The following is a 72,089-nucleotide window of genomic DNA, read 5'->3' on the forward strand; positions in this document are numbered from 1 at the left end:
GCACGGGTGCGATTGAGTGTCCGGTGCCGCTGGCCGCACCGATGTCGACGACACCTCCTGGCGCGCCCGGGGGTACACGGGCGCGGCGAGGCCCGCCGTGCGACCCTGCCGCAGCCTGAGGCGTGAGCGAGGAGCAGAAAGGCGGTGCTCCCCTGGCTGCAGCGTCCAACAACTTGGCGACGTGCTCCAGTAGCGCATCTCGGCCGCTCTCCATCAGTCGGCATCGCAGCAGCTCCCGCACCACCGTGAGCGCGACCCTCATGTTCGCTTGTTCCCGTCGGGTGTGCGGCGTCGTCGCCGCAGTGTAGCTTGAAGCCCTTGCAGCGGCCCGCGCGCGCCGCGGAGTAAGGGTGGACGGTGTCGGGCCGCGCCGCCCACGCCCCGCAGCGTTTGGCGGTGCGCGTGCCGCCTGGGGCTCGGGGTTGAGGTCTTCTTGGGCGGACGGCGCTGCCCGGGCCGGCCAAGCTGCCCGGTGGTCGGAGCCGACCCTCAGGTCGGCGGACATCGGCGCTGCAGAGTGCTGGCGGTTCTGCTGATGGGAGAGAGGCTTCAGCGCACCCCTACCTGGCACGCCAAATGTCAGATTTCGGGTTCCGACAAACCCTTGAGGTTCGAACACTGGGGTGCGCACAAAGATCTCTCCTTCCCTAGCTCGCTCTCGCAACGATCGCAAGGCCTAGATCAACGAACCCAAAGAACGAGAGACACAAGAGTTTATACTAGTTCGAGCCACCGATGTGGTGTAATACCCTACTCCAGTGCGGTGTGGTGGATTGCCTCTTGGGCTGAGGATGAACAGTTACAAGGGAAGAACAGCCTCCTGAGGAGAGGCGCTCTTATGCTCGGTGAGCTTGTGTGTGTGAGGGTGATCTGAATGATCCGTCCCTTGCTATGATGGTGGCTATGGATGGAATGGCTCCGATCCAAGATGATATGAGATGCCTCTGACGGTGGTAGCTAGTCCTATTTATAGTGGCCCTGGTCCTCTCCCCAAATATTGAGCGGGAAGGGATCCCACAACGGCCAAATTTGAAGGGAGACAACTAGTACAAGTTATCCTGACTAAAGGTGGTCTTCGCCTGCCAAACGCTCTGGTGGTGACGCCGTCTTGGGCTCCACGGTGACCTCCGTCCTGCCGTCCTGCTGGTCTTTGTCTCGTTGCACCGATATGGAAACCTTTGCCTGATGCCTCGGGACTCCTCGCCTGCACTTGCCTCTTTAACCGCAAAGAGGAAACGAGGACACTGCACGCTGGTGCCCGCCTGGCCACGGTCGTCATGGCTTGCGTCACAGGAACCTCGCGAGGTGTCCCTTGCCTTGATCTTTCCGCCCCTCGCGAGCCAGCCTGGTGAGGCCGCCCCCGAGGAGGTCTTCTGTCGTTTGCCTCGCGAGGGTCTTGGGTGTTTGCTGGTGAAGATGGGCCATACAGGGCCGCTTAGTGGAGCCACACCATGGGCCGCAGGCAGGCAAGTCTGGGGACCCCCGTCCCAGGACGCCGGTAGCCGCCACCGCTGGTGACATTCGTGTGGAGAGGCACGGCGGTCAGCTTCTCCCACGGTATGCGCATTCTAGACTAAGGCCCCATGCATGTCGGTGTAACGCTGAATGTTAGCTGATAGACGCTGTTAATCTCACTGTTTGCCGAAGTAGTTTACAGTCAATATGCTCTGCTTAAGAAGCTTCCTTGCCATGTTCTGCACTCAATCTACTTAGCTGAGATGGCATGCCAAACCTGATTAGTTGCTAAAATATCCTGCCATATATTTATTGTGACGTAGATTGCCATGGTCTAGTAGCCAATCTGTTAGGTGAAATAGTTCTACACCATTTTATACTCGATCTTTGTTGCTACGATGGCCTTCGATAGTTCGATGGTTGTGTGCTCGGCCTCATTGACTGCTGAAACAGCCTGCCATAATTTAGCACTCAAATCTATTTGCTGAATTAGCTTTAAATATATTTCATTACTTAGATCAGCTCGTCCAAATATCTTGCCAAAGCTTTAGACATCGACCTCGGTATTTTTTTCTGGACTTCATAAAAAGCATATATGTTTTTCCTATAATATCTAGTAGAAGAACTAATTTGTATGTCTAATAGATGGACAGGACTTGGATAACTTCTGCTCGAAGATTCTCCGATGCATATGTCGAGGGGGTTGAAAACTTCATGAACTTTATCAGAGCTGAGTACGGTGGTCCGAAATCGGATGTGCTATGCCCATGTAGCAGTTGTATGAATTCAGTTACAAGACCCCAGTCAACTGTGCAAAATCATCTAAACTTGTATGGGATGTCAGTCACATATACTAGGTGGGTTTATCATGGTGAAGCTGTGAACGTCAATGTTACTGACTACATGGAAGCAGCAGATCACCATCTTGATTTGCCTGATGCTCGGGTGGAAGAGGAGGAGGAGGTGGTGGTGGCAGAGCCAGTGAGTTTGACCAACATTGAAACAATGCTACGAAATGCTCGTGCATTTCGTGAACTTTCACCTGCAGAAGAAAAATGGTGGGCCCGCATGTTGGAACAATGCAACGTGGCTGTCACCCCAGGAAATAAGCTATTAGTATTCTCAGCTATGGTCACCTTTCTTCAGGTGAAGACATCTGAGCGGATGACCAACAAATCATTCGATACGATATTGGTTGCTTTCCGCAAAGCTTTCCCAGATGCGTTTGAGTTGCCACACACCTACAGTAAAATGAAGAATTTCCTTTGTGCAGTTGGAATTGGATATGATATGATCCATGTTTGTAAGAATAATTGTGTTCTGTTCCAGAAGGATTATGCCAACTTAAGTGAATGCCCGAAATGAAAATCATCAAGATGGAAAGATGGCGATGCTATGAAGAGGATTCCTCATAATGTTCTGAGACATTTTCCAATTACACCAAGATTGCAGAGGTTGTTTCATGATGCTGAAACAAGAGAGGATGTACTGTGGCATTCTAGGAACCAGGAGTACAGAGATCAGAATGTAATGAGCCATCCATCACATGTTAGTGAGTGGGAAAGCTTCAATCAGAAACACAAAAAGTGTGCTGCTAACCCGAGAAACACTAGACTTGGCTTAGCTTCAGATGGATTTAACCCATTTAGCCACCAGAGCGCCACATATAGCATGTGGCCAGTGCTTGTTATCCCTTACAACATGCCTCCAAATGTCTGCACCAAAGAATCAAACTACATGATGGCCTTGCTCATCCCAGGTCCAAAAAGCCCTAGAAAGGATTTTGATTTATTCATGGAGCCTCTTGTGGAGGAACTTCAACAGCTATGGAGGGGTGTTCTCACTCGAGACCTATATAGCAGGCCACCAGCTGATTTCTTTCTGCGTGATGTTATAACTGGGTGCATCCATGATTATCCAGCTTTGGGCACTAGGTCAGGGCGAACGACAGATGGTTACAATGCATGTGTTCGCTGTGACAGGAATCCGCTGTCATACGCAATACTTAGCAAGATCTGTTACATTGGACACCATCGTTTCCTTGCCAAGGACAAGCCGCGTCCTACAAAATACCGAAGACATGTGTTTAATGCAAAGCATGAAAACCGCGATGCGCCAAAGAAGCTCACCGCCGATGAGTTGCAAGTGGAATTAGAGAAGGTCAGGCATATTACACCAGGAAACCATCCTGGTAATGGTTGCGGGAAAAGGAAGTGTGGCAGGGCAGAAGAGAGATTATTGTTTACACGCAGGTCCACTTTGTGGGACTTGGAGTATTGGAAAGATTTGGATCTACGGCATAATCTTGATGTGATGCACATCGAGAAAAATATATGTGACAGCATTATCGGCACACTTCTTAATATTGAAGGCAAGACGAAAGATACCTTAAAATCTAGGATTGATTTGACACACCTGGGTATCAGAAAGGATTTGCAGGTGGAAGATGAAGGTAAACCACGGGATATGGCACCAGCTGTGTACGTCTTGGACAAGGTAAAAAGAAAAGAATTACGCGAGGTCCTGTCACGTGTGAGATTCCCACATGGATTTGCTTCCAACCCTGAAAGGAGAGTCAGTGTAGATGGAAACAAGGTACAAGGGTTGAAAACTCATGACTGCCACGTCCTACTTCAAAGGGTTCTACCTGTTATCCTTAGAGGATTGGGCCGCCCTGACTTATACAGAGCAGTTGCAGAGTTGGGACAATTCTTCAGGGAACTCTGCAGTAGAAATATCAGGGTAGATTCTTCGGAGCGTCTTAGAGACAAGATACCAACTATCCTATGCGACCTTGAAAAGATATATCCTCCAGCCTTCTTTGATGTGATGGTGCATTTGGCTGTTCATCTACCTGATGAGGCATTACTTAGAGGTCCAGTACAATATGGCTGGATTTACCCTATTGAAAGGCGGCTAGGCACTTTCAAGGGCTATGTTAGGAACAGAGCTAGACCCAAGGGTTCCATTGTAGAGGCCTACATTGCTACAGAAGCGTTGACATTCTGCTCAAAATACATTGAAACAGCTGATCATCTTAGCAAAGAGGTGGGTGAAGACGATCCCGGGCTCAATGTTTTCGATTATTCTGTTCGAGTTACAGGGAAGACTCGACAAGAGGACAAACCTAAAGATTTGGACAAAATGGTTTGGTATGTGTTGAATAACTGTCCTGAGATACTACCTTATATCAAGTAAGTGCTAAGTACCGCAGCTTATACATCGTAATCTCACATTCTTATATATTTAGATGTTTGACGCGATCACTATGTTGTGCAGCATCTACAAAAAAGAGTTACTGCCGCAAAATCCAAGAAACATTGACAAACTGGTTATGGCAGGCTTTGCGAAATGGTTCAAGAGCCATGTAAGCTTTTGAATTGCACTGTCAGTTTTTTTAATATATTGAGTACATAAGATGACCAGGTTGTCTATTTTCTAACCATAGGTTAAGAAGATGCGGGGGGATGGGCAGGCAGTTGATGATGCCCTTTACGCACTAGCAATGGGCCCGGATACTCGGGTAACACATTATGAATCTTGCGTTGTTGGAGATGTGCACTACAACACCCTTGCACAGGACGAAAGCAGGAAGACACAAAACAGTGCCATCATGAGCACGGAACGTACGACAGAGAAACAACTGAAATGTATGCTAACATAAGAGACATTGTTCAGTTGCAGTATATCTCTAGTTTCAAGGATCGTCGGTGTGTGGTTCTGTTGTGCTGTCGTTGGTATAACCTATTTTCCAGGATCGCAAAACCCAGAGCTGATGATTATTTCAAGTCCATCAATGTCAAGGCGGCGTACCAGACCGACGAGCCTTTTATTTTGGCAAATCAAGCAATATAGATATTTTTCTTGGAAGACACATTTGCACGTAGCAATGACTAGAGAGTATTGCAAAGGTTTGAGCAGAGGAATTCGTTTAATGAAGTAGCACAACAAGATGATGCTTACACTGCTCCTGATGTACAAGATTACACAGATGTTCCTAATATCTTTGAGAACCATCACGTCAATGACGCTGGCGAAAAGATTGCCTGTCGTGCTGTGGACATACAAGAGTTGATCAAGAAGAAGCCAACATTCGAGGACATTGAGGATGAAGAAGAAGATGACACTCTGAGGAATTACGATTCAGACTGATACACATGGCGAAGATGTTGACGCTGATGCTGCGGATGATGATTAGATTGCTTTTGTCGTATATGCCTGCCAGAAGACTTTTTTTATCTACTATGTGAAATTGTGTTTGCTATGACAACTGAAACCTGATGAACGTGTTGTTTAGTATTTTGTTGTGAGAACATCACTTGTTATGTATGTTCATTTATGTTTGGTGATTGCATGACGACTAAAACATGATGACATTGTTGTTTAGTTGTACTCATATTTGGCTGTGAAACTTGAATTTGATGACATAGTTTGCTGTTGGACTGCAATTTGCTCGACGTCTTCGAATGGGAACAAAGCTGACCCGACAGGGCCTCTGCTAATTTATTTATTTATTACCAAAAGGGCCTATGCTATTTATTTATTTATGAGCAAAAGGGGATACCCCCCGATTTCTGTTAATAGAAATCATTAGATGTTCACAACACTACGCCCAGCCTGCTACACAGGTTTCATTCATTACTAGTTTAAGCAAAGTGCTCATGTCATACCCACTGAATACATCACAAGTGCTACATACACTGCAAATAAAGAGACAATCATCCTACAGAGCACATCGATTTTGCCCATTATCTTCACAAGCTCTTTCATCTCCTCATTGCTGTTAAGGCTGTTCAGCAGCTGTTGCTTGGCCATGATTAGAGGAACTGCATCTTTAACCTTCTGCTCTGCATCTTCCTCTTCTGTCGTTCCTTCAGTTACTTGTCCAACACCCCAACCTGCTGGTATTGGGATTCCTCAGCTAACCAAATAATCAGCGTAGTTGCGTTCCCCCACATCAGCAACTTCCCTGAAATACAAATCACACGAACCTTCCCTTTTCTACACGAATCAAATTGGAAGATCATCAACCAAACTATTAAAAAATCAGCAACTGAAAGCAGCAGAACAACACTTAAACATATTATTACCCGGGCATTTGTAGAAGACTCGGCCAGGGTTGAGGATTTGTGTTGAGACGCGATGGATGACTCTGCGTTATTTGCAGCAGTGGCACCACACCAACGGCAGCGAGTTGCGATGAGCAACCGGCTGCGGTGCGTGTGCCAGCGGGGGTGTGATGAGACCCACAGGCGATGGTAGGGGTGGCGCCTTGGCGCATATCTGGTTGTTGCCTGTTGAAGAGCAGGTGGACGAGCAGCCAGCGGACATGGTTGCTGCGGCTAGAGCTTCTGATGCTAGGCAGAGTAAGTATAGAAGAGGAGAAGGGAATGTTGGATATGTCAGTTTCATTACTTGCAGAGTAGCATAGCCAATATATAGTCATAGTCTAGGTTTGGATTCGAACCAGCTACAGGAGCACGTCTCTCTTTTTTCTAAAACTCAGCAACGTCTCTTTACTGGTACACTAGCTTGTTCTGTACGCCTTCTCAAGTCTTTGATTTTCTTTCTTTTTTTGCAAGGAAGGAAGGAAGACAAAATTGAGAGTTCCTGGGACTCGAACCCAAGACCTCTCAGTTGAAAACTAAGGGTGCTAGTCACATATGTGGCGAACGTTCCCTGGGAGGAGAATGGCAGACGAACGCATTTTCCTCGCAGTTTTAGTTGCGACGCAAGATCGAACGGTCGCAGTTTCGGGAATGTTATCACGCGAACGAGCCCAGTTTTCTTTTCTTCATATATATAAAAAAGTATGCTGCCTGGTGTCAGCTTAGTCAACAAATGATTGTGCCAACCTTGACCGTTGGATTGACATTCAACGTCTGTCGTGTTTCTTCAGTCTCTTCTTCCTCCAGCCGCCAAAGCCAAACCAGCGCCGGCGGGACCGCCTGCTCCCGCCTCCCACGGCGGGTTGTGCTGCCGCGCACGCATCATGGCCACATCGCACCCTAAAACTCTGCGCATCTTCCCCGGCTCCTGTTCGTTCCTGTCCGAGGCCTAACCATCGTCCTCCGCCTTGGTTCGCTCTCCCCGGCGCCGCCCTCCGGTGTTGTCAACATGGTCAACAACCGAGAGGAATAAGGAGATGACTGTACATGGTGAGGATGACAGTAGGGACCCAGCAGCGCGCGCAGTAATTTTGTTTTTTTCGAGACGGAGAAGGGTATCAACTGGGTTGTTTGGGAGCTGTGGCCCGTATAGCACATGACCAGCCCAGTTTGTTTTTTTCCTTTCTGAAAATGGCTAGCCCAGCTATTTTTTTTTGCAGAATAACCAACGTAGGCCTACTTGTTTTTCTACGCCCTGCTAGGCTGGAAATCTTTCAAGACGAGGAGGGATGCATTTTGCCTAGAAAATGGGCTATAAGTAATAAGAAATGGGCTATAAGTAATATTAAATGGGCTGTAAAATAAAAAAATACATCAAACAGGCTATTAGTTCCAAAATACTTTTTTCTTTCGGATTTTGATATTTTAAATTTTATTGAATTTGTGCGGGTAAAATTTCATTGGATTTAAATTAAGGTATGATTAGTTTTTAAATTAATTTGAATCTGGCTAGAAATTTTGGGTTGTATGCTGTTTGGGATAGATTTGGAGGTTGACTTGTCGGTCTACTAGGTTGACGTGTACGAAAGGCTTTGTCAATTTAGTCCACAAACGATTCTAGCAGTAGTGACCGTTGGATGTTAATCCAATGGCCGTGCTGCTTCTTCAATATCTGATCTTCTTGCTCCAGCCGCCCAAACCAGCGCCGGTGGGACTGCCTGCTCCCACCTCCTGTGGACGGCTGTGCTGCCGCATAGGCCGCACCGCCCCACCCTACTCCATTGCTGGCCAGGCCATTCCTCTACTCACCCACACCTCCTGTTATTTTCCGGCGACGGCAGCCGGACCAGTAAACCCTCGTACTCCCCACCGCGTGGGCAACCACTGCGAGTCTTCCCCGGCTCCGTGTTGTTCCCTTCATAGGCCTCGCCGTCGTCCGCCGCCCTGGTGCTCTCGGCGCGCCATGGTCAACGAACGACATCCATCGGACGTGGACTGTACGTGGAGAGGCTGACAGCTGGGTCCACGGCCGCACACAAGGAAATGCTCCTTATTACATGCAAAATAATGATTCCTCCGCCTGACATCTGGGACCCACCGTAAGGGCCTCTGTATTTCACGGAAAAAACGTTCCCCCCGCTGACAGGTCGGACCCACTAGCTATATCTTCGCACGCAAGGAAGTGCCTCCTTATTACGCACAAAAAAAATGAATACTCCCCCTGCTAGCTGGGACCCAGCATAGTGGGAGGCTGACATGTGGGCCTACTAAGTTGACGGGGACGGAGGGCTTTGTCAACTTAGTCAATATGAACGATTCTAGCTCGAGTGACCGTACGATGTCCATCCAACGACCGTAGTGCTTCTTCAACCTCTGGTCTTCTTGCTCCAGCCGCCCAAAGCAGCGCCGGTCGTGCCGCCTGCTCCTGCCTCCCATGGCCAGCTGTGCTGCCACGGAGGCCTCACCGCCCCTACTACTCCCACCGCTGGCCAGGCCCTGCGGCGACGGCAGCCTCACACCGCAGCCTCGTACTCCTCTCCGTGTGGGCATCCACTGCCGCATCTTCCCCGGCTCCGCGTCGTCCCCTTCCTAGGCCTCGCCGTCATCCACCGTCTTGGTGCTCTCGGCACGGCGTGGTCAATGTGGTCAACAAACGACTTCCATCGAAAGAGTACTGTACGTGGAGAGGCTGACAGCTGGGTCCACGGCCGCAGCAAGGAAGTGCCTCCTTATTACGCGCAAAATAATGATTCCTCCACCTGACAGCAGGGACCACCGGATGGGCCACCGTATTTCGCGGAAAAAAACGTTCCCCCCTGACTGTTGGGACCCACCAACTACATCTTTGCACGCAAGGAAGTGCCTGACAGTCGGGGCCCACCTGGTCGAAGCGTACGTAGCATTGTCATTCTGGTCGCGAACGTGTACGTACATACTGGTCGATGTAGAGGCGTGCACGTGTCGTAGTAGAGGCGCGCACGTAGCATGTACACGTACATACAGCGGCCAGGGTGCAAGAAAGTAAATACGGCCACGTACGTACATACGGGCGGTGTCTCGAACGCCTACTCGCACATACGTACGGCAGGGCTCGTGTACATGGCTGGGTCGGAACGGAGAAACTGCATCGTTGTCGTGTTCATGGGGAGGCAACGGAATGCGTCGTGTTCATCGGGAGGCAACAGAATGCGTGTTGTTCATCGGGAGCCAACCGGCTTGGACAGAACATTCGATGGAAACGATGCCTGGCGTACCGCAGAACGGAGGAAACGGCCTTGTGTTCGACCGGCCACAGTCGAAACGGGCTCCTATTCATCGGGAGGGGTCTGGCACACCACAAAACGGTCAAAAGGGGTCCTGTTGATCGGGAGGGGTGTGGCCTACTGCAAAACGGAGGAAACGGACTTGTGTTGGAGCGCTACGGTCGAAACGGGGGTCTTGTTCATCGGGAGGGGTGTGGCGTACCGCAAAACGGGACTCCACGGGATACTGTTCATCTCCACCGTCGGCTGCCTCCATGGGCTACTATTCATCCACCGTCGACCTCCTCCAGCCTCCACCAGCGACAGTTCATCCACGGGCTCATGTTCATCCAGCCTCCACCGCGCGCTCCTCCACCGGCTACTGTTCAACTAGCCCTCTCCACGGGGTCCTGTTCAACCACCCCTCCACGGGCTACTGTTCATCCAGCCCTCCACCGGCTACTATTCAACCAACCCTCCACGGGGTCCTGTTCATCCAGCCCTCCACGGGGTCCTGTTCATCCACCCCAACCGGCTCGATCGATCGGGGTCCTGTTCATCCAGCGGCAACGGCCTCTACTACCACATGGTCCTGTTCATCCAACCCCCCACCGGGAACTGTTCATCCAACCCCCCCCCCCCCAACAACGATCACTGTTCATCCAGAGGTAGCATCGATCGGCTTCAGTTAGCAGCAGTAGCGAAGGAATCACTCGGATTCACTTAATAGCAAGGGATCGATCGATCGCTCGGGTTCAATAACGCGTAGCCTGCAGTGCAATCGCTCGGGTTCAGTTAGAGCCCAACGCCTCGCTCGGGTTCAGTTAGAGCGCAACGCCTCGCACACACGCGCGTACTTACGAGAGAAACGCGCATCGCTCGGCCCCCGACCACCCACCATAACTGGGAACTCCCCGATATTTTCCTCGCCCTCGCTTCTACCACTGTTTTTTCCGTCATGGATGGCCCAAAGAATGTCATGTAGCTGCGTCTCCGGCCCACCTAGGACGAAAAGCCCATTTTCTGTCATGATTTTTTTGTCATGGAAGTAGGAGCCCACCACATCTATGATGATATCGGTTTTGTCACAATTATCATCATAGAAGTGTCATAAGCATGACAGGAAAAAAATTCGTTCGGCCCAAAATGTCACGGATGTGTCTTTTTTTGTAGTGGTGTTTTAAGTTCTTCTTGTTTTTACATGAGTTTTATGTTCTTCATCATATGAAGGATATAAACATTGCTCAAACTTGAGCTTATGGTAGTTTTGACTCATCAAGTGGTCTGTTCCAAACTTTTTTATGACCATGAGTCATCGGGTTATTAACCCGTCTTCGTTTTTGACTAGAAGTCGCCAGTACATAAGTTGATGGATCTACAGATAATATGTAAAGACCTCAAGTAAATTCAGAGATATTGCAGGACAAGATATGCATTTATGACTAGATCAAGCATATAAAGAAATTCAGCTACTCGATGAAAGGTTGACATAACATGCATGAAGGCATGACAAGGCAGATAAAGGTTTCTCAAACTATACAATTACAGGGCTACAATTGAGCCCAAACGATTTTGCTGCTAAGTATTTCAGGAGTTAGTTCACTCCTTTAAACCGGCTTCTGGGCCGCGCAGGTTAGATCCCGCCGGGTTAACATCATCTTGGCACCTTGTGCTGGAGGTTCCAGGGTCATCCTGTGCGGCTCTTCGCTCAAAAAATTCTAAAGACTACCCGACGTCCAATCGATACAAGTTAAGGCTTCGAAGATGGCTTCATCATTCATGACAGAAGAGGGGTCAATATCGGGGGAAAAGTATGCTTACACCTTAGTGGATTCAGATCTATAATGGCATGGGAAGGCGCCTCAATGCGTGTATTCTTGCTATCATATGTCGGCTGGTACTTTGTCAAGTCCAGCTCCTATGCAAGTTGACACGCCAAGGGTCGCACCTCTTTGACACATCTGGTAAAATCAGCTTCTTCAAAGACAGACCCATCATCATTGAACTGTGGACACCCGCCAGCCATTTCTGTTGGGTCCAGCTCTGACTGGTACACCTTGGCCCGGCTTAATGCAGTGATGGCGCCCGAACGGGCGGCTGATACCTTCAGTTCCTCCACTTGTGCTGGCACTATGGACAAGTGTTCCAACAAAGTTTTTATGATTGTAGGCGACTTCTTTCCATTTGAAATGGCAATTAGTGTCTGAAGAGCGCTAGCATATAATTGCCCCGTCAAGGAGTAGACGGCTTTCAGTTTTGCTGCTATATTTTCTCCAAGGCTAGCACTCCTGGTATCTGTTATACATGAGTCGCCAGGGCGAATTAGCACTATATTTTTCCAGCTGCCAGGCGAGTTACTCCAATGGAAGAAAGAAATTACTTACCAAAGATGGCAGTAGTCATTTGAGAGACATGCTTTTTTAAGCCGGCCAATTCTGCGGCTACCGGCTTTAGCTGGATTTCAGCGTCTTCAACACGCTTCAATAGGGCAGCCTTCTCAGATTCAAAGGTGCTCCTTTCTGCTACAAAGCTGGCCTTGATTTTTCTAAGTCTTCCAAGGAAGACTTCAAGCTTGACTCCGCCTTGGCACATTTAGCTTGCTGCATCTCTGTAACAGCCTGGCTTTTAGCCCTTTCCTTTTTTTGTTGATTTATTTGGTTTTTGCTCTGTTGTTCTTTTTGGACTGGTTCTGTGGCCTTGTAACCTGGGAAATCATCTTCATTTCCTCTCCCAAGTGACTTATCGTTCTCAAAACTTTCCCAAGATCATTCCATTTCCATTCTAGCCCAAACCCAAAAATTCTTTTCTCAGGAATATTCCTTTTTCTATTAAAGGAATAACCCTGTCTGCGCTAGGTTGTGAAGCAACCTATATTTCTGTCACTCCCAAAAATTCCAATTAATTCTCATAATTTCTTTGGGTCATATGTTGCTCAAATATGCCCAAACTTTCCTGTCCTAGCCCAAGAATAATTCACAATAATTATTCTTCATTTCTGTCCAGTGTGGCTTTCTGTGAAGGAAGTGCCACCTATCTTTCCTTGTTGGCTCCCAAACTTTTTGGGCATGCTATTTCATCCAAATCATTGCCTCATGCCAAAATTCAACTTTATTTGCCTAGCTAATCTTCCTCGGAAATTTTCAAAGTTTCTGTCAAACAGAAGGCATTATGAAGGAAGTACTAGCTAGGGTTATCCAAATGAGTTGAAATATTGCACACTCCTTCATGTGCTCATATCTTTACACTCCTCCAAATTTCAGCCCCATCCAATCATCTATGTGAGCACAGGATAAAATATTTGTTTCTGTCAATATTTTCAGGTTGTGAAGCAAGTATATTTTATATTGCTTCATTTTGGCTGAAATTTTACAAGAGTATTCCCATGACCCTAAAACCTCTCTCCACCAATTTTGGTGTCAATTCTTCAAGCCATTATTTCTCTAGTATTCTTCCAATTTTCTGGACAAAGAGAATAGTTGTGAAGGAAGTACCATTTTGGTGAATCCATTTGGTACAAACTTTTTACATCATCTTCTTATGACCAAATCACCAAGCCTTGCCAAATTTGAGCTCAAGTGGGTACTCTATGTGAGTGCATCATCTTGATCTTGATTCTGGACCATTTTGGTCAGTTGCAAAGCAACTATATTAAGCCTTGGTCCATTTATCCTCAAAACCTCCAGGATCATAGTCCTTCCGTAGTTAATCATCCTAGACAACAACACTGGCTCCAATCCCTTCTCTATTGATCACCAGTGCATAGCCAAGTTTGCTACAACAAACTTCAGAGCTCAATTCCAACCAAACCACTGTGGCCCAGATCAATCCATAGCCTCATTTATAACTACGTTGGAAGGCCTATCAGCTAGACAGCATTTTGGGTGCCAGTGAGCATTGAATGACCCGGTTCATGTGGTGACTATGACGATGGCAAGCATGTGCACGCGCTCTATGCACTGTGGCGCGTCTAGGAAGTCGTTTGTGCTTCCGCCTCTCTTCCACTCGTCACCTTCACGCGCGTGAGCATGTCCAGCGTCTTCATCTCGTCGTCGTCGTTCCCCTGGACCCCTCTCCCCCTCTGGCAGCTTCCTCACCGACGCTCGCCGCCGCGTGCCCACGGGCCAATAGTGCCGACATCGAATTAATGGCGCTAGTATTCTTCCTCCCCATGCTCTCATGGCTCCCTCTACCTCTTGAGCGTTCCCTGTGCCCCCACCTGTCGTCTACCTCCGAGCTCGAGCGCGCGCACACGCGCTCGTGGCTTCGGCCACGCGTCCGCGGTGACGCCAACTCGACCCCCTCCTCCCCTGCCTATATAAGGTCGCCCCGGGCGCGTTTCTCGTTACCACTCGACCTCACGCACTCCCCTAGCCCTCCCTATCCACTCATTTGAGCTTGAGCACCTCCCTTTCCTCCCCCATGGCCGCCGTGCCCGCCTCGGCCTCGGCCTAAATTCGCTCAACGCCGAGCTCCTCCCTCCCTCTCTCCACCACCAGAGACCTCCTGCACTGCCCTTGAACCTTCCCAGTACCGCGTCGCCGTCTTTCCGTGGCCGGAGCGTCATGCCCCAACTCCGGCCGAAGCCACCTTCTGCCGCGACCATAGCCCTGCCCGTCTCGATGGTCCTCGGCGTCCGTGTCTAGCCGGGATGGAGGCGGCGCTCTCTCCTCATCTCGTCGGTGGCGCAACGTCCCGCACGGTGGCCGGAGCCGGCCAGGCGAGCAGCAGCACCGACGGTCCTCCTCGGCTCTGTGTGCGGTGTCAGGGGAGAAGAAGAAGGAGGCGGGAGGAGAGAGTTGACCGCGCATGGACCCCGCAGCCCCACCAGACAGCGAGGCAGGAGCCGGCCCTGCCTCTGCTGACTAGGATAAGTGGAAGCGTATTCAACTGGAATATGTCTTCCCTTTTCGAAAGCGTACTCGGGCTCTGTTGCGGCCCAGTTCACGTTTTCTCAGTTGGAAAGCGTATGCTGCCAAAAGGCGCGTTCTGTTTAGCCAAGGGCCTGCTTGTGATGATTTTATTACAGATAGGTCCCTGGCAGAAAAACCCTTATATCTTTTTGCTCAAAACTCCAAATGAGGTGATTCCAAAGCCCACTTCTTTGTCACGTGGAGCCCGTTCTGTTGGTATCATTTTCACCATGTGTTAACATTCAGAAAATGACCATTTTGCCCTTGCGCTTAATCAGCCCCACCGAGAGAGAACGTTTTCTGGCGATTCTTTCCGCAAGCTTCTCGCACTTCTTCCCGGTGATTTCATCTACCCCAGGCAAGCCACACCCTCCAATTGCATGATTGCAATGCAATATCATGGTTTTCTTTACTTGAACTTATTTAAAATATTGCTTTAGCTACATGACTTTGTGCATGGCATTTCTCGGAGTTGTTTTTGATCTTGCTATTGACATGCTGCTGTTTGGAGTTCTAGGACTTATATTTTGAAGATTATTTGGATGACATGTTGCCTTTGGATTATTAGTGGCTCATGTTATGATTATTTTCATGTTGGTATCCAATATTATATCTCGGCGTATCGCTTTGAATGTCATGTTGCCTTTGGATTATTAGTGGCTAGTATTATTTTCATCATGATGCTAGTTGATATTATGTTTTGGAGTATGATGTTGGTGATGATGCTTGCATGTGGATCATAGTTGGATAGCTGGTTCTTGATATTTGAGTAGTAGTATTATTTCTCTTGGATTCATCATGATAGAAGTGTTATGCTATCCTCGGAGTATTTTGATATGTCGATAGTATGCTTTGGATTATTTGTTGGATATTGCTATAATTTGGATTGCAGGTTGGTAGATGATAACGGAGTATTAGTTATCACTGTTATATGTTGGGGATAAATTCCGTCATTAAGTTGGTCAGGTGCCACCGAACCGGGCTTTTTCCAGTGCAACCACATTGGCCTTTTATGGGAAGGCCCTAATGCGGTCTATTGTCATGCCTCTCGCCGGTGCCTCCAACGAGGGAAGGTTATGGCGCGCACTACCCTAATCAGGTAGGCGGACATAAGCCTTGTGTGCCCATAGTTAGTATTGAGATCTCTTGTCCCCGTTTGGGACCATGTGTGTGTTTTGCCACGATGGTGGCCGTTGATGCCTTTGGTAGGCACGGGGCCACCCAGGACTGAACCCTAAAGGGGTGTTGGTCGGAGTGGCCGGGAGAGTGTCATGGCAGTAGGTCGGTTTTGTCGGAACACCGTTGGTCCACCCGAATGGGATTGCGAGGCCATGGGTTCTGTCGTGTGGGTAAAGTCCGCTACCTCTGCAGAGTGTGTGTGATTAATCTATCGATAGCCGCGTCCTCGGTCATGGGCACAAGTTCGTACTAGGTCACACTGTTCGATCAACATTCACATGATAGAATGACTTATACACTACTGCAGGATGCTGCTAACGCGACACTACGATCAGAGACCCTTCGACGAAACTATGTGCGATGCCATAATCACAAACGGTGGTGTAAAATAACCATCAAAAAAGGTGCAAAACGTTTGCGATGGAGGATGCATCAAACACGGTTCATATTTTAGTTGCGTGTGCGATGCAGGGCATACGGTTCAGCTCAATTAACTATTTGCGATGAGGAGGAACAAAAGAAATGGGCAGCCAGATGAAGGTGTGTGCGATGTACAGCATACGGTTCACTCGGATGAACTATTTGTGATTAGGCAACACAAAAGAAATGGTCAGCCCGATCAAGGTGTGTGCGATGTACAACATAGGGTTCACTCGGATGAACTATTTGTGATTAGGCAAGAGAACGGAAATGGTTCAATATAACAAGATGTGTGTGATACGCGGCAAACAGGTCTGTAATCAGAAATGTGTTCGAAGACCGATAATAACACAGACGATTGCTTCTAATAAGACGTATGTGATATGCTCTGTCTACACAACATCTATTGGCCATTATGGGATGGGCGGTCATCCGGATACGCCATAAGGATGCGAAGAGGCATTCCTATCAGCAAGGACTAGCTGTTCCACCAGTAGCTCATGTAAGAAAACTATCAAGTTAAGTCTGCTCAGGCTGGAGTAGCCATCAGATGGGTGACTGGATGGGAAGTTGTGTTGATGTTAAATTAACTGATAGGATGGGTCATTTCGGTAAAATGACCGAAATGACCCATTCCCTCAGCTAATTTAACATCGAGGTCCTTGTTTTTTATTTTTTTTATTTTTAACACATGTTAAAGAAGGTCTACCGCATTAATTTTTGACAATGTGCGATACGTGGCATACAGTTGATCCATCCGACCTGTTTGTGATGGAATAGGCCGTGCGTGTTGTGGGCAAACGCTTGCTAGTATTCAACCGTTTGGGATTGATGAATTAATCACCGACGGGTTCCCTAGTGTGGTCCGTGTTCATCTGATCATCATCTACTTCTTGTGCTAGCTCGATGTTCCTTCTATGCTAAGTTTCCATTAATTGATGGTGTTTTATGAACACGCCTCCGTTTCCCGCCATTTCCTCACCTGTTTCCCGCCACCCTGCTATATTGCGCATAGGAGGCGCACGACGGACGGAGGCGACAAGCGCGGCCTATAGCACATCCACCTTTTCCAAGCATGCCAACCCACCAAAGCGCCGCCTGTGCCATCAACCTCGTCGACGAGGAAAACGAGTAGGCGCCACGGCCCGTTGAGGCTGAGGCGCTCCCCGGCAACGCGATGGACGACGCCGTGATGTGCGTCATCGCCGGGGTTGAGCAGACCTTTGGTGCCGCGGATCAAGATAGGCATGTCAGTGCCGACAGGCTACAGCTCGCCGCACAACATGATCGATGGCGCGCCGCAGAGCAAGCTAGGCGCGTCTGTGCTGATAGGCTGCGGCTTGCCGCACGGCGAGCCCGTTGGAGCGCCGCAGAGCGAGAGGCGCGACGCGCCGCAATGCAAGAGCGGATCCATCGGCGCTTGCCTGCTGTCGACACGGTGTCACAGCTGGGTACACGTCACGTCAGTACCCCCATTCCTCGCCAGGAGTGGGCAGAGGCCCTCAGCGCCGCACTTGCACTAGAGGTCGGCCGCACCGGACGCCCGTCGCGCCGTTCGCATGGGTGTCGTCATTCACCTTGTCCGCGACCCGCTGGATGCCAACGCGCTGGTCCATAGGCTCGACCGCCTCCTTGGGCCAGGTGCCCACCTGGGCGCAGTAGAGGAACACGGCCGTCGCATCCTCGAGCTGGTGATCTCCGATGAAATAGCCAACTTGGAGCTCGAGATCGTGCTCCAGATGTACCGTGAGCGTGTCGACCGCTTGGACAAACGCCTGCACGAGTTCAGGCAGAGCGAAGAGCTACCCTAGGCAAGGGCTGCTGGTCATGGTCTCATGGACCCGTTTTATTTTGAAAAGTCGTTTCGATGTGGATAGCTATGTATTCACAGCAATCATAGTATTGCTCTGTTTATTACTCTATTTCAATGTGTATACTCTATTTTCCATTCTTATATGTTCTGTTTCAATGTGTGTATATACGCTTTCCATTCTGTATATGTGGATGATAACAACTAGATTCAAATTAGTATACAAAAACAGATAGAAAATGGAATTCATAATATATATATATATATTAATTGTTCATTAGTTCATCACAGAATATATATATATATATATAATATCATCACATATACGTGATGATACTTAACTACTAGGTACAATGCATAAAATTGAAAATGAACAATACTGAAACTAATAATCCCTCCTGGGGCCAGTATTCCGGCAGCCCCTCGCCAGCAGCTCCCTGGTGCGCGGCGTCTTCCCAGTGCGGAGGTAGTACTCCGACTCCTCCGCCTCGCAGTGCTTGACGTACCGATCTGCCTCTTGCTGGCAGACGCGCACGGTCGATCTTGCAATTTTGTTGGGCACCCACCGGAGCTCCTCGTCGGTGGCACGCTGGAGCTTATTGGCCCACCTCCATGCAGCGACGAGGCGCCCAGCGCCTATGACCTTACTCGCGAAGTACCCGTCTTCGTACACCTCCTCGGCACGACGACGCGCCCGCCCCCAAAGCTCCCCCGCCTCCTTTTTCCAGGCGGCATCACGGGCTTCACAGGACGCCTGGTACCTGGCTTCCTCTTCCGCCATCTCCTTCTTGAACGCCACTTGCCTGGCTTTCTCAGCCAGCGGTAGCGACTTCCACAGACAAAGATTGTACTGGCCCCAAAACCAATCCAAAGTTGGGGGGTCCAGCGCAACCTCGCAAGGCGGCGCGTAGAGGTCCTCGTCGCTGCTAATCGAGTGAGCGTCCTCGGGGCGCGGCGACTCCTCGTCGGCGCGTGGGCAGACCGGCCGCGCCATGGCAGAGATTTGAGAGAGAGAGGGCGAGCGAGGGGAGGATGTAGATGAGAATGCAGGCGGGACGACGTGAGCAAGGTAGTATTTATTGGCGACCGGAATCTAGATCGACGGGGACAGTACACACGCCGGTCGCCGGAATTTACGAGTACTGTAGTTTGAATTGCACACGATTCCCGCAGCAAAATCTGTGTGTGAACATAATAGCTGACCGTTTCCAATACAGAACCATGTCTGATTAATGATCCCCGCCAATCACCTACCAAACCTCGAGCCACGAGATAGAGTGCCAATCGTGTGGGGGCCGGTCGTCTTGCCAGATCTTTACATTTTCTTTTTGAACACCAGATATTTACATTGTCTGATGATTTTTTAACTCGCACACAAGTACACAAAATATGATTTTTCAAACCGTTATGGTTAGGCGTTGCACATAGATGTAGTTCAAATTTGAATTACAGCCGTTAAATGGTTAGAAAATCACTTAAATGTCTTTAAAAGGTCAAATGACCCCTGAAATTTTCCAAATTTTCACATGACAGTTGTATTAGTGCACGTAAAACATAGGAAAAAATTTGAAGGCCGTAAGAGGAAGCTATCTCCCATTCGTCATCAAACATTCATTGTTCCCTCTCGGAACCACGAACCTTCTAGCGAATTGCTCCGGTTTGTGAGGGGTGTGTGTCCAAACGTTCGTCAAACATGCCAATTTCTTTACCACATCATCGTGGTGGCATGACATTAAATCAAGCAAGGTTTCATGTTTTTCTGGTCATTTTTTAATTTTTTGGAATTAAAATGCCATGGCATGCACTCCATGCATGTGCCCATGCCTTGAGACCAATATGTTTGAAAATTCCTTCTAATTTACTGCACATGGAATTAACTCGCACACAAGTACACAAAAATATGATTTTTCAAACCGTTATGGTTAGGTGTTGCATGTAGATGTAGTTCAAATTTGAATTATGGTCATTAAATGGTTATAAAATCACTTAAATATCTTTAAAAGGTCAAATGACCCCTGAAATTTTCCAAATTTTCACATGATAATTGTATTAGTGCATCTTAAACGTAGGAAAAAATTGAAGGCCGTAAGAGGAAGCTATCTCCCGTTCGTCATCAAACATGCATTGTTCCCTCTCGGAACTCCGAACCTTCTAGCGAGTTGCTCCGGTATGTGAGGGGTGTGTGTCCAAACGTTCGTCAAACATGCCAATTTCTTTACCACATCATCTTGGTGGCATGACATTAAATCAAGCAAGGTTTCATGTTTTTCTGATTATTTTTAATTTTTTGGAATTAAAATGTGATGGCATGGACTCCATGCATGTGCCCATGCCTTGAGACCAATATATTTGAAAATTCCTTCTAATTTACTGCACATGGAATTAACTCGCACACAAGTACACAAAAATATGATTTCTCAAACCGTTATGGTTAGGCGTTGCATGTAGATGTAGTTCAAATTTGGATTACGGTCATTAAATGGTTAGAAAATCACTTAAATGTCTTTAAAAGGTCAAATGACCCCTGAAATTTTCCAAATTTTCACATGACCGTTGTATTAGTGCACGTTAAATATAGGAAAAAAAATTGAAGGCCGTAAGAGGAAGCTATCTCCCGTTCGTCATCAAACATGCATTGTTCCCACTCGGAACCACGAACCTTCTAGCGAGTTGCTCCGGTTTGTGAGGGGTGTGTGTCCAAACGTTCGTCAAACATACCAATTTGTTTACCACATCATCTTGGTGGCATGACATTACATCAAACAAGGTTTCATGTTTTTCTGATCATTTTTTTTTGGAATTAAAATGCCATGGCACTCCATGCATACGTATGCATGTGTCCATGTCGTGAGACCAATATGTTTGAAAATTCCTTCTAATTTACTGCACATGGAATTAACTCGCACACAAGTACACACATATGATATTTCAAACCGTTTTGGTTGGGCGTTGCATGTAGATGTAGTTGAAATTTGAATTATGGTCATTAAATTGTTAGAAAATCACTTAAATGTCTTAAAAGGCCAAATGACCCCTGAAATTTTCCAAAATTTGACATGACAGTTGTATGAGTACTACAAAATTTCTCGTTCATTTAAAACACCATCCATTGGCACTTTACTCCAAATTCGTCTTTCACAGCTAATAAAAAATATCTACAACATCACACACAGTTGTTTTCTAGGAACCGTTTGCGATGAAAATATCTGGGTCTATTTAAGTCTCCCTCCTTAAGCTTCACCGGCTCGTCTTCTCTAGTGCCGGTAGCCCCCGAATCCACGAATCCCGATCCCCATTCATGCACCACCTTCTTGCAAAGATGACGCCGTGGAAATGCTTCGTGAAGGCCCGTACGATGGCCGCGTCCCCCCGAGCGCCGCCGCCTGCGCTGAGAGCGTGGCCGCCTACGCCGAGAGTGCCGCCGCATCCGCATTGAGCGTGGCCGCTTCCGCCGAGAGGGCATCTGCGGCAGCCGACAGGGCAGCTGCAGCAGCCGAGACGGCTGCAGCTGCTGCTATGACGAAGGCTGCAAACGCCGAGAGTGCTCAAGCTGTCGTCCGTGCCGCTGATGTCGCCCTGGCCCAAGTCGAGGCCATCCACGCCAATATTGAGGATGCACACGCCAAGATATTCCAGGCCACCTCGGACTCCAGCATGCAACCCACGTCTGAAAAGGCAGCGGTGGCCATGGAGCGCCTGCTTCCTCATGAGGTCGCCAAGCGGGAGCTGGAGATGGAGGACACAGCAGAGATCGAGGAGTGCCGGCAGGAGGAGTTGTGCGTGGCCGAGGTCGAGGTAGAGAAGAGTCTATCCGTCGAGGAATAGGCGGTGGAGTACCAACACGAGCTCTGGCGCAGCCACTACTACGAGTACTACAACCTTGAGGGCGGCGCCAAGGACGAGGACGAGGACGCGGTCGACTTCAGCAGGGGGGACGCGGAGTCCACCAACGGCTGCATGTCGCCAGGACAAGTCATCGATGTCTCATCTCACACCGGCAATGCATAGGCCGGCGCGGCGGCGGATTTGTTAAAATTATGCGTACTTCGGCTTTGTTTTTAATGCTGGTCTTTTTTTAGAGCAATGTTTAGGTCAACTGGCTCTGTGTAATTACTAAAATTGCTCGATTCAGTAAGTGTGGTCTGTCTGTTGTACGCTCTTTTGTGTGCCCAAATTAGAAAGCGATGTTAAATTACGCAATGACGTACCCAGGGAAATTTCCACCAAAATTTGAATTATCAAACTCATCCCATGCAAAGCAGAAGAATCGTTTGCGATGCACACAATCATGCAAAGTGAATGGTCCGGCGACACCGCCCACAAAGTTTCCCTCCACATTTCCAAAAGTTTGGCCTACCGCCAAAATATCTACCCCCGCCTTCCTTCCCCCCTTCCCCACCCCCTTTTCTCCCCGACCACAAGTCACATTTCCCCTATTTCCTCCTTCCTTCCTTCCTTGCTAAGCTATAGCCGCTTCCTCGCTCTCGCCGTCTTGCATCCTACCGCCGGAGTCGCCATGGTCTTCTTCAAAGACCTCTCCAGCGGTTCCTCCTCCGGCGACTACTCCTTCACCACCCGGGTATGCCTCTCTTCTCTCTCTCGGGCTATGACTTGAAATGAAGGATTTTTACCCGACGGTCGATTTGAGACATTTCTTCCTCTTGTAGCTCCCTAGGACCATCAGTGGCAACGAATGGAGCGGGGTGGCTGAAGATCTATCTGCTCGTTGTCACCATCAATCTCCATGCGTGAAGCTAGTTGCGTTTGGTTATGTGGATAGTGGGAGGAAGTTTTTGGCATGTGCAGAGAAGGTTAGACCCTCTTTCGTTGTTACAAATCATTTGTTAGATGTGATTCAGACACTGTCACGGCACCAACCCATTCATACCACACCTTCAACCAAACGCATCCTAAGACAGTGTCACAGTTTGTACCTAGTATTTTAAATTGTTGCCATCTCATCAGCGGTGCCATTAGAAAATTATTTGGCACCACTTCAGCAGTTTTTGCAGCCAACTTTGGTCCACACATCCGAGCAGCCAAGCAGTAAAATACTAAATCTTTATGGCACGAAGGAACTGGGCATCGAAGCAACTACGTGCTCCAGAGTCCGGGTCCCTGATTTTTTTCCGCTGCATCGGCTCGCCAGTGCAGGGCACCGGTGCGAGATGTAGCAACAGTTGTCTATATCCCAGTTTTGGCATACATAGTGGACGGCCTTAGTGCTATTAGTTCTATGTTACTAAATTTGTGCATGTACACACCTGTTAGTATCAATTTGCTGTCATCCAAACAATGTCGCTATGCTGTTGCAGTTATATTTACCTTCCTCATAAAATATTCAATTTGTTATTTATTGTACATGAGTAAGAACTTGTAGCGTCATTGTAGTTAATTATAGCTTCTGATGTTCCAGAATTTGGTTGTTGTCTCAGTACCAATTATTTCATTTGCACATTGATCTTTTTGAGAAGATATGTCATAATTAACATGTTTCTTCAGTTTTTCAAAATAAGCATTGGTGATTTTCTATGTTGCTATAAACCCATTTCCCTTACAATTGTTACTGATCTAGTTTTAAATACTATAGGATGAACGGAAGTGTTCTTACTTGGAGTGGGTTGATCAAGAGTGGCCACAGTCTTTGAAGATGTGCCTAGCGAAGCTCTAGAGCATGTATGAGGAAGAGAACACACATAGGCTTAGAGAAAGTCTTGTATATTTCAAGATGCGGGATAAAAAGTTGAAGGTGGAGAATGAGCTCAGATTTTTTAAATCAGACTTTGCTAAGATGGTGTTGGCGAAGGAGGAGGCACTTTCCCAGTTGGCCCGTGCAAAACGGGTTCTTACTAAACTGAATGCAGAGGTGGATAAGACGAGCCTGGATGATCTTGATTAGGGAAATGAATATATTGTTCTTATGAAGTTGAACTAGCTATATGTTGTACTGTGCTGTTTTCATGTAGCTACCGTACTGTGATGTTATAATATATTTATCTGCCTGATATGACATTGACAAACAGTTGTTCGATATGAAATGTGAATTTGCGTTATACTGGAATTATTAATTGTAAACTAATAAACCTGCTAAATGTGTCATGGACCTTTGCAAACGTTTCTAGCAGTAAAAGCGCTTGCGATGGATAGCCCAATGCCACACAGTTTTCTTCATCAAATCGTGTGTGATATAGTTGATAAAAGCAAACAGTTAACCAAAGCAGACCGGGTGTGATGGTTACACCTTTCACACACGAGCCTACACATAAAACTGTGTGGGATGTACGTACGAACGGAAATGTTTTCCCTGGATTGACTGTGTGGGATGTACATAAGAACGGAAAGGTATTCCTTGGATTCATTGTGTGTGATATACATACGAACGGAAACGTTTCCCTGGATTGACTGTGTGGGATGTACATAAGAACGGAAACGTATTACTTGGATTGACTGTGTGTGATATACATACCTACGGAAATGTTTTTCTGGGATTCACCGTGTGGGATGTACATACCTACGGAAATGATTTTCTCGGATTACCGTGTGGGATGTACATACCTACGGAAATGATTGGGTTTCGATGCCTCGCCCGATCGCACACTGCCCCAGCCTAGGTCCCAGGAGGGCCTATCCCCGATGATTTCTGGGTCGTGTGGGAAGGACACCCTCTCGCACACACTCACTTGGCGACGGTTCCAAATGCCGTCGCGGAAAGGGGTTAAAAACCGTTTGTTTAGGGCCGACGCGCACCAGTGATAGGTGATGTATATGTTGATATTGTGAGCTGTAACAGTTTGGCAGGATGCTGATGATGATGTTGGGATGATCTCAAGGATGATCATTCAATTTGTGGTGTGGTCACGTGGTCACGAGGTGATCACGTGGATGTCTTGGATCACGAGGTGATCGAGATGGTATATTGCTTGGCCGGATAGCCAAGAGTGAGATGGTTCTTGAGATCGGAGATGGTGGTTTATCAGTATTCTAGTAGCTCATATCATGCTTAGTAGTTGCTTCATCATAGTTGTTAATTTAATTAACCTGTTTAATGCTATGTTATTGTCTTGCCTTTATGCTTTTGGTTGTTGTGAGCTTGCAAATACATTCAATGTACTGACCTGGCGTGTCATGCCACATTGTACGTGACGCCATGATTGCTTGATTGCTTGTCGAGGTTTCCGTGCGTGCGAGCTCGATCGTGTCCCAGCCAGAGTCCCTGCGGAGTGGAGTTCACCACCTTCATCGTTGTTCCGCTGCTAGAAGTATTCCACTGCTTCGAGTTATTCCGCTGCTAGCATAGAGCAAGTGTAGTATCGCAGGCGTAGTGCCGCCGTGCTGATGTGCATCTTTGTAACATTAGACCCTTGTATTCTCCATGCTTAATCTTGCTCCAATGTTCATCCCTCTTGTCCAAGCTAGGCCCTTCATTTGTAACCAAAACGAATGTATCCAATTTAGGCAGCATCATATTTTCATGAGCATTACAATCATTACCAAGAAACGAAAGTACCTGATAATTTAATTGGCATGTGCGAGCTCTAGTAATTGTTCCAATATGTATAGCAGCAGGGGTTGTGCGTGTAACAATGGTATTGATGTCCTCGTCATCCTCCCCTTCTTGAAATGAAGTCGTCCTCGACGGAAGCTCATCTTCCTCACCCAAATAAGGCTTCAAATCTGCAATGTTAAAAGTGGGACTAACCCCAAAATCTGCAGGTAGCTCAAGTTTATATTCATTAACATTTATTTTTTCTAACACCTTAAAAGGACCATCAGCACGTGGCATTAGCTTTGATTTGCGCAAATCAGGAAATCTATCCTTACGCAAATGTAACCAAACAAGATCTCCAGGTGCAAACACAACATGTTTTCTACCCTTATCTCCAGCAAGTTTATATTTAGCATTCATACACTCAATGTTTTCCTTAGTTAACTCATGTATTTTTAAAATCAATTCAGCACGTTGTTTAGCATCAAAATTAACCTTCTCCGAAGATGGAAGAGGCAACAAATCAATAGGTGCACGAGGTAGGAAACCATACACAATTTCAAAAGGGCACATCTTAGTAGTAGAATGCAATGAACGGTTATAAGAAAATTCAATATGAGGCAAGCATTCTTCCCATATTTTCTTATTATTCTTCAAAACAGCCCTAAGCATAGTAGACAATGTTCTATTTACTACTTCAGTTTGTCCATCAGTTTGGGGTGACAAGTAGTACTAAAAAGTAGTTTATTCCCCAGCTTAGCCCATTAACATCTCCAAAAGTGGCTGAGAAATTTAGTATCACGATCTGAAACAATAGTATTTGGCACACCATGCAAGCGAATAGTTTCACGAAAGAACAAATCAGCAACATTAACAGCATCATCGCTTTTATGACATGGTATAAAGTGTGCCATTTTTGAGAACCTATCCACGACAACAAATATGCTATCCCTCCCCTTCTTTGTTCGAGGTAAACCTAAAACAAGTCCATAGATATAGCCTCCCAAGGAACACTAGGTACAGACAAAGGCATATATAAACCATGAGGATTGAGTCGTGACTTAGCTTTTTGACATGTAGTGCAGCGAGCAACAAAACGCTCAACATCTCATCTCATCTTTGGCCAAAAGAAATGTGTAGCAAGTATATCCTCCTTCTTCTTCACGCCAAAGTGTTCTATTAGTCCTCCTCCATGCGCCTCATGCAACAACAAAAGACGAATGGAGCTAGCTGGAATGCATAGCTTGTTAGCACGAAACACAAATCCATCGTTAACGACGAACTTGTTCCATGTTCTACCTTCTTTACAATTCTGCAATACATCTTTAAATTCAGCATCATGCACATATTGATCTTTGATGGTCTCCAAACCAAATATTTTAAAGTCAAGTTGTGAAAGCATAGTATAACGATGAGACAACATCAGCAATAACATTTTCTTTACCCTTCTTGTGTTTAATGACATAAGGGGAAGTCTCAATGAATTCAACCCATTTAGTTCAGTTTTGCTTGACTTTTAATGTGTTTCAAAGATTCGTGATCAGAATGTATAACAAATTCTTTGTGCCATAAATAATGTTGCCATGTTTCTAAGGTCCGAACAAGAGCATATAATTCTTTATCATAAGTAGAATAGTTCAGACTAGGCCCACTCAATTTTTCAGAAAAGTATGCAACAGGTTTGCCATCTTGTAATAACACACCTCCTAATCCAATTCCACTAGCATCACATCAAGCTCAAAAGTCTTACTAAAATCAGGAAGTTGGAGTAAAGGAGCATGTGTCAACTTATCTTTCAATGCCGTGAAGGCTTCTTCCTGTGCGGTACCCCAAACAAAAGGCACATCCTTCTTTGTAAGCTCATTGAGAGGTGCAGCAATGGTGCTAAAATCTCTCACAAAACGCCTATAGAAATCAACGAGTCCAAGAAAACTCCTCACTTGTGTGACCGTTTTGGGCTGCGGCCAACTCTCAATAGCTTCAATCTTGGCTTTATCAACTTCAATTCCCGGTGGAGTAACAACATAGCCAAGAAAAGATACTCGGTCGGTGCAGAAGGTGCACTTCCCAAGGTTACCAAACAAACGTGCATCACGTAGAGCAATAAAAACAGCACGCAAATGTTCCAAATTTTCTTCCAAAGATTTGCTATAAATCAGTATATCATCAAAATAGACTACCACAAATCGTCCAATGAAAGCATGTAAAACTTTGTTCATTAGTCTCGTGAAAGTACTAGGTGCATTAGTTAACCCAAAAGGCATGACTAACCACTCATATAAACCAAACTTAGTTTTAAATGTTGTTTTCCATTCATCTCCCAATTTCATACGAATTTGATGGTATCCACTATGCAAATCAACTTTGGAGAATATTGTAGAGCCACTCAATTCATCAAGCATATCATCTAGCCTAGGAATAGGATGACGATAACGAATAGTAATATTATTAATGCCTCTACAATCAACACACATACGCGACGTACCATCCTTTTTAGGCACTAGTATAATAGGAACATCACAAGGACTAAGAGATTTGCGTATATAACCTTTGTCGAGCAGCTCCTGTACTTGACGCATAATCTCCTTCGTCTCCTATGGATTGGTAAGGTATGGTGCACGGTTGGGTAGCGATGCACCGGGAATTAAGTCAATTTGATGCTCAATCCCTCGAATAGGTGGTAATCCCGGTGGCACGTCTTGTGGGAAGACGTCAGCGAACTCCTACAAAATGTTAGTGACAACAGGGGGCAAAGAGGAAGGCACGTCCTCGAATGAAAATAATGCCTCTTTGCACACAAAAGCATAGCAAACAGATTTGCTAAAAACTAGCTCATCAATATCAGATTTGGTGGCAAGTAAATATGCACTTTTCAATTTAATTTCAGAAACAACACTAGATGGTTTATTATAGGCTTCATTTGTTGCTCAAATTCTTTTGCCACAATCTGATTTTCGCTCTTATTTTTCTCCTATTTTGCTTTATTAGCATTATTAATATCATCTTTCAAAATGGAATCATGAGTCATAGGAAGCAAAGTAATATTTTTATCCTTATAAACAAGGGTATACTGATTGTTTCTATCATTGTGTACAGAATTTTTATCAAATTGCCATGGTCTACCAAGTAATAAGGAACATGCTTGCATAGGTACCACATCACAATCAACATAATCAACATATTTAGAGATACTAAAATGCACACGAACAGTACGCGTTACCTTAACCTTGCCGCTGTTGTTGAACCATTGGATGTAGTAAGGATGTGGATGTGATCTTGTGGTGAGAGATAGCTTCTCCACCATCTCCAGGCTAGCCAAGTTGTTGCAGCTCCCTCCATCTATGATGACGCGAACATAACATTCCTTCACAACTCCCTTTGTATGGAACAAATTATGCCTCTGATTTTGCTCAGCTTGTGTGACCTGCACACTCAAAACACGTTGAGCAACTAAACATTCATACCTGTCAGCGTCTTCAGGAGCCATGTATTGCATCTCATTATCAGAATCATCTCCACCGTGTTCTTCACGTGTAATAAGAGCCAAAGTCTCCTCATCATAGTCACTAGCGGACGCATACCCACCATCCTGAGTAGCAATCACCACACGCTGAGATTTGCATTCTCTCGCATAATGACCTCTTCCCTTACAACGACGACAAATAATATCACTTTTGTGCCCTGTTGATGCCATGGACGAAGAAGAGCTCTGTGCTGGCCCAGTAGGTGTGCTCTTGGCAGATAGTGCTGGTTGTGCCTGCTTTCTTGTATCACGGCTGGAGGTGACGGCGCAGTGGAAGTAGAGGATGCACGTGGTGTCCATGATGAAGGTCGACCTGCAGAAAAATTAGTTCGCGCCAATGCCTGTCGATCCTACACTTCACGTTCAGCTTTACAAGCAAGATGAAATAAACGAATGATATTATTATACTCCTTATACTCTAGAATGGTCTGAATCTCTCTATTTAATAAACCCATAAAACATGCAAGCATAGCTTCATTCTCCTCAATAATACCACATCTAATCATGCCAGTTTGTAATTCCTGATAATATTCTTCTACAGAATTTTTCCTTGTCTTAAACGCTGCAATTTTTGAAGTAACTCACGTTGATAATATGGTGGAACCCAACGAGTACGCATAGCAGTTTTAAAGCAGCCCAAGTAGCTGGAATAGGATATAATCTACAATGTTCAGACCACCAAACACATGCAAAGCTAGTGAAAGCACAAACAGCAGCAGGAACACGTCTCTCCTCAGGATATTGTAAACATGTAAATCGTTGTTCAGTTTCGAACTTCCAAGTAAGATATATATCATGAACATATCTACCCTCAAATAGTGGAATATTCAATTTTAGTTTAGGAAGATGGTCATGATCTCGTACCTCAGGTGGTGCAGCCCTACTGTTGCGATGATATGCATGAGGACGACCTGGTGGTGGTGGTGCTGATGGTTGCACGTAGTTCTGATTTTGATCAACCTCATCCTCGTAATGGTCCTCCACCTCTGCAGTACCAGCAGAAGCTACAAAAGCATCAACCGTAGGTACAGTGGCACCAGAAGTTTGACCAGGCTCAAGGAGAACGAGTTGTGCTTGTCCCACTTGATTTGGAAGGTGTTGTTGTTGTTGTTGTTGTAGAGGTGCGACAGGTGCAGCGGGCGGTGGTTGTGGAAGAAGCGCGAGGAATTCATTAAACTTGTTATCGAGCTTTGTTTTGAACGCCTTCTCAATGCCATCTATATTCTCCATGGCCTCTTCAAATCTGTTTAGCACATCTTCCACATGTCCACTCATCATTTGCTGAAACTTATCATGTAACTCTTTGTTCGTCATGTTCTCCCAGTCAGTCTCGTCGGCTTGTGATCCTGCCATGGTTAGCAGCAATAGAAACACATAATATGATCCTACAGACTACTAGAAATGGCGGTGGTGGGGTGTCACAAATCCGTCAAGCAAATCTCAAATTCTTACCAGTTCTTACCCAACAGCAGGTGGTGAACGACAACCGTTGTAGTCAAAACTCTCAAAGCTTGGATAGAGGGATTACCAGGGAGAATCAAACGTACGGCGTAGATGTATGTAGAGCTGGGAAGGCTTGTAATATGGTAGCAAAAGGGGTCAGCAATAATCAATTCAAAGATGCAAAGTTGAATAAACGCTCAACGATGATACTGTGCTGGTCCTAGGCTAGACCGTGCTAGAGACGCGAGCCTAGAACACTAACAAAATCACGGCGCTGCACATAAACAAAGGAAAAGCACACTCTGAAATGTTTTTTCGCTCTTTTATTTGCGCTCCTCTTTTTTTTGCGAAAAATCACTAGAATGACGAGTGTCTCAAAACTCTTCCCAAGTCAAGATAACGGGATAGGATAGGCACGAAATTTTTTTGACTATTTTTTCCAGAAATCAGGGCAGCGACGACGAAAAAGTGCGACAAAAAATCACTATGATGGCGAGTGTCTCAAAATGCTCCTTGGGACCTAAAAACAGGATTGGAAAAAAATATTTTCGGTCGCCGAAATTTTGGCCTAAAAACTGCCCGGGGGTCTCCAGACTTTTTTTTCGAAACCTATTCAGGCAAGGAAACACAAAACGAAACTAGATGAATCTCGAAAACAAACCTAATATGAAAAAAAACTCGTATTGGTGATGGACAGGTGGTGGTATATGTGGACTCGGATTGGTGATGGACAGGCGGTGGTATATGTGGACTCAGATTGGTGGCGTGGTATATATGGACTCGGATATATGGTGGTATTTGGCGGTGGCGATGTGTCTGGTGTGGTGGTGGTATATGGTAGAGGATGATGAATCTGGTGTGGTGGTGGTATATGGCAGCGGATGATGAATCTGGTGTGGTGGTGGTATATGGCAGCGGATGATGATGATGCGACGGCGGCGTGAATACCCGTGAACAGAACTCGAAACTCTAAAACACTAGACGCTAACACCAGCAACTAGACACGACGATGCAACCGCAAATTCAACAAAGTAAATACAGAAAAGATTATGCAAAGTCTCAGATTGGTTCGGATATGATGAACTAACCCTAATTTTTTGTAGTTTTTTCATGGACTTTGGTATGAAGAACAGACTTGATCTAAACTACGAAAAAACTCTAAAATCTCATCGAGCAACCTGAAAATCTGATACCACTTGATAGAGGCAAAGGTGTCCCGTCTTTCGATGAGATGGTGGCTATCGTTTTTCATGGAGTAGACTTTGACGATCCGACTACGAACGTGCGAGGACGTCGCGCCGTAGCAATCGCTAAAGCAACTCCGAGAGGTTATTGACCCCACCGTAGCTCGATCAACCTGACCACGAGGGTCTATTTCCTGCAAGCAAACGAAGAACAATCAAGAAACTAAGATTGCAATCTGGATATTGCGAATATAAGAGGAAAGCTTTATTGATCAAGGTGGGGCTCTATGACGTCTTGGTCTGGTCGTTGAACACAAACGAAGTACGCGAAGTTGCAGCTATGGCGAACTTTTAATCTAAACAAAACCCAAAGTCTAAACGATGCCCTAAGGGTTGCATATATGGAGGAAGAGGCGGGAATTTCATGGCCCTTGGAGGAGGGGTCCGAAACCAACCCTAACTGTTGTTTCGCCACACATACGGACTGTAAAAAACAGCCTATACTTGACTATTTCGAAATTACATGGGCATGGCCCAAAAATAAGGTGACGTAGCACCTATAATAGCCTCTGGACGAAATTTATGAATTGGCATCTTGTATATTTCGTCCAAGGCTTCATGCACTCATTATGGTGGCTTCAAAGTCCTGAAATCATCTCTTGTAACTCCGTTCTTGTTCCCCTTGCACATGCCATCATCTCCACGCATAATCTTGCTCCAATGTTCATCCCTCTTGTCCAAGCTAGGCCCTTCATTTGTAAGCAAGACAAATATATCCAATTTAGGCAGCATCATATTCTCATAAACATTAGAATTATTACCAAGAAACGAAAGTATCTGTTAATTTAATTGGCGTGCACGAGCTCTAGTGATTGGTCCAATATGTATAGCAGCAAGGGCTGTGGGTGTAACAATGGTATTGATGTCCTCATCAACAACACTCTCAAACTCACAGGCAAAGCTAGATTTATGTTGTCCATCCCTGTTTTCTAAAAAGACTCATGTTGCACACCTATTTTACTAACAAGAATCAAGTTGCCACCTAGGCATCGTATTGCCCAATTGGTTTCTATATTGAGTGATACGCTATAGTGAGTAACTAAGATGGTGATGGTAGCCATTATGACATTTTCATCCTTTTCAAAGCAAGGCTGGGAAGGTACGTATAGTTCAACCTTCTCATAATAATTTGTGAGAAAGAACAGTACTATGGTTTGGCTTACATTTTAATTAGTAATTTTTGTTCAAATTTCATTATAAAGATTTTCTCATTTTCTTCTAAACTGTGAGACTTGCTCTAGCACGTAAGTTGAAGTACTGCTTCCATCATCAAGAACTACCTCGGACACCTCCCAGCCGGTCTCACATCAACGACATGCTAAGAAATACAACAAGAAGAAAGCCGATGGAATCATCACCTTTTCCCATACTTTCAATTAGTCACATATGAGGTTTACTGGAAGGTGGAGTAATAAAACTGAGATTTATACTACTTGAACTGGAAGTATTATTTTCACTTTGTGTCATATATTGCAGGCTTGCTCTAAATTCTCAGGATTCATCGACAATGTAAATTTGCAGGTAGTAGCTAGCTACTGAATCATCATTTTTTACGCTTTTTGGTATTTTTTTTAGATTTATTGATGCACAATGTATTGTATGCGTACAGTTGCATGGTGGTTTTGGTAAAGATCGCCAAAAAAATAAGTTTAACATATTTGGAAAGCATCACCATACTTACGACGGTTCCAAATTTAATTTTACTTATTAGGATGAAAATGCATTTTTCAGTTTTGCAATTGTGCTATGTGCACATGCTGGGACCTGTGGCATATATCATCTACTTAGAGAAGATTATGGATGGTGTATAAGGAAGTCTGGCATGGATTCCTAAAAGTATCACATCTAGGCTTCTCATGCACTCCCTCAGTTCCTAAATATTTGTCTTTCAAGAGACTTCAACAAGTGACTACATACGGAGCAAAATGAGTGAATCTACACTCCAAAATATGTTTATATATATCTGTATGTGGTAGTCCATTTGAAATCTCTAAAAAGACAAATATTTAGGAACAGAGGGAGTATATAACATATGTACTTCTCTTGCACTTTATCTGGTATTTTGTATAGTGCATTTAGCAACGTGTGGTTTAAGATTTTTCCAAATTAAACTGAAGTACCAAATTTTATATTGTGTGATTGTCGTCTCAACATCTTCGGTAGGTTTGTAATGAGGTCAATTCACTTGGACACTATATTATCCATTCTGATTGTATTTTTCAGATTATGTGTCGTGTTAGTTCACCTTTGTTGTAGAGTATTGTCCTTTTTCTGCCATACTGGAAGGTTGAAGAAAAGGAGATGAGGGTAGTGTCATTACAAAGTTGAAACTTCAGAAGGTTTTCATTCTGTCACTTCTTTGCGATAAATTGTTTGTCGTCCGTCTTTCCATCTACCTGATTACTCATACCTCTGTGTCACAAAAGCAACCATTGTTCCCATGTCAAAGATGAATAGAAGTTCTTTTTGAGAAACTGATAGCCTATTCAATTTCTGAATAAAGCCTTCCGTTAAGAAGTTGAAGGCATGGTTATGTAGAAAGGTATTCCCTCCAGTAAGGTATAACTAACATGGTATTATTCTCCCAATCAACTCAAACCGATTTTTGCATGGAACTTGGAATGGTTCCTCAAGTACATGTCAGTCCCAAATGTATGAATCTTGGTACTTTAAAAAAAATATTTCCACAATGACTCGGTTTTAACTCAATATTATACCATTTTGGAAAGTATCTAGCTCAATACCCAATTGAATTCTTAGCATATTAATTTCTACCTTCCAGTTTGTTGTTTGCTAAAAAACCATATCAGCGTTAAGACTACGGCCAACCACTTTACAATACTATTTTGTACCACTCCGCACATTTTACATGTTGGCACTTTACCTGTGTCAACCATTCTTAAATATTTGGATTTTAACAGCTATAGTTAGAACAATTGCAAGCATTCTTACCTCACTAAATATATAATGTGTTGCAGACATAGCCGCCTTATCTGTTCCAAATTGTTATCTCTGAACTATTTCATTTGTCAGCAAGGTACTTCTTTCTGCATTTACAGATAAATAACAATATTGGAGTAAGGGCTCAACTGATTTGACAAAACCAATATCAGTTATGTATGCATCACGGATGTGCTTCTAAAGTTATGTATGCACCATAGAGGAAGCAAGATCATTTAATCAGTTACTATAACCTTTCTTTCTTACCTAGCAATTCAGATCCAGTTTCACAAATAATAGAAAATTCCAAGAATCTAATTGTTAAATAAAATATTAGAACAAGTAATTTGGTAACCGTGCCATGCATGCCTACAATTTACTCCTGGTTCATAGAGAGAGGAGATGGTAAGGCAAAGGAAAGATATGCACCTGTTCGTACAAATGCAGGGTAAGGGAAAATAATGCATAGTAAATTGATACGCTCCTTCCATTGATGGATGGATAAGAGTCGCCGGCGGTGCTGCTAGATGTGGAGACTCCGCTCAACAACGCAGGCGTCGGAGGAGATTGCAGATTTAGCGGGGACGACCTAGCACACAGCAAAGGCGAACGGCCAGATGGCCGCAGCTCCGGCCGGCGCTGCGATGCGGTTCGCGAGGAACGACTTTGCGAGGTTACTGATGCACGCACTGTCAACGAGAGGCACTTGCGCAGCCGCTCTCATGGGGCTAGTCAGGCGAGCGAACTAGAGAAGACGGCGGCGTAGACCGCGGCCACCGAAGACGCTGATGACCCTAGCAAAAATCTGTCACTAATAAAATGCATACTTTTTTCGAGGATAATGCATATTTTCCCTTTTCTTTGAGGGAAATAAAAATGCGCACATTAGTGTATAGACTAATATGATATGGTACCAATTTAAATGCGGAAGCCAATTAAATTTAACGTCATAGTATATTAAAATTTTGCATAAAAAACTATATGGGACACATTTAAATTAACTATGTACCAAAAATGAGAAACAAAAATCGGAATAATTATTTATCTTGCTTAAAAATTTATTCCAAATGGACGTCACCCCCTCCAAATAAACTACAATTTCCGTCCCATAATATAAGATTTTTTTACATTATGTACAGTAACTAAGTAAGTGATATAGCTTCCAATGATTCATTAATTTATTGTCTTCATGATATATGATTCGTAACAATTACCAAAACAGTACTCCCTCCCTCCCAAAATTTAAGATCTTACATTTTGGGGCGAAGGGAGTAGAAACCACATTAGTCATTTTGATACATTCTCACATAAAAGAACTTATATCTACATGGTTTACCAGTACTACAAATTTTTATTCTTATCATTTTTGTAAAAATACTTATGAACCTACTATTGCAGTGGAATGGAAAATGCAAGAAAATCATTTAATGAAATATATGGAGTGCCAAAATTCTAAATAGTAAATATAAAGCATAGCCTCCAATCTCAACAATACATATGTAATGGCCTCCTAAAAATCATAGGGAAATTTAATTGTTGAGTATCCAATTTGCCCCGAGAGTTCCCAAAGGAGTTCTAAAATCGATCTCTATCAAGCAAAATAGTAAGTTAAGGAATATAAGGCTATTCTTAAAAAAATTATAAAAAGATTGTTGTTTCTCAAAAGAATAAGTTTAGTGCTCTTTATATTCAAGAGTTCATCTATTCAGACCAAGATAATTTTACAAACGATCTAAATCCATTACAATTGGTACAGATATAGATAGATACATAAATAAACATGTTTTTCCTTCGGCGAAGATTCATGTTTGTCCAAACACAATAAATATGCTTATGGGCTAACTTGGGGACTAAACTGCTTTTTAGTACTATTTGTCACCACCAAACAGATGGACAAACTGAAGTAGTCAATAGAACATTGTCTACTATGCTTGGGGCTGTTTTGAAGAATAACCTTAAAATGTGGGAAGAATGCTTGCCTCATATTGAATTTTCTCATAATCGTTCGCTACATTCTACTACTAAGATGTGCCCTTTTGAGATTGTGTATGGTTTCCTACCTCGTACACCCATAGATTTGTTGCCTCTTCCATCTTTGGAGAAGGTTAATTTGATGCTAAACAACGTGCTCAATTGATCTTAAAAATAAATTAGTTAACTTAGGAAAATATTGAGCGCATGAAAACTAAATATAAACTTATTGGAGATAAGGGTAGCAAACATGTTGTCTTTGCACCTGGAGATCATGTTTGGTTACATTTATGTAACGATAGGTTTCCTGATTTGCGCAAGTCAAATCTAATGCCACATGTTGCTGGTCCTTTTAAGGTGTTACATAAAATAAATGATAATGCATATAAACTTGAGCTACTTGTAGATTTTGCAGTTAGTCCTACTTTTAATATTGCAGATTTGAGGCCTTACTTGGGTGAGGAAGATGAGCTTCCGTCTTGTATGACACTGGTACAGCGAGGTGCTATACAAACGGTTTAACTCCTTTCCGCCACGGCATTTGGAACCATCGCCAAGTGAGTGACTGTGATAGGGGGGTCCTTCCCACACGACCCAAAAATCGTCGAGGATAGGGAGCCTTGATGCATATACAATACTCGCTACTCGTGTGTGCTCGCATTGCCATCGCAGTTGGTATTTTATGGTGCTACGTTTACGATGCGCGGCCCATCACAAACGATTCACTATTATAGAACCTGTATGATAAGCAGACAATCACACACACCCGCTTTTCCCAATCCGTATGCGATAACTAATTAAGAAGATTAGCTAATCATCGTACAAGTGTCGAACAGGATTACGAAACGTTGGACCGTCTTAATATCGTCGTACACGACAACTATTGTACACGCTATTCTGTGGTGCAACGTTTATGATGCATACCATATCAGAAACAGTTCATGATTGCGAATCATGTATGATAAGGCAACTATCACAAAGGTTTAGTTTGCCCGCATCGTTTGTGATATTGTCTGACATCGCACATGCTTTGCAAATGGCAACTATGTGCATGCTTGCACACATTTCCTCTCTGTGAACCGTATCGGATTATGGTGTATATCACAAACGTTTGTGTTTTACCAACCGTGTGTGCCATAACGACCTGGAGAGTGTAATTTCACCGTAATTTAATTGTTGCTATTTCAAAATGTACCGAATTTGAATTTGAATGTATGATATAGCTTTATTCATATCCATTAGGTTCAAACAATCAATGCATTATTCGATTCATAGGTACATATGTTCAAGAATTACATAAGATGATAAGAACCAAATAAAGAATGATGAACCACAGTTGTATACTTGTACTATTAAAGACAGTAAAGAAAGAGGCGAAATACATTCTGGTTACTGAACAAGGTGAAGCGAAATGCCCATATTGTGGCCTCCTCCATGCAGAAGGAACGCATGACTCTAGTCCAACCCCTTGTGATGTTCGACTGCCCACCCTTCACGGTCTTCATGAAAACATCTAGATAATCATCATGTTCTGGTAGAAATACTTTAACCTTTGCATGCCCACCAATCATGTAGTTTGAGGGATAATCTTAAGTAAACTGCTTTGGGAACCACTTCAAAGGAAAAAAGATTTGGACATTGTCATCTAACACAACTCATTATGGGCAGTAAAAATAAGGCTGCAGAGTTCTTACTTACCATCCTGCAGTTCGTTGTTGTCTTGGATAAAGTGTAAACAAATAGTTTAATTGCCATCTTTTGACCCATTTTACTAACAATCTTTATCAGCTTTCTCACTTGATGCTGGTTCATCGATATCTCATTGCCCCATACGCAGAAAGGGTCGAAGCGTGGATCTTTACCAATGACATATGTACCTAAAAGCACCAAGTTAATATTACAAGCTAAACATGATGAGGACATGGCTAGCACAGTTATACCCACAACCCCTGCTACTATACCTAGGGATGTAAATGGTACGGATAATTTCCGTTCCGATTCCGCATCCGCATCTGTTTTTAAGGATATGGTATACACTTGCACGAACCCGGCGGATACGAATGCAGATACGGATTATGGTAAGCCGGATAACCGACGGATATGGTAGCGGATATGATATCGGTAATATCCGGCGGATGTGGATTATCCGCTGTTTTTTACGGATTATCCGAGGGTATCAAACAGGATTATCCGATAAATTTAGCCCAATTCGCAGGCCCAAATATGCAATTAGTCATCCACGAATTAATTAGTAATCATAATCGCCACATATAAATACAATACAACCCTAACCCTAATAGTATCATAGTATACGATCACAATCAGAGCCGTCAACCGTGGTCGTCGCATGTCGTCCTCTTCAGCGCCGCCAGCGCCAGGGGCCGGCCGCATCTTGACGCTATGGGTAAAGATGCAGGCGATGGTCCAGCTGACGGAGGTGAGCACTTTGCTTGAATGTTCCATGATTTACTGGATGTAGACTGATTCATGTAAGTGTAGGGCATCGATGGATGATGGTATGCACCTATGAGGTAACGCAGCTTGCTGTACATCACCTCGCGCTGGGCTTCGAGTAGTCGTGGCAGTATGTGCGGCGGTGCGGGGGGGGGGGGGGGGGGGGGGGCAGCGCTGCTTGCAGCCGTGATCGACGTCGTACACGGGCGATGGGCAAGTTTAGTGCGCCAAACGCGATTCGCATCGTGATGACCGTCTGCGTGCATATGAGCCAGTCGGGGCTAACCCACTTGCAAGCACGTATAAAGGCTAAAATTCAGTCGACAGGGACTAGAGTGATCATCACTGGTTCTGGACTTCTGGTTGCAGCTTAACTTATTTCACTAACTGGAGAAAATCCTTACTGACGAAACTGAAATTTAACAGCTACATAGAGCTATGACGGACGAAACTGATTTTTTCTGAAACTTGGACAGTAGCTGCTAACCGACACTTAGCAATCACCAATCTGTATCTTGTACTGTACTAGCTAACTTAGCTATTAATATTTAAACCTATGTGGCCGTGAAATAAGATTGAGCAGACTAAGTTGTAGTAGTCAAGTAGGCTTCATCTTAAATATTTAATAGACTTGAGAACACTGAATCTATGTATATAATGCCTTGCTTGCTGCAGCTTGTAAGCTATTGATGCTGTTGATAGGTAAGAAGTGCTTGGTTACTTATATATTGTTTATCTTTCTACAGATCGTTTGAGAAAGATATCAGGGGAAAGATCTACATCTGCAAGAACAAGTGCAAATGCTGTCCAAAGTATGTTAGTATCACCCCTGTTGCAAGTCAAAATGAAGAGCCACTGAATTTGGGCAGTGACAATAAAGTTGCAAATGAAGTGATTGATCTAGAGGGTGAGAATCTGGATGCAATAGTAGATGAACCTGCAGGGAAGAAACAGAAGAAGACCAAATCTCAATGTTGGGACCATTTTGATAGAACATTCAAGGCGGTGGTGATAAATGGACAAAAAATTAAGGAAGCATGGGCCAAATGCAAGTACTGCACATATAAAGCAAAGAGAAATAGCAAGAATGGGACATCAGTCTTCTTGAACCATATTAATATGCATAGAGAAATAGCAAGTATGTCTGATTACCTCTTGATAATTACTGCTATTTTATTTCTATAAAGTGACAACAATTTTTCTGTAAATTTGAACGCTGCTGCTACATAGGACAATCAAGGAATGGACAATTCGCTAATGTATATTAGTATATACTTATTAGTTATTACCTAGCTTCTATCGTCTTTGCACATACAGATTAGTGTGTGTGTGTGTGTGTTCGAACTACTTAGTTCATGACAACTAATTATCAAATATTTCTTTGATTGTCCAGTGTAGCATCTAAATATCTTTTATCATTCTCATAGGATGTTGCAAGTGGACTGGAAGAAACACCATGTTGAAGAGAAGTCAAGGATGTGTTACGGGCTTCTACTTGATAGATTACTTGCCTTTTATAATAAATAAAAACTTCAATAGAATTTTGAATTAAGTATTTCTTAAGTAAGACATTTGTCTTGGACGTGTGTAATGCTATCATCATATTACCATAACTGTTTATTGTTGTCATATTCGTGTGGTATGAGTGTTATGACTTTAAAAGCTTGGCCACTCTCTAGTGTAATGTGGTGAGTTAAAAATGTGTTTTTATATAGTTTGCATATAGTAGATACAAGTTCATGTGTCTTTGCATGTATCCCCCGATATTTTTTGCCCGTTTCCGGTCCGAGTCCGCTCCGAATCCGCTCCGAATCCGTAGTCCGATATAATCCGCATTCGAATCCGCATCCGGTCAATATCCGCTCCGCTCCGAATCCGACAAAAAAATATGGTAGAGGATACGGTAAAAGCATTATCCGATCCGATCCGATCCGTTTACATCCCTAACTATACCTATTGGACCAATTACTAGAACTCGTGCAAGCCAGTTAAATTATCAGGCACTTTCGTTTCTTAGTAATGTTTCTAATTTTCATGAGAATGTGATGCTGCCTAACTTAGATATATTTGTGTTGGTTACAGTTGAAGCACCTAGTATGGACAAGAAGAATGAACACTGGAGCACGATCAAGCACTATGATGAAGGCGCGTGCGAAGGGAACAAGAACGGAGTTTCCGGAGGAGATTTCCGCACTTTGAAGCCACCATGATGATATACAAGAAGATGGACGAAATATACAACATGTCTTTCAAAAATTTTGTCCATAGCTTATTATTGGTGCTGTGTCACCTTAGTTTTGGGCTAGCCCATGTATTTTCGAAATACCTCTCATTTGGCTATTTTTAGAGTCCATATTGTAGGGGAAACGACTTAGGAGGTGTTTTAGTCCCACCTTGTCAAGGGTGGACGAAATCCCCTCTCTTTTCCCCTATAAATACAGCCCTTAAGGCACCATTTAGACTTGGGTTTTATTTAGTTAAAAGTTAGCCATCGCTGCAACTTTGTGTACTTCATTTGTGTCCAACGAGCAGACCAAGACCGCTTATGAAACCCCACTTTTATCATTACTTCATCCATATTCGCAATATTCAGATTGCTTAATCATATTCTTGCTTGTTCTTCGATTGCTTGCAGAAATAGACCTTCGTGGTCAGGTTGATCGTGCTCCGGCGTGGTCAATAACCTCTTGGAGTTGGTTTAGCGATTGCTAAGGTGCAATGTCGTTGCACGTTTGTAGTCAGATCATCAAAGTTGTCTCCACCAAATCGATAGTTATCATCATATAGAAAGATCGGGACACCCTCGCCTCTATTAAGTGGTATCAGTTTTCAGGTTGCTCGGTGAGATTTTCAGTTTTTGTTGTCTAGACCGCATCTGTTCTTCATACCTAGAGTCCAAGAAAAAGCCACACAAGAAAATTTAGATTAGTTCATCATATCCCAAACAGTCTGAGCCTTTTTCGCCATTGCCACTTAGTTTTTGCATTGTTGAATTTTTGGTTGCATTGTGTGTCGAGTTGCTAGTTTTAGTGTCTAAACTTTTAGAATTTCGAGTTCTAGTCACGTTTTGCTCACAACGCATCCGCATACACCATTGTCCACTTCATTGTCATCTTCCGCTGTCACGTATTATTTCGATCGCCGCTGACACCATCCATCAGTTGTTTCATTGCCGTCATCATATTCACCTTTGTGTACGTCACATAGCAGAAAAATAAAGGAGCAGAAGCCATACTAGTTGTTCTCCTTGTGTGGCACGTTTGGTGTTTTTTTTACGGAAAGGCCATCATGGCTAGCTTTATTAAAACTCAAATGACACTTACATCATCAGCTAAAAATTTAAAGAGGAAATCCGGCGGAGCCTACACCCAAAAGGTAGGAGTATTGGCACCGCCCCACTGAGCTAGCTCATGTGCAACCATATTAGACTCTCTAATACAAAGTTCTACCACAGCCTTCCTGAATTCTCTCAACATCACTCGACAATCTTGCAAAATAGGAGCCGCCACCATCGAGTGTCCTTCATTATTATGTAGCGCCTGCACCACTATCAGGTTGTCCATACGTACTAAAAGATTGTTGCATCCAGTGCTCTGTGCTAGTTTAGTCCCTCCAACAGCGCTGCTGCTTCTGCTGAAACCACATCTGGGACGTGGTCAAGTCTCGCCGTAGCTGCCTTGATGTAGCCTCCTCTGTTATCGCGAAGCACAGCTCCACAAGCTCCTGTGAAATCGTCTTCTGAGTAGGATGCATCGACATTCAGTATTTGCTGTCCGGTCAGGCCAGGAGACCATATGTTTGTACATGGGACTTGGGTCAAAATCCCTCTTGCTCTAACAAAATTCAAGGTTAAAGCGTATATTGCTGGAGCAGTCGGAACTGGGCACTGAACTTGTTCACCCCGGACCAATTGCCTGCATTGCCACCATATGTACCAACATGTCGTTGCAAACAACTCTGGTAGTTCAACTGGGTCCATATACATGCGCTGAGAGGCTTGATCACACAGCATAAATTCAATCAATGTTGGATTCGTTTTTGCCATAGAATAATTTCGGTTGGGATTTATTGTTGCGGGACCCATCCATTGATCACGTGAGGAAAGAGATCCTTGTAATTTTTTTAAAGGAAATAGTACGAGGAGTATTGCACCAACGTGTGTGTTGGCTGGAGTTTTTTTTATCTATATCTATACTACTATTAAACAATCAAACTAATTATTTCTTAATGCCACTCCGCAGATGTACCCAGCCTAATTACCATCGTTAGATTAGCCCCACTAAATAAAATCTAATGGTTACAGTTAGGGGGTGTTTGGTTCAGGGACTTTTTAGTCCCAGAGACTACAAAAAGTCCCTAAAAAGTCCCTAGGAACCAAACGGGAGGGACTTTTTCTACAGGGACTAGAAAAAGACTCTATTAGAGAGTCTTTTTTGATTAGTCCCTGGGACTAGAAAACGTCTTAGGACTTCTGAACCAAACACCCCCTTATTTTGATCCCGAGCTATGTGTGCAATTAGCAATTTAGTAGGACTGAACGCACTCCACCCGCGGAGGAATATTCCACACCGCGTCCGCGTACAACGCTTCGTAAACGCAAAAGGGCTCTCCATATCGCAGCCACCGCGTCGCCTCCATGAGTCTCGGGGGAGAACCCTAGCCGCCACTCCTTCCCTCCCCTACCTCCTCCCTATCTCGCCGCCGCCACCGGAGGGCGCGTCGGGGCGAAGCTAGGGCCAGCCCCAAGGAGGGCGAGGACGGCGCACCTGGTTCCTGCCGGCTTGGCGCGGTCGCGCGGCGAACTCTTGGTGCAGCAGCGCTGAGGCATGGACTGCGTTGCCCAGGAGCGCCGCCGACGCCAGTTGCTGGCTTGCTACCTGGCTTACCCGCCTTGCTTCCGCCGGATGCAGGCTCTCTCCACTCCTTAGGCATCCGCCATGTCGGCCCAAGCAGACGACGAAGTCCAGCCCTGGCCAACAAGCTGTTCGTCACACGCCCATGGTAATATAGTGACGCTTCCTCTTTTCAATCAACATTTTTTCTGTTCACCGAATTTCCAAGGAGTCATTTGCATTCCCAATTCTAATATGTGTGAGAAGGAATTGAAGAACAATACATCAGCTAATCTCTATGAATTTCGTATTATATGACGACGGATGCATTGATTTTTATATGAAAGTGAGAACAATACATCAGCTAGCAATTGATACCCAATATTTCATATATACCAGAAAAGAAAATTGTTGTCAATAAGTAGTTCACTACCAAGTGCAAACAAGATTTTTGAGACACATGATCTTCATATTGATTCTATTTCAAGGTCGGCAGCTTCCCTCATCTTGGTTCTTATTTTAAGTTCAAGCTGACTGAGTAGTATTTGTGATCCAAATGACTGGTTTCAGGTATCAACTTGACATATGTATGTAGCCCTCTCCATTTCCTCATTCTCTGATTCTTTGGGCCATTTTAGAACTTCTGATGGGTTAATTTATTTGCAGTTCGGTGTTGATACTGCTCTAGAACACCTCCCACATTAGTTCTCCGTTGCAATTGCTCACCCAATGGACAAGACGGACGTCTCTGTGCTCGCCCACCATTATTTGACCTGATACAGTCACCCATAAGATCAGTATGCCCCAACTTATATTTTTTCCAACTTCATTATTTTGGATTGTCAGTTGTCCTTACTGCTATCAATCCATGCCAAGAAGTAATGCAACTAAACTACTTCTCTGAGTTTGGTGGGCAGTAATGTAATAGGATTATTGCCGCATAGTTAATTATCAGATGAATATTGTGTTCATGGTTAGTTAATTCTCTCACTGGTTATTTGAATAATAAATGTAGAATTTGGCGTGTTATGTATCTCACCGAGAAAGTACTTGTTCTTGATATGCCACCCATATATTTTAAGTTAGCTGTTTTAGTTGGTCTGATAATTTGGTACTGCAGACGAAGCACGTAAAATACATAACACACCACCCCGCAGGTCTGACTTGTTTCTTCATAGGGGACAAGTCACGCATAAGATCAGTATGCCCCAACTTATATTTTTTCCAACTTCATTATTTTGTATTATTGGTCGTCCTTACTGCTATCAATCCACGGCAAGAAGTAATGCAACTAAACTACTTCTCTGAGTTTGGTGGGCAGTATTGTAATAGGATTATTGCCGCATAGTTAATTATCTGATGAATATTGTGTTATGGTCAGATAAGTCTCACTGGTTATTTGAATAATAAATGTAGAATTTGGCATGTTATGTATCTCATCAAGCAAGTACTTGTTCTTGATATGCCATCCATATATTTTAAGGTAGTTGTTTTAGTTGGACTGATAATTTGGTACTGCAGACAAAGCACGTAATATCTGGGTACATTGAAAAGCATTTTTAAAAGGCATGTAGTGATTGACTTCATGTTAGCAGTAAAATAACCTTTCACTATCATGATGTCATCAGTTTACAAAGTGTGCAACCTGCCCTGCTGATGTTTGGGTTTTTGTATGCTACTATGTTATTATTTACCTTGGTGATGGGGCAGGGAAGGTAAGTGGGGCTAACCTATTTGTCGGAGCAAGAATAATGACCAAGTTTTTCATTAAAGTTTAGGGGGCAAGTGGGGCTAACCTGTTGGCCGGAACAAAAATAATGACCAAATTTTTCATTAATGTTTGAGGGGCGTATGGTCTTGGTGCTGCTCAAGCTCGGCCATACGACTGTCACCATAGGTGCTTCTCTGAGCATTGTCATCTTCTTCGCCACCGGTTTGGTAACCATCTGGGTTCCTTCTCTGCTCCTGCATGTATCATGTTCTAATGAGAAATGGAGAGGAAGTTAGAAAAGTTAGTAATCATCGATAATAATAATGTGATGCAGAAATGCATGTTAGCTGCATAGGTGTACCCTGCAAGGAATTATTTTACAATAGAAATGCATATATTGTGGATTGATGACTAAACAAGTTTGCATGCACATCCCTGAAAATACAGCAGAGCCTTCAATCTTGAGAGTTAAGAATTCTTCTGGTGTTGCTTTGGAAATGAATGTCATATCTGAATGCTTGCTTATTTAGGTATATACGTAAAATCTGAAACTGATCAATACTGTTTCTAATAACATATTTGTATAAATGGATCTTAATTATATACATAATTTAAGATGGATGTACGGTAGTAGCATATGTTCAGGTTGAGGGTACTAATTATAACAAACGATGTGCTTATTCACATATGATTGTAATATTAGTTGAGACGTGCATTGCACGTGCACATTTACTAGTGGAAGGAAGGAGAAGAAGGACCGATCAGAAAGGAAGCAAGTAATAGGACAAAAAGAGTAAGAAAAGTTGTTCGGATCTATTTCCTTTTGGACTTGTAGTTCGTTTGGGAAGTGGAGATAGAAAAAAACAGAGTAGGTGTTTGGAAGGGAATACAATGCTGATATTTTTGGTTCGGTTGGGGAGTGAACTTCAAAAAAAGGAACACGTGGCTAGTAGTGCTCAGTATATGAGGATCGTGAGGCAAAAAGGAGAGAAAGAAAAAAAGTTAAGTGGCTTGCTAGCACTAATTGTTTGTATATCCTTTTTTGATCTAGCACTCAGTATTTTAACTTTTATCACGGTCGTGAATTCGTCTGTGTCTTAGGCTCGCGTCTCTAATCCGGTCTAGCTTAGGACCAGCACTTACCACTTTGAGCGAATTTTCAGCTTGCATTAATTAACGTGGTTGTAGCATTTTTTTCACACATATAAATCCAACCCAGCTCCACATATTTCTACACCGTGCATACATATGTTCACCTGGCAATCACTTTACCAAACTTTTGGAGTTATTTGACACCGCTGGTTGCCGGTCACCACCTGCTGCATGGTAAGAACTTGTAAGATTTTGATATTTGCTATACTGTGAGCGTTTTACCACCACATCTTAGTAGTTCATAGGAACATTATTCTTGGATTTTGTTTCTTGTTTTCTACTAAATATGACAGGTTCCAAAGTCAGCTGGGCTTCATCAATCGTGGGAGAGATGTCACCACCTCAAAAAATACAACCACCATCACAAGAGGTACAAAGACATCAGAATGCACACAATCAGGTTCTTGTTTCCATGCCACCTTTTCATGGTCGTTTTAAGCCTGATTTATATATGGAATGGGAGTTCGAAATAAATGCTATATTTGCTTTCCATTATTTTTCTGAGCATGAAAAATTTAAGGTCGCGGTTGGTACATTCACTGGTTTTGCTACTGTTTGGTGGAGTGAACATTGTCAGTTATACTCTAATTATGTACCTACTACTTGGGATGATTTAAAACCTGTCATGAGAGATAAATTTGTCAATGTTTACTATACTCGTGGCATGATTAAAAAACTACAACATTTAAAACAAGGTAGTGACACTGTAACAAAATATTATGATGATTTACGAAGTACCTTGTTGCACTCCTTGTTAGAGGAAAGTGAAGATGATTTGATGGATAGATTTTGGGGAGGTTTAAACTGTGATATTCAGGAGATACAAATTCATGAAGAGTATTATCCTATGGACTGTTTGTTTCGTCTTGCTTGCAAAGCTGAACAGAAAGTAAAACGGCGTGTTGTCCACAAGGAGAATAGGAGCAAGGTGCACATTACAAGAGATGATACGGTTGTTCCTTCAACTACTAGGCATACTATGACAACCACATCCGTGGTTGTGAGGACTACATCACCTCCATCATGTGACACATCACCTTCGAGAGTGCCTACATCATCCGAGTTGATCACAAGAGGTAATGACAAAGGTACCGATCTTCGACCTCCACATGAGTATGATGAATGCCTTGTCAATTTAAATGAACCATGCGATGAGCTACCCACTACTTTGATCACACCAGCTATTTTAGAGGACTATGTTTATGATTTGACTTTGCCATGTGATCGAACACTTTTGAGTGAACCCATTGAATTAACTATTGATGCGAAAGAACCATGTGAATCCGGGAGTACATAATATTTGGATCAAATACGTTTGAAAATAGTTGTGCCAATGATTAATCATTTTGATATGACATCTAAACTTGGTGATCGTTCATCAAGGTTGGCATGGTTTAATGATGAGCATTGCCAATATTTTGTTACGATTAAGAGCTTCACTTATATGTGCAAACTGAGCTGCAATATTTTCATGCCTTTCACTTCTTGTGTTAATATATTGGCATTATATTTCATGACTTTTGAAGTGTGCTCTTATATAGTTGTGTCACATGTGCCACAACCGAGATCAGTAAAAATGGATGACATATACATATATAGCATGTACACCTTGTCTCTTTTGTTAGCCATATTTCAGATTAAGCAACGCCGAGGACGGCTTTGTTTTCAAAATGGGGAGGATGATAAGGACATGGCTAGCACAGTTACACCCACAACCCCTGCTACTATACCTATTGGACCAATTACTAGAGCTCGCGCATGCCAATTAAATTATCAGGCACTTTCGTTTCTTAGTAATGTTTCTAATGTTCATGAGAATGTGATGCTGCCTAACTTAGACATATTTGTGTTGGTTACACTTGAAGCACCTAGTATGGACAAGAAGAATGAACACTGGAGCACGATCAAGCACTATGATGAAGCCGCGTGCGAAGGGAACAAGAACGGAGTTTTCGGAGGAGATTTTCGCACTTTGAAGCCACCATGATGATATATAAGAAGATGGACGAAATATATAACATGTCTTTCACAAATTTCGTCCATAGATTATTATTGGTGCTGTGTCACCTTAGTTTTGGGCTAGCCCATGTATTTTCAAAATACCTCTCATTTGGCTATTTTTAGAGTCCATATTGTAGGGGAAGCGACTTAGGAGATGTTTTAGTCCCACCTTGCCAAGGGTGGACGAATTCCCCTCTTTTTTCTCCTATAAATACAACCCTTAAGGCACCGTGTTTTATTTAGTTAAAAGTTAGCCATCAGTGCAACTTCGTGTACTTTGTTTGCGTCCAACGAGCAGACCAAGACCGCTTATGAAACCCCACTTTCATCACTACTTCATCCATATTCACAATATTCAGATTGCTTAATCATATTCTTGCTTGTTCTTTGATTGCTTGCAGGAATAGACCTTCATGGCTAGGTTGATTGTGCTCCGGTGTGGTCAATAACCTCTGGGAGTTGGTTTAGCGATTGCTAGGGCGCAACGTCGTTGCACGTTTGTAGTCCGATCGTCAAAGTCGTCTCCACCAAATCGACAGTTATCATCTCATCGAAAGATCGGGACACTCTCGCCTCTACTAAAACAGCAATTGCACAATGATGTAGTACAACACTCTTTTATAATATCTTATAACATCCAATATACTCACATATTAGATGAATTAACATCTTATATTACGGGTCGGAAGGAGTTTATTGCATTATTACAAATTATCGGCTGATTAACTGCTACTGTATCCATGAGTCAGAGTTAGTTTGAGCTAGTTCAGGCTCAAATAGCCCTAAAGTATATCCAAACATGAGGTCTAGTTTGAGCTAGTTGCATCTAACCTACCCAAAAAAATATCCAGCCCAAGAGGTGCTAATTGGAGCTTGTCGGATTTTGGGTTCCGGCAAACCCTTGAGGTTCGAACATTGGGGTGCGCATGAAGATCTCTCTCTCTCTCTCTCTCTCTCTCTCTCTCTCTCTCTCTCTAGCTCGCTTTCGCAACGATCTCAAGGCTTAACTCAAGGAACCCAAAGAGCAAGAGACACGAGGGTTTATACTGGTTCTGGCCACCGTTGTGGTGTAATACCCTACTCTAGTGTGGTGTGGTGGATTGCCTCGCAGGCTGAGGATGAACAAGTACAAGGGAAGAACAGCCTCCTGAGGAGAGGTGTTCTTGAGCTCGGTGAGCTTGTGTGCTGAGGATGGTCTGAATGATCCGTCCCTTGCTAGGGTGGTGGCTAGTCCTATTTATAGTGGCCCGGGTCCTCTTCCCAAATATTAGGCGGGATCCCACAACGGCCAATTCGAAAGGGGAGAACTATTACAAGTTATCCTGACAAAAGGTTGTCTTCGCGTGCCAAAGGCTCTGGTGGTGACGCCGTCGTGGGCTCTGCGGTGACCTCCGTCCTGCCGTCCTGCTGGTCTTGGTCTCGTTGCACCAATATGGAAATCTTTGCCTGATGCCTCGGGACTCCTCGCCTGTGCTTGCTCCTTTAGCACCAAAGAGGCAACGAGTACTCTGCGTCCGCTGGCGCCCGCCTGGCCTTGGTCGTCATGGCTCACGTCATGCAAACCTCGCGAGGTGCCCCTTGCATAGATATCTCTGCTCCTCGGGAGCCAGCCTAGGGGGGCTTCCCCTGAGGAGGTCTTGCGTCATCCGCCTCGCGAGGCTTGGCCCCTCGCGAGGGTCTTGAGTGGTTGTTGATGAAGATGGGCCGTACGAGGCCGCTGGATGAGCCACGCCCTGGGCTACAGGCAGGCAAGTCTGGGTACCCCCGTTCCCAGGATGCCGACAGTAGCCCCCGGGCCCAAGGCGCGCTCGCACTTGGCTTCGAGGTGAAGCCAAGGGTCAAGTGCGGAGTGCCGCGGGCCCCAATAGCCTGCGACCTTGATTGACGCGTGGCGATCGACAGGACGTGGCGTCTCCACTTCCCCACGCTGCCTCGGCAACCGCCCGACTTGGCGAGTCCCTGCTGCATGCAGAAAAACCATCATTACCTTCGATCATGGAGGCCGGCGGTTGGCCTCCCTCTGTCTATAAATGAGGGGAGGGGCAGAGCCCTCATTGCTCATATCTTCCTCCATTCCACCCGCTTCTTATTCTTCCTCCTTGCCGCGACACTCATGGCGCCAGTGAAGAGGTTCTCGGCCGCCGAGAAGGGGAAGGCTCGCCAGGAGGGGCCTAGCGCGCCACCGCCTAAGAGGGGGCATGGTCGCCCCCGCAAGCATGCCGCAACCCCCGCTGTTGTCCCTCGTGGGCGTGGGCGAACTTCCTCCAGGTCCGGCGCCGTCCTTGTCGGCCGCGGCGGCGCCTCTTCGCGCGGCGGGAGCCGCCTAGGTCGTGGCAGCCCTGTCAATGAAGGGAGGCGCGCCATGGTCGCCCGGCCTCCCCGGCCGCGCTTCCACTCGGCGGAGCTGCTTCCGGAGTTCATCGTGTGTTCGGAGAACCCGGCCGGCACCTGGCTTCAGCTTCCGTGCTCCTTTGCTGGCAAGCTGCCAGCCCCCGATCCTGGCGGCCTTTGGCTGCAGGCCGACGGGTGCTGCAGTGAGGCTTCGTGGGTCATGGTGGAGGTCTCCGTCGCGGGCAACGTGGCCCTGGCCTGTGGCTGACAGACGTTCGCCCGCGCGCGTGGCCTGAGTAGGCGGTGCACCCTCCACTTCAAGTACGATGGTGCAGCGACCCTCTTCGTGAGGGTGTTCGGGGAAGACGGTTGCCGCGCCGGATGCTGCCCTGAAGACAACGATGGCGACGAAGTGCTCGGCCTTGGCGACGGCCGTGACGAGGATGAGGGTGAACTCGCCCTCGACAACGGCCACGGCTCATTTGGCACGACAGCTCCTCCTTCGGCGGAAGCTCCAGCAGCGGCGGCTATGACCAGCCGCCACGTCGTCGGGCTCGCTTCGAGGATGGTGGCGGGCCATCCCGTCGCCGCGCCCCAGTGAAGCGCGAGGAGGTCTCCGTCTTAGTCCGAGGGGCTGATCCTTGTGAGCAGCCGCGTTGGAGGAGCCACTTTTGCTTGTACTTTCCTTCCCTTTCCTCATGCATCGTCAGAAACAAGTATGGGGCCCTGCGGGGGCGTGTAATGAACTATGGTGCTTATGTTGCTTTTGTGGCGTGTTTATTGTTTCCGGGTTGTGTCGTGAGATCCGTGCCTTATACACATGTAGAGGGGTAACTTAGCTTGATACATCCGAGGTAGCTTTGACCTCGTGGGGGGGTGCGCCTCTGGGCGCCTGGTGGGGTTTCCATGCCGCCGATTTAGGCGATATCGCGAAGCTGCAAAAAATCCGTTAAGAAATCCTTAACCCCTCTCATGCGAGGCCTCGGGCATGGGCTGGTCATGGCCAAGCGCACCACGTCGCGGTACTCGTGGGGCACGGACTTAGGAAATGGATGCGCCGATTACAAGCTCAAACGAGAGTGCCTCGCGGAGACCAGGGGAGTGCGCACGCACGCGTGCCTGTCCAGCCCCCTCGCGAGACGCGCGAGGGAGAGCGTCGGGCAACTGCCGCCCTCCCAGGCGCAAAACGAAGAATCAAGGGAAGAATCAGAGAGAAGAGGGGGTTCAACCAATCCATCGAAAAACACCAGAACTTCAAATTTCATTGAAAATAAAAAAGGGGGCGAGCCAACTACAGAAAGCAAATGAACAGCCGCGTCCGGCACCTAGTCTAGTCTTCTCACGAGCGCGGAGCTAAGTGCTGCCACTAGGACATGGGAGGGAGCCTCCGAGGCCCGAGGGCGGCACTCCGGAGACTCCGGGGCGTGTACAGCCCCACTCATTATTACGTGAGAGTGTCACGAGCGGAGACCTTCACATGCACTGGGCCTTGCTTCATGGGTAGAACTTCCGGAGGTGTTGGATGTTCCAGGCATTCTGGATGGGGATCCCGTCCTGCTTCTCCAGGCGCGCGGCGCAGGCCTGGAGACGCGGGCGATCCTAAACTGGCCCTCCCACATGGGTGAAAGCTTATGCAGCCCTTCCCTGGAGAGCACCCGCCTCAGGAAGCGATCGCCCACCTTGAGCGTCCTGGATCGGACACTGCGACAGTGGTACCGTCGCAGTGCCTGCTGGTATCTTGCCGCTCGAAGCGAGGCTTCACGGCGGCGTTCCTCCCCTAGCATAAGGTCCATCCCCTGCATGGCGTCCTGCTGCGTCTCATCAAACGCCAGGACCCTCGCGGAGCGATGCCTGACCTCGTGAGGGAGAACCACTTCTGCTCGGTAGACGAGGAAGAACAGGGTCTCGCCCGTTGGCTTCGTGGCGGTGGTGCGGATGGACCACAACACGGACTGGAGCTCGTCGTGCCAGCCCTTGCCGTGGGCTTCGAGCTTCTTCTTGAAGGTCCTGGTCTTGAGGCCTCTCAAGACCTCGGCGTTGGCGCGCTCAGCTTGGCCATTGCTCCTGGGGTGAGCCACCAAAGCATAGCAAATCTGCATTCCAAGGTTAGCACAATAGGTCCTGAAGAGATTGCTAGTGAACTGCGAGCCGTTGTCGGTGATGATGCGGTTAGGAACCCCGAACCGGCCCACGAGGCCTTTGATGAACTTAACTGCCGACCCGGATGGGATGGTGCGGACGGCTTCCACCTCTGCCCATTTGGTGAACTTGTCTATGGCGACGTAGAGGTAGCGGTAGCCCCTGGGCGCTTGAGGGAACGGACCTAGGATATCCAGCCCCCAGACCGTGAATGGCCACGAAAGTGGGATGGTCTAAAGGCCCTGGGCCGGTTGGTGGATTTTCTTGGCATGGAATTGGCAAGCCTCACAGGACTTCACGAGCTCGGTTGCGTCGTTGAATGCCGTGGGCCAGTAGAACCCGCAGCAAAATGCCTTGCCGACCAGGGTACATGACAACAAGTGGTGCCCACAGTCTCCGCAGTGTATGTCAGCTAGCAGCTCGCTCCCCTGCTCCCTGGAGATGCATCGCAATGAAACATCATTTGGTCGCTTTCTGTATAGCTCACCATCCTGTATGCAGTACGCCATAGCCTGCCGGGCCACGCGCTCCGCGTCCTCCTCTTTCTCCGGCAGTGTACCTCGCATCAGCTACGCCTTGAACTCCTCGGTCCAGCACCCCTCCCGAGGCTCGAGTGCTAGGAGCAAGCGTGCTCCTATGGTTGGGCCACAGGCGGGGGCTCCCGAGGCTGGTGGTTGGGGGAGCTCCTCCCGAGATGATGCCGGCCTCGCAGATGGGGGTGCTGCCAAAGGCTTGAAAAGCCGCTCCTTGAAGACGCCGGGCTCCTGGGGCAGGCGCTTGGATGCCCGTCTGGCGATGTCGTCGGCTTCCTTGTTCGTGCCGCGAGGCACGTGATGTAGCTCCAGGCCCAAGAATTGCTTCTCCATCTTACGCACCTCCACGAGATATGCCTCCATGTGCTCGTCCCTCGGCTCGTACACCTTGTTGGAGAAGTTAATGAGGAGCTGCGAGTCGCCCTTGATGGTGAGACGCTTTACCCCCAAGCCCGCGGCGGCCTTGAGGCCGGCGATCAACCCCTCGTATTCCGTGATGTTGTTGGAGACCTTCTCGCCCCGCTGGAAGCAGAGCTGCACGGCATAGTATAGCTTGTCTTGAGTGGGGGAGATGAGCATGGCGCCGGCCCCCGCACCCTGGCGTGCGAAAGCGCCAACGAAGTACATGATCCAGCCATCCGACGCTTCACTTCCTGGCGAGAGATATCGGCTCTCGTCTGCTTCAGGCTCTGGAGCGTCAGTCCATTCTACCACGAAGTCGGCGAGGGCGGCTCCCTTGATGACCCTGGTTGTGCTGAACTCTAGCTGAAACGCTTGCAATTCGATGTTCCACTCGGTGACTCTTCCTGCAGCGTTGGGGCTCCGGAGCACCCTCTCCAGTGGGTAGGCTGAGACGACCATAATTGGGTGGCCTTGAAAGTAATGACGCAGCTTGCGCGAGGCCACCAGGAGCGCAAGCAAAAGCTTCTGTGGCATGGGGTATCGCGGCCTTGCCTCCCGCAACACCGTGCTGACAAAGTACACCGGGTGCTGGACGAGGGCGGGATCGTCGATGGAGCCTGTGGCGTCTGGGGGTTGTGGCGCCTCCCAAGGTGGGCTATGCTCAGGAGCTTGGTCTCGCGCCGGGGCCTCCGCAGGCCCAGGAAAACCATCTTACAGGGCCTGATCATCTACGGGCGTCGTCGTGGCTTTAGCAGCATCGCCTTGGTGCCGTGTTGTCTCGGCCGAGGGTGCGGCATTACGCGGCGCGCTCTTGGCCCGACGCTCCTCCCGAACGGCCAGTAGCGTCGTGCTGGCTGAGTGAGGCGTGGCAGCCAGGTAGAGCACCAGGGGCTCGAGGGGACGGGGCGCTACCATCACCGGTGGGCTGGTCAAGTATCTCTTGAGGTCTTGAAACGCCAGGTCAGCCTCGGGGGTCCACTCGAACGGGGCCTTCTTCTTCATCAGCTTGAAGAACGGCAGGGCGCGCTCTCCCAGCTTGGAGATGAAGCGCCCCAACGAGGTCACGCAGCCCGCGAGCTTCTGCGTTTCCTTCAGGGTTTGCGGCGGGCTCATGTCTTCTATTGCCTTGACCTTCTCCGGATTGGCCTCGATCCCCCGGTGTGACACGAGGAAGCCCAACAGCTTGCCGGAAGGGACACCAAACACACACTTCTCTGGGTTGAGGCACAGGTCCACCTCGTGCAGGCTTGTGAAGGTCTCCTCCAGGTCCTGAATGAGGGTTCTTGCTTCCCGAGATTTTACCACAATGTCATCGACATAGGCTTCTGCATTCCTCCCTAACTGCTGGCCCAGGGCGATGTGCATCAACCACTGGAAGGTCGCCCCTGCGTTGCGTAGTCCGAACGGCATGCAGGTGTAGCAGTATACCCCGCACGGGGTCAAGAAGGTCGTCTTCTCTATGTCCTCCACCGCCATCTTGATCTGGTGGTAGCATGAGAATGCGTCCAGGAAGCACAGCAGGTCGCACTCGGCGGTGGAGTCGACGATCTGATCGATGCGCGGGAGCGGGAATGGGTCTTGGGGGCAGGCTTTGTTGAGGTTGGTGAAGTTGGCACACATGTGTTCCTTCCCGCCCTTCTTGGGGACAACGACGGGGTTTGCCAGCCATTCCGGGTACCGTACCTCGCGAATGACACTTGCCGCTTCTAGCTTGCGAGTTTCTTGGACGATGAAGGCCTGCTTCTCCGCGGATTGCCGCCGCGCCTTCTGCTTCACGGGGCGCACATTGGGACACACCCTTAAGTGATGCTCGATTACCCCCCTAGGGACCCCCACCAGCTGCTTGGGCTCCCAGGCGAATACCTCCTTGTTCGCGTGCAAGAACTTTACCAATGCCTCCTCTTGGCCCGGGTCGAGGTTGGCACCTATGGTGAAGGTGGCTCCCGAGGATCCGTCTTCCTCGACCAGGACTTGCTTCGTTTCAACCCGATCTTGAGTGAACAACTGCTTCTTCTTTGTCGGCGCGGCCTCCTTAGCCCCCGGGGCAGCTTCGTCGGCTGGGTGCGCTGCCGCTGCGGCCCTGAAGACGAGCTTGAGGGCCGCCAGTGCCTCCTTGGTGTCTCCGGCCACAGTGAGGACACCGCTACTGCCCGGCATCTTCATGAGGTTGTAGGCCGGATGGGTCGCCTCCATGAACTGGGCTAAGGCAGGGTACCCGAGGATGGCGCTGTACGGGAGGCCGATGCGGGCGATGTCGAAGTCGATTAGCTTGGTGCGGTAGTTGTACGAAGGCGACCGGAAGGCGTATTTACCCCAGGGGGCTGGTGGACCCGCTGCCGACCCCGAAGAAAGGCTTGGTGGGGCGGAGCCATGCATGCGGCACGTGAAGCAAGCTGAAAGCTTCCACGGAGAGCATGTTGAGGCCTGCTGCACCATCGATGAGCGTCTTGGTCATGGCGACGTGGCAGATGGTGGGCGTGCAGAGCATTGGGAGCGCGCCTGAGCGGGCGGTGGTGGTGGGGTGATCCCCTAAGTCGAAGGTGAGGTCGGCCTTGGGTGCCGCCCATCCTGGAGGGGCTCCTTGCTGCACAGAGGCGGTGCCGATCTGGCGGAAGAACTGCTTGACATGGCAGTCCGAGGGTGGCGCTTCCGAGCCGCCGAGGAGGGCCGCGACGGTGACAGGCGCCGGTGCCGCGAAGCATGCGACGAAAAGGCCGCGTAGCTCTTCCCAAGAAGCCATGGAAGATCCTCGCAGGTTGAGCAACCAAGCGTGTGGCGCGCCAGCGAGGGCCATGGGGAACCAGTTCGCCATGACCCTGTTGTCGCCTCCCGCCTCCAGGACGGCCTCCTCGTAAGCCAGCAGGAAGGCCGAGGGATCCGCCGCGCCGTCGAAGCGAGGCGGCATCTCCGGCTTGAACTTGGGCGGCCACCACACCCGTCGTAAGGCGGGGGTGAAGGCTCTGAGCCCCTCGGCGCCGTCGTGCTCGCCCGTCGATCCATTCGGTGGAGCAGCGCCGGCCATGGGGACCGAATGGAGAGCGGAGCCGGAGGAGGAGCGGAACTTCGGCACACCCCCTACCTAGCGCGCAAATGTCGGATTCTGGGTTCCGGCAAACCCTTGAGGTTTGAACACTGGTGTGCGCACGAAGATCTCTCTCTCTCTCTAGCTCCCTCTCGCAACGATCTCAAGGCTTAACTCGACGAACCTAAAGAGCAAGAGACACGAGGGTTTATACTGGTTTGGGCCACCGTTGTGGTGTAATACCCTACTCCAGTGTGGTGTGGTGGATTGCCTCGCAGGCTGAGGATGAACAAGTACAAGGGAAGAACAGCCTCCTGAGGAGAGGTGTTCTTGAGCTCGGTGAGCTTGTGTGCTGAGGATGGTCCGAATGATCCATCCCTTGCTAGGGTGGTGGCTAGTCCTATTTATAGTGGCCCGGGTCCTCTTCCCAAATATTTGGTGGGAAGGGATCCCACAACGGTCAATTGAAGGGGGACAACTAGTACAAGTTATCCTGACAACAGGTGGTCTTTGCCTGCCAAAGGCTCTGGTGGTGACGCCGTCATGGGCTCCACGGTGACCTCCGTCCTGTTGGTCTTGGTCTCGTTGCACCAATATGGAAACCTTTGCCTGATGCCTCGGGACTCCTCGCCTGTGCTTGCCCCTTTAGCACCACAGAGGCAATGAGTACTCTACGCCCGCTGGCGCCCGCCTGGCCTTGGTCGTCATGGCTCACGTCATGCGAACCTCGCGAGGTGCCCCTTGCATAGATATCTCCGCTCTTCGGGAGGCAGCCTAGGGGGCTGCCCCTGAGGAGGTCTTGCGTCGTCCGCCTCACGAGGGTCTTGAGTGGTTGATGATGAAGATGGGCCGTACTAGGCCGCTGGATGAGCCACGCCCTAGGCCGCAGGCAGGCAAGTCTGGGTACCCCCGTTCCCAAGACGCCGACAGAGCTAGTGCTCCTAGTGCATTTATTGTCAATCTAACCCAGTCATCCAAAAACCTCTTTGGATGGAGTTAGTAAAGGGTTACTCATGAGCTAGAAACTAACTCTAACCTCTAGCTAAGTTGAGTATCCAAACAAAGATGTGTTGTTGTTGTTGTTGTTTTGTTGTTGTTGTTGTTGTTGTTGTTACTGCTGCTGCTCTTTTACGTATATCTAGACATCATCAGAACATTAAAGTAAAACTCTTCCTTGTTGCTATGTAGCCTAGGATTGCATTTTAGACATTAAGTAGAGTGCATGTTGCTATGTAGCCTCAGATATATTACATATGGCCCTAGTTAACCTAACGATAGATGGGTTACAGATGTATTCAGTTAAAAGTACGATTCACCGATTAGTACCGTATCAGCCCCTGGCCTATATGGTACCAGCTACCGATATCCTGAATAGTAAGTATATATAAGCAATGGGATGAAACTAACCTCAATGGAAAATAGCAATCGTTCCAAAAATTGACCTATGTAGGTACATCGAGAGGCATGTTAAGCACAATAGGCTAAACATCAACCAAATATATCCATGGCAAACAAAATAATCTCCAAAAGATAGCTTCAATGTGCAGGTTTAAGCACGCTAGTAAAGCAAAACAAGTGGAAAGGTGTGTTAATTGCAACAGGCCTAACATTTAACAACAAGCAAACATAGTCATTCAAACTGGTATTGTGCCGGTCTAAGTATACTGGTTATTGTTAAATAAAAATGGAAAGGCGTGTTAACCACAAGACGCAGCAACCAAATGTAGTCATTCATAGTGGTATTGTTGAAACTGGTATAGATGAAATTCAATTGCACAGTTCATACTTGCACATATAGAACATCACGTTGTGAATAACTGGAATAAACAAGGCATACTACGAACAACCAAAGATAGCATTTGAAAGTGGACATATGCTAACTACAAACAACCGAACAATCAAAAAACTTTAAATGAGGCATATGCTAGTTATTACAGGCTTAACAACAAGCAAATATATGCATTCCTATCGGTATGTTTAAAACTGGATTGATGAAATGTACTGCACAGTAAATAATTGCACATATAGAGCATCACATTATGAACAACTGAAATAAACAAGGCATACTGTAAACAACCAAATATAGCAATTAAAATTGGACATATTCTCACTACACTACAAAAGGGACTCGACAAAACAAATCATGCCCCCCTGTGAAGAGGGACGGCAAAACAAATCGTGGGTTTCCTCACTTGTCACAGATGGGCTCGTTCCCGTGGGAAGAGCACGGAACCTGGATGTGCTCCATGTTGTCGCAGATGGGCTCCTTCCCCTTGGAAGAGCATGGCTGTAGGGTGCCCTCCCTGATGTCGCAGACGGGCTCTTTCCCTTGGAAGAGCAGATGGGCTCTTTCCCCTTGGAAGAGCCGGACAGGGTGCCCTCCTCGTGGTCGCCATCGATGAGGTCTGGCTTGGAAGCTGTGGATCCCAAGCCAGTGTCGCAGAACATGTCCTTCAGAAATGATAAAAGGGGCTCGATGGCGATGTAGGATGGCAAATTCTTGACAGCGAGCCAGAGGAGATCAGCGGCGGGGCCATGGATGAGATCGATGGCGGTTGAACCCAAGGGGTTGGGTGGGCCACTTAACCTGTGACATAGCCCGCCTCAGGCCGTCGCTGTCGATGACCTGGATGTCGTAGCCAACGTCCGCGACATACCCGCATAATCTAGCCCACTGATTGAGTGCATGCGGCCAGTAATGGTCATCAGCTTTCTCGGCGACGTCGGGCTAAGAGACCGTGATACACCTCTTTTGGGCCAGTCGCTCCTCAAGCTCCACGGGAAGCGTAGCCGGGCTTAGGCTGCAACAATCTAGAGTGGGGGATGGGTATGGGGATTTGTGGGAAAGGGGCGTTTGGCAGGCGTCATCTAAGAAACTCAGGGCAGCCTGGGTAAGGTGATCGGTGGGTAAGCTGCACGGGCAAAACGGCAGATGTTGACAATGGAGGCCTTGCGGCGATGGCGACGGCGACCTTGCTAGGGTTTTGAGCGAGGGAGGGTGTGTGTGTGTGTGCCCGCTCGAGGAGATTTTGGTGTGTGTGTGTGGAGGGCGGGGGGGGGTATTTGAGGAAATGACGCGACTACTGAAAATTTTACTTCGTGGCAGTCAAACACGGGAGTGAAATGCCGGGGCTATTCAAAATTTGGATGATGGTGCATCGCACATAGTCCGGAGATAACAACTGTGTGTTATGAAACAGAAAAACCCTCAAGGTGGGCATATATTTTTGAGGGATGCAGGTGGGAGCGGGAACAAGAAACACCACACACAGTCGAAACATAATAACTGTGTGTTATCAAACAGAAAAAAGCTGCAGGCGGGTTGATACTTTTGAGAGGGGAAGCCTCGTGGAGCCCAATGTACTGTGCGGATGTGTGTGACAGGGGCACCAGCGTGGCACACGGTTAGTGTGAGTGAACCATGTCTGTTGCGTCATCCGACTTGTCTATTGTTCATAAATTTGGTGAAAAATGACGCGGGAGAGGGTCAAAACACAAACACACTTGCATGTGGATCAAATATATGTATGAAAAGGGTGGTTTGATGTTCAATACCAAATGCAACTTCGATGTGGCACCTATCTCGCAAAGCGCACGGTATTTCTTGCCCCCCTCGTGTCGGCAGGAAGGGAATCCTAATCTATGAATGCATCCCCCCAGGGAGGTTCACCTAGCAAAGTGCGAAGTAGCAGCCCCCCACCCCCGCCACACACACACACACTTTCAGTCGGCTAGCCAGAGAGGCATCTCACCACTACAAAAAAAGACACTTCCGTGATGATACGTGTTTGTCACAGTCGGTCACGTTTTCTGTCATGCATGTGCATCCATGACGATTTTATGAAAGAATCAAGATAGTCATACCTGTGCTGTCGTAGAAGTGTTCCATGACATTACCAAAATTATCATCATGGAAGTGTCCACTTCCATGACGATGAATCGCGCGTCATGGAAGTGCTTTCGTCAAGGGTGACCAACACGTGGCATCCACCATAACGGGTCGTCGTTTAGCTATCGGGTCCAGTTTTGGATCTGATAACCCGCTAACAGCCCGGACCAATGAGGATTTTCCACGTGTAAAATTCTCATTGGCCGGAGGAAACACGTGTTGGCTCACCGTTGGGACAGATGTCATCCATTCATTGGACAGGAGGCGCCTATGATACGTCGACACGTGGCACGATCCAAGATAGGCCCATTCCAGTGAAAAGGCCGGCCCGTTTGACTTGGTCAAAAGGTAATGGGACGGCCCACGGAAAGCCAGTTAACTGCATGTTCGTATATAGCCCATTTACGGCCCGCTAACTCACAACCCGTTACGGCCTATCGGAATTAAGCCCAGTAGCTTCATCTGGGCCGTCCAATATGATTCCAGCCTGTTGTAACTTCCGGCCCATGTATGGCCCATGATGTCTTTCGGCCCATACGAGGCCATTTGTAACTCTTAGCCCATTAACGGCCCGTGGTGAATCTGGCCCGCAATGAACAGTGTACCCCTTTATACCCATTAACGGCCCCATTATTACATTGGGCCGTTTCCAACCCGTGTTATCTTTCGGCCTTCTCAGGGCCCACTTATTCTTGGGCTCATTTCCAGCATTCGGTTACCTACAACCCGTTATTGGCCTTTCCTGCTTGTGGGCCAAATTCAGCCCGCGGTTACAATCGGCCCGTTTGTCGCCCGTTAATCCGTTGGGCCGTTTTCATAGCGTCATCAAATACGGCCGATTAACGACGGCCCGTTATTATCGGCCCATGAACGGACGATTCCAAATCTAGCCCGTTTACGGCCCATAATGCGGTATGTTATTTGCCCATTTTTGGCCTATCGATCATACAGCACGTAAAAGGCCGATTGATGCTACGGCCCGTAGAAGGCCCATTGTTTCTACGGCCCGTAGGAGGCCCATGGTAACTATCGTAAATATGTAGCCCATGGTTATTGTGGCCTACTTTTAAAAAATAGGTTATTGCGGCCACTAGCAAACCGCGGAAAAAGAACTGCACTGACTACAAGCAAACAAATAAACAAGAAAACAAGGAAATAAATAAGCAAGCAACTTACGCTAGGCTATCATGGATATTACACATATTACATCCACTTGGCATCAAAGTTCGCCACCAATGCAAATATAGGGAACAAAACAGCATATCATATACACTGGTTGTCAAAGTTAGCGACCAGTGCAAATAATCGCCACAGCAAAACAAGTCCAGAACTGAAACCACTTCAGAAGAGCTCAAGAAACAATATCCTGGGTACCCATAATGCTGGCAAGATGCCTAGAAAGCTTATTAACTTCCTCTTGTTTGGCGCTTAAATCCTCCAGCACTTGTTGTTGCACCAGAAAGTATGCATCTGAATTCTGCAGGGACTTCCTCAGTCCTTCGGCTTCCTATCGCATTATCTGATCGATGTCTTTCAACTTGAAGTTGAGACTCAAGAAGCCGAACTCATTCAGGCAGCGAGTTCGAAGAGCTGGTGCCAGCAGTAGTAGCCAGTAACTCGAACACTACATCAAGACAGGACTTTGGGGTTGTCTCAGTGTCTTCAATATAGTTTTTATCAGCTTTCTTGGACACCAACAGGGATGTCTCACTATCTTGAACCTTATCTGCATTACTTCCTTTACCATTGCATAACGGGGTACTCTTCTCCAATATTTTATCCGCGTTCTAAAAGAGAAACAAACAAACACATCACATGTTTACAATGTAGTATATGAAACTCATTTTGGTAAACCAGTTCAGTAGTAAGGTGGACAGGATAACAGCATGAAACAAACATATATCTATGTAGTATGGTCACTGTATGGTCTATATCATTCTAGTTTATGTTGCCAAATCAAGATAGATACAGTTTGAATCATATCTATTTAAGACAAAGCAGCATAGACAGAATATAAGTGTGGGAAACTACACAGTAATAACAACACTTGTAATGTGCATGGCATGAGAACATAATTGTTTATTCTATTGAAACTGAAATCAACATAGAGCAAGTTACAACAGCAAACGCGTTAAATAAACAGGTTCAAAACATACCTGTTGCGCCATTGGAGTTTCAATTGCATCCTTCAAATTTGAAATTAGTTGGTATGAGTAAATACAGTGATGCAAGAGCAAAGTAGTATGAACCATAGCTACGGAACCTGACCTGAGAACAATTCTTCTTCTGCTTTAAGCGTTGACTTGGGGTTCGGAGTGGTGGTCCTCGTGCTTTGGGCACTGCAGTTTCCTTACTAACTGCTCGTGTTCGGGTGCTCTGTGGTGGAGACGATGCTGTGTCAACTGGAACTGGGTTACTATCTGCTGGGGTTGGGGTTAGAAGGCGTGTAGCTGGTTTTCTGTCCAACTGGGTAGGGGTACAATCTGCGTGAGTCTGGGTTATGTGTGGTGGGGCTGGTTCTTGGGCAAGTACAACCGTGGTTCTATCTGCATCGACAGGTAGCACGATCTTTTCTTAAGACCGTGTTTTTACTCCCACAGATACTGCCATCACCCCCTCCAATTGAAATGGCTGATAAACAAGAAAAGTAATTGAATGTACAGACATCATAAGATAGACAGGTGCAATGGATAGTAGGGAAGAAAACAGGGCATGAAATAATTCACATTTATGTTGTCTAACCAAACAGAATAGCAGGACATAATTTCACATATATGATGGCTACTTAAACAGGATAGCATGACACAATTTCACATGTATGATGGCTAACTAAACAGGATAGAATGACGTACTTCAAAATATGATGACTATGTAAACAGGATGACATGATATAACTATACGATGTGTCTATTAAAGTGGTTGGCATGCCATAAATCACGAACATGTCGTCGATGGAAACATGATGGCATGATATAATTCACGGATAGAATGACATAATTCAAAACATGATGACTATGTAAACAGGATGAGATGATATAACTATATTATATCTTTAGAAAATGGGTTGGCATGACATAATTCAGATACATGCTGTCTATGTAAACATCTTGGCATGATATAATTCAAATATATGATTTATATACTAACCAATTAAGCAGAGGGCAATCACATATATGATGTGTCAACTAAGGAGATGGCATTCAATATTGTGTATATGATGTAAAAACTAAGCATTGCAATACAACATATGCATGATATGAGTAATATAACTCTACCAAGTTTGAGCATATACCTCAGGGGGATAATAGGATTGGTCATCTGCCTCTGAATCCTCCTCTGAAGAGCTATCTGTAACCAGCAAGATATCTGCTTCAGCAGGTAGCATTGTCTTCTCTGAAGACCTTGTTTTCACTCCAGATTTCTCCATCACAAATTCAAATGGCTGATGCACAGGAAGAGCAGTTGAATATACAAACATTGTCGACAAATTCAATGAGAAATGCAAAAAAATGACGGCATGATATAATTCACATATATGACGCTTGGATAAACAACATGGCATTGCATAATTCACATATATAATGCCTTGCAACAAGATAGCATTGCATAATTCACAAATATAATGTCTTGCAACAAGATGGCATCGCATAATTCACATATATGGTAATTAGACACTAAACAGGTGGCATTCACACAAAGCATGTCTAAACTAAGCAAATGACATAGCAATGCAAGATACCATACGCACGATATGAGCAACATAACCCTGCCAAGTTAGAGCATGCACCTCGGGGGGGGGGGGATAGGACTGGTCATCTGTCTCTGAATCCTCCTCTGAGGAGCTATCCGTAACCAGCAAGACATGCGCTTCGTCAGATAGCATTTTCTGCTCTCAAGACCTTGTTTCCACTTCAGATTTTTCCATGACAGTGCCGAATGGCTGATGCACAGAAGAGTAATTGAATGTACTAAAATTGTTGACAAATTTAACACGTAATAAAAAAAGATGGCATGATATAATTCACATATAAGATGACTGGCTAACCAGGGTGGCATTGCAAAATTCACATATATGATGCCTGGCTAAACAAGATGGCATTGCATGATTCACATATACGATAAAGAAACTAAACAGATGGCATTGACACAAAGCATGTCTAAACTAAGCAGATGACATATTTGATGTATACAGTAAGCAATGCAAGGCACCATATGCATGATATTACCAACATCAGCATGCCAAGTTAGAGCGAAGACCTCAGGGGGTAAATAGGAGTGGTCTTCTCCTTCTGAATCCCCCTCAGAATATTTATCTTCCTCTTGATTACGATCTGAAATGGGTGGAGGGGGGCTGCCTTTGCGCCCACCATGGAGCGGCGTCTGCATGAAATTTTATTGCCACGCAAGGCTCGGCTCTTTTGCTCTACATGTTCAGTGCCATTGTGTACAATAACTGACATGCATAGGAATAAAACATAGTGAGATTATGTAACGAGTGCATGCACAAATCTAGAGTGATGGTAGCAAACTATGGATAGACCCAAAACCAATGATAACAGGCAGATAATAGCTTTAGTTAAAAAATACAGATAATGGCTCCTTTAATGTTTGTTTGCACCCAACATGAAACTCATAGTAGACACCCGAGATTAACCAGATAGTAGACAGATAGTACTGATTGCTGCCCCAATATGTACCCCACAACCATTTAAAAACTCAAGTTTCAGCATTAGTTTGGACCTGACTCGGAGTCTAATAGGTGAACACGACAATAAAGTAGCATGTCATCATATTAAGCGATGCATAACGTAAGCAGACACAGAAGAGTGCGACCTCTCTTGCGGACCCGTGTAGTCCTCAAGGTCATCTGCTCAGTTGATGATGGTAATGCAGTTGTCATGGCTGCCGGCGGTGGGGAAGAAGATCTGAGGCGGCGAAAGACAGTCTGGAGAGCAGATCCCTGCTGTGGTGAACCCTTCCGTCATTGGAGCAGCTGAGCTGGGGTGGAACACAATGCAGCAGGAGCAGGACAAACCACACAAGGTTTTCTTTGACACATATCTGTAACAGAAGTAATTGTGTAAGGGCTTGTTTGAATTTGAGGATTCTAACAATGCAGGGATAGGAAATAGACAGGAATAGGATAGGAATGCACGTGCAAAATAGATAATTTGAAAACACAGGATTTCTACCAATCTGGGTGTTTGAGTCGCAAGAATTGGAAGATCACAGGATGCAAAGAAGCATGGTGAGATTAAGTCAAACCACAAGAAAATGTACGGTTATAATACTATTATGCTACTATCTCTTAGTCTTGTGCTTCATGAATAGGAATTTGAAAAGGAGGACAAGTGGAAATTAAAATTCCTACGGTTTTTTTTCAAGGAGACACTAAAGGAACAAATCCTACAGTTTTCCTTTGCTCCATTCTTTTGAACCAAATTCATGAACAGTAGTACCATAGGAAACTTTCCAATTCCTATGTTTTTTCCTTCACTTTTCCTTTCAAGCACTGGCGATTCTAGTAGGCAGGCTGCAAGGAAAATCCTAGACTCAAAAGATGTTTTTGTGCTACTTCTATTACTTTGGACCCAGGCCACTGCCCTACTGGCTCAACTCCCAGGCCCATCGACAAATGCACAGCTCAAACGCGCAGAGATACATAATGATGGCGTTCAAGAGAGTCCATCACGGATAGCTAAGTTGTCTGGTACGTCATTGCTTGTCATATAGTAGGATAAAATAATCGTATTTCACGTTACTACATGTGCTCAGTGGACAATATATATAACATGTAGAGTAAAAAAGAGATGCAACAAGTGTACAACCTCTTTGGCGAAGCCATGTCGATCTCAGCGTGATTGGGTTGGTCGATGAGGATGCTCCGGCTGACTTGGCTGTCGGAGGAGGGGAAGAAGAACTTAGGTGTCTGGAGATGGAGCCCGGGGTACTGCTCCGCTGTGATGAAGGGTTTCGTCGTTGGAGCAGCTCCGGTGAGTTGTACGACGCCGAGGCTGAAGCAGGACAAGAGAGACAACGTTAAATTGAGTGGAATTCTAATAGCATCTCCAATAGATGACGTAAAATACATAACCACAAAGTGCTAGATGTAAAATACATCAGCCGCTCATCTCTGAACTTAACTCTCGAAACTGAATTTAACTGTCGAAACTGAGCATAACTGTCGAAACTGAATTTTGCTATTGAAACTAAACGCACTAGTAGCAGAAAAGCAGTAGCAGCAGCAGCAGCGCGTGCGAGAGCTGGGGCAGTTGGTCGTGTAGCAGCATCAGGTGAGGCTACACGTCAGTCGACTGACTTTTTCATCTCTGGTCAGTCGATTTTCCAACCGTTGGATACGAAATCAAGGGCCTACAGTTCATCTTCAACCTCCACCCCCCCTGAGTCGCCAGCCACCACAGGCCAAACAGCCGCCCCCACCGCCCGCGGCCAGCGGTGCACCGCCCCGCCCGCCTCGAAACCAGTCCCCACGGCCGGTCCGCCACCGCCCCGGCCATCCCTCTAGCCCCCCCCCCTCGTGCCGAGCTTTTTATCCGGCGATCCCCACGCCACCGCCCCACCACCGCCGGCGACCACCGCCCCCACCCTGAACCCTAAGATAGATAGTGGGGTACCTCTCCAGCGAGCCCCCCTCCCCGCTGCGGCTGGTTCTTCCTTAACTCCAGCGAGCCCCCCACCCCCTGAAAATTGACTCACCCAAAAGTTGATTCAGTCGACTGAAGTGTAGTTAAATCGGAGCAGCATCGCAAGCAAGAGCGAGAGTGAGAGCAGCAGTGCGAGCAAGAGCAAGAGCAATAGCAAGACCAGACCAAGCAGGGGACTGAGAGCAAGAGCAGAACAACAACACGAGCGAGAGCTAAAGCAGCAGCAGCTCCTACTGATGTGGACGTCGCCGTCGAGGGAGCGACGCCCTGGAGGAAGTGGCCGGCGACGCCGCCCTAGATGGACCCGCGCTGTGTCGGCTCGGGACCGAGCGCCGGCAGCACTGTGAGATCGAATCAAGAAAAAATTGCGGCGATTAATGTACAACCTCTTTGGTGGCGCCGATTAGACCTCAACTTCATCCGAGGAAACGATGATGATGATGCTCTTCCGATGGTGCTGGTGAAGATGACGGTGTGGGAATGGAGGTGGCGCGAAAGACAAGGGGAACGTCGGGGCAGCTCCTTGGAGGTGGAGGACGGGGTGGCTGAACCGGCGGGACGGCGAGATCGACGACGGAACCTCATCCGGTACGATGGATGAGGGACGTCGAGGTGTTGATGTGGACTACATCGTCGGGGAAGAGGCTCCGGCTGGGTGGCGGACGGAGGAGGGTGTGGGGCTTCACGGGTTTTCACGACCTCGGTGTACGAATGGGTGGGCGGATGGGATGGGAGTGGGGAACCATGGCTTAGGGACGCGCTTGTCCGAAATGTGGGGTAAGTTACAAAAGTACCCCCACCGATTTGAGCTAGGCGGTTCTTTTGGCTCAGGGGTATCATGGGCATTTCACGTGTCGGGATTTCACAGGAGGTGGGAGTTTTCGCGCGCATTGTAATTTTGGAATAGCAAGGCGCGGGTTGAGATGGAGCGAGTTGTCGGAGCACAACGAGACAAAGATATATCTCAAATATTTTGGGGTAACAAGGCGCGGGTTGAAGAGGCGGGAGTTTCGCAGCACGATAGACAGAGACGCTAGCTTGAAATTTCGGCATAACAAGGCGCGGCTTGATATTTTGGGAGAACAAGCTTAACGTGTACCAAAAAAAGACAATTCGCACCTCATCACTAGAGAGAGCCATACCCCGTTTTACTATATTGCTAGAAATGCATTCAGATACAACAAAAAAAACTAAAAAATTGGGACAACAAACATAACGTGTACAGTACCAAAACAATTTGCACTTCCCTCAACAATAAAAAAACAATGTGTGTTGTCTAGTATATGGACTAAATTTGAGTACATTTTCCCTGTTTGAATGGGATTGTACTCGGGTTAGTTATACAACCATCTAAATATTATCTTCACAACACATGACATGAATATAGGAGAAGTAAATTCCTATATAAATACGAACTACATGTACATAAGATCTCAAATTCAAATATATGTATCCATTTTATGTTGAATTCAAATCATAGTACATGTATGCTCTAGCTAGATGTTCGGAATCTAAACCATGTATGATATACTACGTACAATGTGTTTAACAAGCACAACACACACACAAACACCATTTAGACTAGTAAGGTACACGTGCATTGCACGCATGAGATTTGGCAACCAAATTATGAATAAATACCACATTATAGCATGTAAGCTTTGATTCATATATGCATGATGTAGATGTTGGTTTAATTCTTATAATTCATTTCATTCAAAATCATCTAGTTTTTATAAGAAAGCTAATCTATTTTAAGATTCATGAAATTGTGCGTTGTACGACATAAAGCAAAAACAAATAATGGCAAATCATGTAGAAAAACATTTGGGCAATTCTGATACGGAAGATTCTAGAATAAAGAAGAAGTGCTTGTGTTTTGAGGTTTGTGCATTATCCTTAAGTTAAACCATGGAGTCTTCTAGATTGTACATGTGGCAAAATCTGGTGGAATCTAGATGATATCCAACGGCCAGTAGTGCTCAAATTTGCCATCTCTGCACCATCGCATTGGCCTCATCCAACGACCATCTTTCAAAGTTAAAGTTATCCACACACTATATAAAAAATATAAAATATAATATATATAGGGGTATAGATATAGATATGTGATGCGAAAGCCAGCCATCATCTCCAATTAGAATAGTGTGTCCATTACAGATGCAATATGGCCAAACGATGTCTGCCATCGATATCTCAAATTCAAATCAGTCTGGCCTTGTTCAATGTGTATATAGTACAACATGCTCGTTTCCAAACCACACCGCGCATATCTCAGTTATATTCATGCATGCATGGGTTTCAAACATCATGATCTCTTATTCAAATATTTGAATTCAACTTTACATTGATTATAGCCTCACCTAGTGTTTTACACCCACACAGTCGTCTTCTCTTTTATAATTGTACCACTAACTTTCTCTCGTGCATGCATGCACACACAGTACCAGTTGGCATTATCCATCGCACACATGCAATCTTTTTCTTCAGGTCGGTCTCCCATGCATGCACACACACACCCCTCCCCCTCTCCATCATATCGGGCATTCTTTATCTCTGACGTGCATGCGCAACGATCGATGTTCCTCTATGTGTGTGTATATATAGCTAGGTCTTTCACAGTTTCCCACACAAACCGATTAATCTATATATCTAGTGAGGTCTCACCCTCTTTCTCACGTCCACATCGATCAATCTATACCTCTCTATATAGGATTACATAGCTAATACATACACATTAATTATATGTCCAACGCCCCCCTCTCATCATCCATGCCTTCCGCTTCATCTCTCAGATGCGCGCACAGTGGCGAAGAGAGGGGGTAGCAAGGGCCCTGCCCCCCTGACATCACTATATATCGAGGCTAATATGAATGTGATCATTAGACAATTGCTGGTAAAATGGTTTAAGTTGATGAATTGGCCCTCATCGTAAAGGATTAGCAATGCTTGGCCCCCTAGCTCATTTATTTTTCATGGCTCTGCCATTGCGCGCAACAACGCACATTCTCGCCCCCTCTCTTTAAATATCGATCTCGCACTTGTGCACTCCTTCATAGTCTCCCTCCACTTGGCCCCTGGCACCATCTACTAGCCCCCACCGGATTTTGCTACATGTGCAATCTAGCAGACTCCATGGTTGAACTTAAGCATAATGCACAAACCTCAAAACACAAGTGCTTCTCCTTTGTTCTAGAATCTTCCGTATCATAACTGCCCAAACTTTTTTTCTAGTTGAATTGCCATTATTTGTTTTTACTTTATGCTTTACAACGCACAATTCCATGAATCATAAAATAGATTAAGGGCTTCTTTGATTCAAAGGATTCTCAAAAGAATTTTGGAGGATTCTAATCCTTAGGAATGTTTCCTATCTTGGTTGTTTGATTCGTAGGATTGTAAACCATAGGAATTTTTCCATAGGATTCATTTGCACTAGATTTCATAGGAAACATCCCATCCACTCAAACCTCTTTGAAAGAATCCTGCGTTTTTTCTATGCACAATCAAACACTCGTACAATCCCGTAGAATTCAAGACGACATTCCACTCTAATCCCATGTTTTTCTTATTCCCGCATTTTGGAAATCCTATGAATCAAAGAGGCCCTAGCTTTTTTTTTATAAAAACTAACTTATTTTGAATGAGATGAACTATAAGAATTAAATGAAGGTCTACATGAGGCATATATGACTCAGAGCTTACATGCTATAGTGTGGTATTTATTCATAATTTGGTTGCCAAATCTGATGCGTGCAATGCACGCGTACCTTACTAGTACTTCGAGTATGTGCAAAACACGTAAATTAGAATTCTAATGGCACGCTACACAATGTCTCTCTTACAGATCATGAAGCCACGTGGCACATGTGGAGGCGTTGTCCCGACCTCCTTGTGTGGATTGATCACAGTGACGTGCTGCTTGTTCCAGAAGAATGTACTCGTCCTCTTTGAGCCACACTGGTGGTACATGCACGAAGCAAAGATGTGCACGCACGCCACGCACGCACTCATTCCCTCGCACGCACACGCGGGTACATGGGGGGACGCATTTTTGTACAAAGATCCACCCATGTGATAATTTGACGCATGTAAAGTCCTTCACCTCATTGATGGTCAATTAATACAGCGCATGCAAATTGAGTGGACGTGAGGGTGGAAGAAAGACATTACTACTCCACTGCGCGCATGCGAGTAGTTAAATCATGGGTTGCTAGTACTTCCATT

General features: G+C 46.1%; 2 long non-coding RNA genes across 2 annotated transcripts; one reads left to right on the top strand and one right to left on the bottom strand.

Annotated features, from left to right (window-relative positions):
* Window positions 1–32,227: 32,227 nt before the first annotated feature.
* On the bottom strand, window positions 32,228–35,472 carry LOC109759350 (uncharacterized). The gene is made up of 3 exons (XR_002232066.3): window positions 35,190–35,472; window positions 34,773–34,867; window positions 32,228–32,509 (listed from the first exon to the last, which is right to left on the bottom strand). It is a non-coding gene; the product is annotated as an uncharacterized lncRNA (long non-coding RNA).
* Window positions 35,473–39,043: 3,571 nt separating this feature from the next.
* Window positions 39,044–41,741, top strand: LOC123493659 (uncharacterized). The gene is made up of 3 exons (XR_012182802.1): window positions 39,044–39,168; window positions 39,932–40,323; window positions 40,613–41,741. It is a non-coding gene; the product is annotated as an uncharacterized lncRNA (long non-coding RNA).
* The last annotated feature ends 30,348 nt before the right edge of the window (window positions 41,742–72,089 follow it).

Source organism: Aegilops tauschii, chromosome 4 (assembly GCF_002575655.3).
Source record: "Aegilops tauschii subsp. strangulata cultivar AL8/78 chromosome 4, Aet v6.0, whole genome shotgun sequence".
NCBI lineage: Eukaryota > Viridiplantae > Streptophyta > Magnoliopsida > Poales > Poaceae > Aegilops > Aegilops tauschii.